The 72089-nt window shown below is 41.7% G+C and overlaps 2 protein-coding genes across 4 annotated transcripts; one reads left to right on the forward strand and one right to left on the reverse strand.

Annotated features, from left to right (window-relative positions):
• Positions 1-3303: 3303 nt before the first annotated feature.
• On the reverse strand, positions 3304-33651 carry LOC102781226 (deoxycytidylate deaminase-like). Of its 2 annotated transcripts, XM_087845875.1 has the most exons (12): positions 33287-33651; positions 26465-26612; positions 23439-23576; positions 21597-21785; positions 20044-20142; positions 18793-18864; positions 16396-16442; positions 12945-13044; positions 12141-12276; positions 10644-10760; positions 7808-7904; positions 3304-4176 (listed from the first exon to the last, which is right to left on the reverse strand). In XM_087845875.1, exons 1-12 carry the CDS (start codon positions 33376-33378, stop codon positions 4092-4094), a joined length of 1320 nt encoding a protein of 439 aa, XP_087702001.1. In that variant the 5' UTR covers positions 33379-33651; the 3' UTR covers positions 3304-4091. The 2 variants fall into 2 exon arrangements, with proteins under 2 accessions (XP_087702001.1, XP_087702000.1); XM_087845874.1 differs by lacking the exons at positions 16396-16442; positions 18793-18864; positions 20044-20142; ... (2 more) ...; positions 26465-26612; positions 33287-33651 and adding an exon at positions 14528-14658.
• A 1247-nt stretch (positions 33652-34898) lies between these two features.
• fbxo8 (F-box protein 8) lies at positions 34899-49062 on the forward strand. 2 transcript variants are annotated; one of them, XM_006805640.3, is made up of 8 exons: positions 34899-35214; positions 36062-36167; positions 36956-37039; positions 38206-38350; positions 38462-38588; positions 43382-43500; positions 44155-44351; positions 47181-49062. In XM_006805640.3, exons 2-8 carry the CDS (start codon positions 36062-36064, stop codon positions 47366-47368), a joined length of 966 nt encoding a protein of 321 aa, XP_006805703.1. In that variant the 5' UTR covers positions 34899-35214; the 3' UTR covers positions 47369-49062. The 2 variants fall into 2 exon arrangements, with proteins under 2 accessions (XP_006805703.1, XP_006805704.1); XM_006805641.3 differs by lacking the exon at positions 34899-35214 and adding an exon at positions 35459-35586.
• The last annotated feature ends 23027 nt before the right edge of the window (positions 49063-72089 follow it).

The raw sequence follows: 72089 nt of genomic DNA on the forward strand, positions 1-72089 counted from the left end.
AGAGCAAAATGATGAAGGAATAATGAAAGAAGACTCATCATCTGTCTTTTCTGTGTCCCAGGGGCTCCAGGGGCTGTGTTGTCGGGGAGCTTTTGCCAGGTCTGGTGAGGGCGAGCGTCTGGTGGCCGGGGCCCTGAAAAAGGGACAAGGGCCCATCCTCCTTGAGGCCCACCACCTGCAGGAGGCGCCATAGGGGTCGAGTGCAATGTGTGTTGGGCTGTGGCCAGAAGCAAAGGCCTGGCGCACCGATCCTGGGCCTGAGTCAGTACCGGCGACATTAGGAGTTGGCAACACTCAAAGAGCCAAATGCACCATAAGGAGAGAGCGCCTGGATCTGCAAATCCTTTTAGACACGTAAAATAAAGATAACACTGCATATACTGTTTTATGCTATGTATAAAAATAGCTGGTGTCTTGCTTGTGAAATTTTATTTATGTAAAAAAACATTTTAAACATTTAGAACTAGAAAGCAAACAACAACAAAAACACGCCGAGTTGAAAGTCTCTTTCAAATGAAATAAAAAGTTGAACTCAAAGTACACATGCAGCAAATGAAAAGCAGACAGTTGTGGTGCCACGACAGGTATCCCGACAGAACTCTGCCTCAGTTACAGCCAGCTGGATGTGGAAGTAGTGATGTTTTACTTTAATGAATAAGTGAAAGATGAGTGTCGTGACATTAGCCGTCTGCTTTCTCTGCCTTTCATACAGCTTACTATGAGTTTTGCCACCTCGCTCTTTGCCGCACACCTAGCCTCCCAGTTCTTACTCTTTGCTAATTTCTACTTCGTCATTCCACCACAAAGACTTCTTGGCGTCTGTCCTCTCTCCAGAGGATACAGGAAATACCCTCTTTGCAGTTTGCCTTAGCTTTGGAGCTGGACTTTCTTATATGGTACCTCTTCTGTACCACCCAGAGCACGTCTGAACCTGTGCAACATTCGTCCTTATTCAACTTCCACCACTTAATCCTTTGCTCTGCCTTCACTCAGGTCCTCTTCTTGATCACCAAAGTCATCCTATAGACTATCTGATTCTTCTTGCATCATCCAAACCCTCTTTTCTTGTTATAATCATTCCGGTCAACATCTCCCTGCCATCTTGAACAGCTTCTATGACGATCAGCTGTCCTGCCTGATGGCATTATGAGCTACATCTTCTGCTAGTTCTGCCCTAATTGGCCTTCCAAATTCAGCAAATACCTCCAAAACTGTGAAGCGTCACCTTTATTCGTTTAAAGAAATTACAAAGTAGTCATCACTGCTTTGACAAAGTGAAACTAGCCAGCCAGGCAGCCCCCTTTCAGTTTTCTATTTCAAGATAAAAAAAACCCCAGATAAGCCCACTAAGCCCTCACAGACACTGGTCCATTACCTCCAGCTTGAGAAATCCTCGCATGCTTCACCTTTAGAACCTCAGCTCATGATCAAGTCTCCACATTGCTGTCTGATTTTTCTCTCACACTACCATCAAGTTTGCTCATTGTCCGGATTTTCTTCCTCCAGCTTCTAACCAACGACTCCCGACTACCTGAACGAGATGATGGGCCACCCGTCATTGTTGCAAATATGTAAGTGTTACACTTACAATCCTGAAAGAACTTCATACTGCAGTCATTGCTGCAGCAGTAAAACATTTTGCCACGTTTTCACACATTTCAGGAGAGATTTTGACCCACTTACACTGACAGAAAATCACTCACACTCAGGTGTGGGCCGCTGCTGGCACTGCCCTCTCATTGGAGGGCCACTTTAGAGTTCAAGCAGTACAAAAACCCAACCAAGCAAACATGAAAACACCCACAAATATTCCTAAAATCCTAGTTTTTGTTTGTTTTTTAAAATGTCAAATATTGCACAACAAGACAAAACTGCAAACATGAACACAAATTGTTTTTCTACTACAGGAGTGACGTCTGGAGACAGGCCAGGGTGCTCCATGTGCTCTTTAACCACGTTTTTGTTGCCTTCACAGCATGTTTTGGTTCATTCTAATGCTGGAAGACATCCACGACCCATGTTCAGTGTGAGGGGACACGAGACTTACACTACATGGTTGTGTCCATTGGCTTCTCAGTTCGGTGAAGTCATCCTGTCCCCTCAGCAGAAAAACAACCACAAAGGATGTTTCCACAGCCACGCACAGCTGTGGGGATTGTGCTCTTTGGATCATACGCAGCATTTCTCACATTCCCAACATGGCAAAGAGCTGCAGTTTGTTTGATCAGACCTCAGCACTTTGTGCCAAGTCTTCTTAAACCATGTAGACATTCACTGGCAAACTTGAAATGGGTCTCAACAAATGCCTCTGTGAGCAAGGGGACCTTGCAGGTGCTGCAAGATTTTAATGCTCTGCCTTCTGATTATTCATGATTATTCATGATTATTCATGATTATTCATGAAGACTTCACAGAGATTTTAAAACAAAAACCCTTCAACCTGGCAATCTTGGTTCAGGAGGCCCACCATGGTCCAGTTAAATGTGCAGATTTGTGCAATTTCTGAAAGCAATGGAACAACTGAGTAACACATGTAAAAAAAGGGAAATAAATTAAATATGGAAAAATCAAAACAGCAATTATTTTAACTGAATCCTTGCATCTCTCCCTTCACCTGTTTTCTTATCACATCTTTATCTGCAGGTAGTCTTTATCCTCCGAGCCTCTACCCGAGGCCTGGGAGCTCCAGGGTCTGCTGTCCTACCCCTGCACTCTTCTGGGTAGATCAGGGATGTTGTTCCTGGGCTCTAGTGGAGCCACTGGCCCAGTTCGGACAGTTCAGATGACCACTGTTGCCTTCATGAGCGTATTTGTTTATCCACCATCTGATTATTGTTTATTAACTCGCTGGATGATTAATTATTAGCATGTACAGGGTGTTTTTTTCTTACCACTGTTCCTGCTGTGGCGTTACCGCCCATCTCTAATGGTTACATCACCATAGCAGGAAAAAACAGTGGTAAGAAACCCCCCCCCCCCCACTAATTAAGAATAATAATAACATAAATAATATACTGTGTAACATGGGCAGTATTAATGTGTCCCAGTTTGTTTCAGCTGCAGTGACAGTCGACATGGCTGTGAGCCGTGTTTCCTGTGAGGCCTCAGTGGTACACGACACAAAATAAACAAATGATTCGTTTTCACGTTTAATGAATGAAAGATTTACTGCGGTACAATCAAACATTCTGTTACAAAGGTCCAAAATAACAACTGTGTGCTCTCTTGTTTCTGACACTTGACTCCAGCTGTAGTGAAGACATTCGTCCCTACAGAGGAGGCATCAAAGAGCAGAACACTAAAAAGTCAGAGATGGGGTCAAAGTTACAGACATTACTTTTGGTAAACAGGTTTGATCTAGTAGATGCAGCTACACTAAATACTCGGGAAATCGTCCTGACTTATCACCGAGACTTAAAACTTGACCTCTGACACCGACTTTGAGGTCAGATGTTGAGGTCACCAGGATTCGACCTCATCCGAGACCTTTAGTCGCTGCACCTACGTCACCTGGATCTGCAGTAATCATGTTCACAAAAATACACAATCAGCCTTTCACAGCTCGTTTGCTTAATTAAAACTAGCATTTGGCTATAACGAGTGACGAGGCTCAGCTGCATGAAGCTAATTCGTGTTAACAATATTAAAGTATTGTAGAGGTGGCATCAGTCGAGAGGAGGAAAGTAGTCATAAAATACTGAGTGCCAACTGTAACGACAGCATCTCCCAGTCTCAGCTGTGGATGTGAACAAAGGTTAAGTGATCTTCATGGAGGAGGAGCCTGGAAGCTCGACAGAAACAGATTTCTGACACGTCGCCACAGGAAACCCAAACACAACAAACACAACAGACTTAACCATGAAGCACTACAGTTTGTTCATAAGCCTCATGAATTCCTCGACCCAGAGGAAGTTTTAAAAGAAAAACGTTAAAGCAGCAAATCAAAATATCTAAGATGCCAAAGTCAGGTTATCCTTGAGTTTTCCTTTGGACGAAGCAGGAGGCGAGAAGACAAACACAAAGAGAGGCATCAAAGTCCCTTTGACTCACTGCCTCATCCAACAGCTCCCCGAGGTGAGTCATTTGCATTTTCACTTGGTTGCACCGTTCAGCGCTCCAGAGAAGTTAATGGAACTAAAGTCAATGACGATCTCAGTCCTCTTGGGCTTGAACTGCCTGTGAAAACACCAAACACACACAGACTAGTCAGAGACCCTTACACTCAGAAAATGCACCTTTTAAAGGTTTTTATTGGCCTCCTACTCTGATAAGTTAGGTTCATGTGGAGGTTTGTAACCACAAAAATCCACATCGAGCATCAGAACTTGGGTCTAGCAGGTGTTCCTGAAACGGGCCCTGAGTTGCACAGGCCGAGTCTTCTCTGTATGATGAGCTTTCTATAAGTGCAGGCTTACGATACTCGTTTGAAACAACGGTGATACAAACAGAGCTGTGGCTGCAGACAGACACACAGCTCTTCCCCTCACTAACAGCAGAGTCCAGACTGTAGAGAGCAAATAAAGAGTCCAGAGCAGCACAGCTGCAGTTCAGGCCTGAACAGAGAGAGAGGCTGCATGCAGGTCTGGACAAGATAATAAAGTTGATCATTTCTACCTTTACGATTATTTATTAAAGTGTGTTTCTTATTTTGTTGTGACCAGCTGTGTTCTTATTTTTAAAGTGCAGGTGTGATCAGTGCATCTTTCACAGTGAGTGCTCTGGCAGTTACCTTTTTATTTTAGTCTAACAGCAGAATTACACACAGTCCGTATAGCAGACAGAACACCTTGAAAGCCTGATGCTTAACATTGTCCACCCCAGCTGTGAAACTCAGAAACCAGTCTTACTTGTTATCATCTATCGTCCACCTGGGCCTTACACAGAGTTTCTGTCTGATTTCTCAGACTTTATATCTAATTTAGTTCTGAGCTCAGATAAAATAATTATTGTGGGTGATTTTAACATCCATGTAGATGCTAAAAATGACAGCCTCAACATGGCATTTAATCTGTTGTTAGACTCAATTGGTTTCTCTCAAAATGTAAAAGAACCCACCCACCACTTTAATCACACTCTAGATCTTGTTTTAACATATGGCATAGAAACTGAACATTTAACAGTGTTTCCTGAAAACCCTCTCCTGTCTGATCATTTCTTGATAACATTTACATTTACAATAATTGATTACGCAGCAGTGGAGAGTGGACTTTATCAAAGTAGATGTCTTTCTGAAAGCGCTGTAACTAAGTTTAAGAATATAATCCAGCCACTGTTATCATCGTCAATGCCCTGTACCAACACAGAGCAGAGCAGCTATCTGAACGCTACCCCAACAGAGGTCGATTATCTTGTTAATAATTTCACCTCCTCACTACGTACGACTCTGGATACTGTAGCTCCAGTGAAAACTAAGGTCTCTAATCAGAAGTACCTGACCCCGTGGTATAATTGTCAAACACAAACCCTAAAGCAGATGACTCGTAATCTGGAGAGGAAATGGCGTGTCACAAATTTAGAGGATCATCATTTAGCCTGGAGAAATAGTTTGTTGCTTTATAAGAAAGCCCTCCGCAAAGCCAGAACAGCTTACTATTCGTCACTGATTGAAGAAAATAAGAACAACCCCAGGTTTCTCTTCAGCACTGTAGCCAGGCTGACAAACAGTCAGAGCTCTTTTGAGCCAACCATCCCTTTAACGTTAACTAGTGATGACTTCATGAACTTCTTCACAAATAAAATTTTTATCATTAGAGAAAAAATTACCAATAATCATCCCACAGATGTAATATTATCTACAGCTACTCTTAGTACCATTGATGTTAAGTTAGACTCTTTTTCTCCAATCGATCTTTCTGAGTTATCTTCAATAATTACTTCCTCCAAACCATCAACGTGTCTTTTAGACCCCATTCCTACAAAACTGCTCAAAGAAGTCCTGCCATTGATTAATTCTTCGATCTTAAATATGATTACTAGGGCTGTTCGATATAACGATATATATCGCACGACGATATAAAAATGTCTGTCGTTTCATTTTACGCTGTCGTTTGTTTCGTGGTGTCACAAAATAAACTGTTTACAACAATATTTGTTCATGGTTCTGATGGTCACTGTAGTTACTATTAATTTCTTAAAGTTCTCTCTTTCTCTTATATTTAATATAACCACACTACGGATGGACAAGCGTCAGTTTTTATGCGTTGTCGTTAGCAACAACGATGTTAAAACCACCGCCTGTTTGCTTGTTTGTTTTCCACAAAAACCGTTGTCACAATAAAGCTCAAGATCCTGTTGAGACTTTTTAAAATAAACTGAATCACGTGTCAATCAGCCGCCAGGTGCTAAAAAATGAACCTTAGACTCAAACGTTAGAACAGGCAGCACGCCGTGTAATAAATACTCACAAACGGCGCCGTTACAACTTATGTCTAAAAATGTATCGTTTCATGCATCATTAAAACACTCGACTCAAGGTACACAACGCGCAGCTGGAAACACTTCACGCAAGTCGAGCTGCCCGAGATTCACAGAGTTTACAGAAAATGTTAAATGTTTGTGATTTATATCGTTATCGGACGATAGATGTCTTAATATATGAGATCGTGGTCATATCGCACAGTCTAATGATCAACCTATCTCTAATAATCAGCTATGTACCACAGGCCTTCAAGCTGGCTGTAGTTAAACCTTTACTTAAAAAGCATCTCTACACCCAGCTGTCTAATTAAAGGCCAACCTCCAACCTTTTTTGCTTTAGTAAAAAACAAACAAACAGTTAAATATGTAACTTCTTTACACTGACTATAGGGTCTACAGGGTTGGTGAAATCTTGGTTTGGTACTTTCTTGGAATCGCCAGCAGGTGGAGCTGTGGCTGCTCTGCACACCCTTCATCCTATTTTCAGCCGTTCATCCCAGCTGAAACAGGCGCTTTCCTTTTCTTTACATCTTCTTTTCCCTTTAAATCAAATACATGAATCGTCCTTTTCTGACCTCCAACCCTGTCACCACATTTTCACCTGCACAGTTTGTTTGTTCCATGTCTGTCCGCTTAGTTCTCAGATCTGGTCCTTTGTTTATACTGACTTGTTGTAAGTCAACACGTCTAACAGATAGCTGTTGTTGTTAATTGTAAATAAGCGTACTGTGTGTGTTGATGCATGCGCAATCATCCAGGTAAGTAAATCCCAAAGTTTGATTGTGTTCGTAGCGCTGTCAGAGGGACAAACCTCTCGTCACTCATCCAGTTTACAAATGCAACCTGAATTTTGTGAATTTGCAGAGTTCTTGGTAACTTTGTAAAGCAATCAAATAGAAATAGAACAAAAATAAACCCACTTTAGCCTCTGCACTCAAGAAATGTTTTATTGCAACTGATATAAAATCTGAAGTTTAAGATTTGGATGCAGTTCCACTTACTCGTGCTTTTGGATTTAGCATCTATTGGGCAGTCTTAACTACAGTCACAGTATGACAACATCCACAGAGATTTTTCTCTGTACTGTCTCCAAAATGAAGGAGGAATTGTGTGAAATTTAGGTGAAGCACCATCATCACAACAACGTCTAAGCAAAAGCACAGCTTTCGTTTTGCTATTTGGCCATAATATCTGCAGCAGTGGCATTCTGCAAGCATGGAGAAGCTTCCTGATACATCCTGAGTTACAACATCCTGAAAGTGTCCGACACAGACTACTGCAGAAACGTAACCACCCACTGACCTGAATCCAGTCTCTGGTCCGGAGGAGTTTGGCCGTACTTAAGGCAACAAAGCATCAGTTTCTCCTTCCAGACTAATGTGTAACTTACCTGTACTCGATCTTTGCCATGCTGAGCAGCCTTCTGGAAGCAGTCATTTCAGGTGTGTCGTGGTACTTATCAGAAAGATACACCACCTCCTTCAGACCTGGAGATAAATGAATCTTATTTGATATTACAGATGATGGAATATTGCAAATCAATTAAGGTTAAGACATAAACACTGAGTAAGACACACCGATGAGGGTTTTTAAATATAAATGCTTTTTTTTTCTGTTCCAAAGGACTGAACCAGTCTGCAGCCTGATGTAGCAGTACATCACATTCTTAAATGTAAAACAAAGACAATAAAAAAGGTCACCAGGACAGGCCAAGGACAAAGACAGTCAGAGCTGGGGATTGAACTGGCAACCTTCCGGTTAAAGATGAGCTTCCCAACCCCCTGAGCCACGGTCGCCCCCACGCCCTCTTTCACACCTTGGCTCATATGATGACACTGATGACTAATCAGCGACCACCTCTTCAGGGACAACCCCCACTGGGGTTTAAACACTGTTGGTTTGAAAACAGCCTCTCGTCCTCTTGGATGAGACGCTGTTTTCATCTTCAAAAAACCTAAAGAAGTCAAACTGCCTCCCTTTCAAGCTCCTAAGACGACCACATCCCGGGCGACCGAGTACCTGCACAGACAGCAAATCGCATTATTATTATAACTTATGTCTTCTCTGAGCAGGCTAAATCATCTAGAACTAAATGAAAGTGTGAATAACTGGATGGTCTTTGAAACAAATGTGGGGAAAGATGTTGTTCTCACAATGTGGTCGAGCTGCAAACACTGGTACTTAGAAAAGAAGAGGCAGGAAATGAAAGCTGACTGAAACAGATGTCACACACCTCAAACTTTTACGTTCTTGGAGAGAAAAGAAGATTACTGCTACGAAGAAGTCTTAACTAGTCTGAGAAGACTTTCAGAACGACCATAATCAGACAACTGAATGAACAAGGCTGAAAAGGGAAGAACAGCTGCTAAGAAGCAGCGACTGAGCAATAAGGAGGTCAACAAATGTACAGGAACACTTCAGATCTGTCAGGGAGCTCAGACACCGGAGTGCAGGTGACGGCAACTACGTACTGTTCCTGTGCCACAGAAAGGCTGCTGCTAGATGCACAACAGCATCTTGTTGCGTCGTGGAAACCCTTCTGGACTGTTGTGGGCACCAACAAGACAAAGGCCACAAGCAGTCCGTCAGTTCAAGTACTCAAAGTGTGCACTTTAATTCCACTGCACACATTTGGGATTTGGTGGATTTGGATGGATCACACAAAGGTTTCATCCAAAGCAGGTCAATGAGAACAGCTAGAAACCTTTTGTAAGTCACTAACAGAAGAAAGTACAAAAACATATCAAAGCCAGGAGAGGCCATAAAAACACTGTTTTTAACAAGAATAACAGCTGGGCACAAATGGAAATGTGCTTTAATCACAATTTTTTAAATAGTTTTGACTCTACTTGACAACATATTTTAAATCACTCATTATGGGATGGAGGTGTGGACTTTTAACTAAATATAAAACTCTTTCAAGGGACAAGTCACAGAAAGACAAATACAGTCGTCTGACTTTGTGTCTGCTTGATTTGTTATTCAGACAAACTGGTGATGGCTAACCAATCAGACAATAATAATCCATCATTATCAGAGATGGGCAGTAACGCGTTACTTGTAACGCGTTACTGTAATCCAATTACTTTTTTCAAGTAACAAGTAAAGTAAGGGATTACTATTGCAAAAACGGTAATTAGATTACCGTTACTTTCCCGTAGGAACGCTGCGTTACTGCGTTACTAAAACCGTGATTTTCTTGCGAGAATGTCTCATGACAGTGACGTAAGCGAGTGTGATGTTCGTGACAACAGTGTTGAGTTTGATTCCGTAAAAAGTGACAAAAACATTAGTGTCCGTTGTGCGTGGGAAGAAAACTTCTTTTTACAGCGAAAACCCCCCCTAAACTTCCAAGCGAGCACCGAGTAGCTACGACGTAATGGGAAACTCACAGAGAAACTGCAGTATTCTTCCACTGACCGCTGCAGCACACCTGCACCAGGGTAAACCTCCGCCTACTCTACTCCTGCTTTACAGGTGAAAATAGAGCAAAAGGACCGCTAGTCTTTGACTTTATTTATTTTCTGCTGTGTTTTACTTGCATCTGAAAGAGTGAGTGTAAACACAAAAAAAAATAAAGTAAAATAAAATAAAATTATATACATATATATATAATATATATAATATATATATAATATATATATATAATATATATAATATATATATAATATACATATATATATATACACACATATACACACATAAATATATATATACACACATATATATATATTTATTATGTGCTGGAATGTGCAGAAAATAGGTTTAAATGCTAAACTAATTTCTTCCAGTCAGAGAATGTTGCAGATAATTAAATTTTTGCTTGATGCATAAAGTTAAAAGATTAAAACTAATAAAACAAGTTTTAAAAAGAGACTTTTCCATTTGATTACATTTTGTATGATGATTATGTAGAAAAAGTAGAATTGGGCTGAAAGATTTATCGCTTTATCACCAATTCAGGTTGTAAATCATGTTTTTAAAAAGTAACTAAGTAACTAAGTAATTAATTACTTTTGAAAATAAGTAATCAGTAAAGTAACTGGATTACTTTTTTGGGGAAGTAATCAGTAATTAATTACTGATTACTTTTTTCAAGTAACTTGACCAACACTGATCATTATTATTATTAAAAATGAAGTGAGTTCTGCCAACACTGGCTGCTGTGACTCCTAATATCATGAATCAGTATAAATGTAGAAACAGTGTGTGCTGTTAACACTCACCTGCCTGAATAATGAGCTTGGCACACTCATTACAGGGGAACAAAGCCACATACATGGTGCAGTCCTTCACATCAGCACTGTTCTTATTCATAATAGCATTCAGCTCTGCGTGGCACACTGTGAGACACGACAGCGAAACAAACCTCAGTCACTCAAACACACTGCAAGTTTGCTTCATTATGTAGCCTCTGCTGCCCCCAACTGGCCAAACGTTTGAAACTTTGTTGCATCCACTTCCATGATCACAGGTGCATAAAACCACGCACAGATAAACATCTGTGAAAGAATGAGTCGCTGAGGTGTGAGGGCAGATGAACAAATACTTGTGGCGGTATGGTGCAAATGTAGATAGGATTTGGTTTACTCCAGACATTCTCCCACACATAAATAATGTGGAGCAGGTGGATGAAAGCAGGAGAGCTTTGTTATCTTATCTTAATGACCTTGTAGTACCATATTACCCTATCAGAGCACTTCGCTCCCGCTCTGCAGGCCTACTTGTTGTTCCTAGAGTATTTAAAAGTAGAATGGGAGGCAGAGCCTTCAGTTTTCAGGCCCCTCTTCTGTGGAACCAGCTTCCAGTTTGGATTCAGGAGACAGACACTATCTCTACTTTCAAGATTAGGCTTCAAACTTTCCTTTTTGCTAAAGCATATAGTTAGGGCTGGACCAGGTGACCCTGAATCCTCCCTTAGTTATGCTGCAATAGATGTAGGCTGCCGGGGGATTCCCATGATGCATTGAGTTTTTCCTTTCCAGTCACCTTTCTCACTCACTGTGTGTTAACAGACCTCTCTGTATTGAATCATATCTGTTATTAACCTCTGTCTCTCTTCCACAGCATGTCTTTATCCTGTCTTCCTTCTCTCACCCCAACCAATCACAGCAGATGGCCCCGCCCCTCCCTGAGCCTGGTTCTGCCGGAGGTTTCTTCCTGTTAAAAGGGAGTTTTTCCTTCCCACTGTCACCAAAGTGCTGCTCATAGGGGGTCATATGATTGTTGGGTTTTTCTCTGTATCTATGAAGCGCCTTGAGGCGACTTTTGTTGTGATTTGGCGCTATATAAATAAAATTGAATTGAATTACTTTAATGCAGTGGTCCCCAACCCCCGGGCCTCAGACCGGTACCGGTCCGTGAGTCGTTTGGTACCGGGCCGCGAGAGTTGAGGCTCAGGTGTGAAATGTATAGTTTTCAGGGTTTTTATCGGTTTTCAGCGTTATTTTGTTATTGTTTTTATCGTTTACTTGGTTTTCCTGGGTCTTTTCACGTGTGTTATGAATAAATCTTCTTTTTTTCAGTACTGGTACTAGTTTTATTTTATTGTATTTATCCGCGACACCTTAAAGGCCGGTCTGTGAAAATATTGTCGGGCATAAACCGGTCCGTGGCGCAAAAAAGGTTGGAGACCGCTGCTCTAATGCACCAAATACACCATTTTAAAACTTTTAAAACAAGCTGTTGTAGAGGAAAGCAAAAAGGACAGTGTGCATTCTCACCATAAGGGTATTTAGTGTCAAGCCGGTCATCAGCAGAGCGAGACCATGGCAGCAGGTCATCATTACAGCCATTAGGCATACCATTGTAACCAATGCCCACTATCTTATTCTCCTGGTTCACTATACATGCTCCCACCTGTGAGAGACACCGAGACAGAGGGACATAAGAGAGGGACATATATACAGAGACACACACAAAGAACTGATTCCTATAAAAACAAGACCATCAAATTAAAATTATTATACCACCAAGTCCTATTTTACAATCATGCATGCCCCAAAGTCGCTCCCTGACAGACTTTCTAATATTCAGCTCACCTTAAATTTGTGTTTTTCTATTTCTTTCATCTGCATATTTAAATTGGGAGGAAATACAATTTTTGGGGCACGTTCAATTTCTACTTTTCCCTGTTTTCCTTTCCTTCAGAGTCTGAGTAACTGTGTTAGATAATCATCACATCACATCGAGCAGGCCTAAACCTCGCCTCCCTGTTTGTGGACAGCAAGAGGAAACAAACTAAACTAGGACTGTGCGTAGACAGCAGTTTTCACATTAACCTGTTGCATTAGAAATGTTCCTGCTGATACATTACATTTCATTTTAACACAGTGGGTTTAGATCGTGCCTTTCGGCCGGCCTGGGAGCTCCTCGTGTCCTCAGACAGCTGGAGAGATGAGCAACCACACATCCTCATGCCAGTAACAGACGCTTCTAAACCTGAAGCACACCTCAGTTCTGTACACCAGACATTTGGATATGAGCTCATAGTAAAGTATCTGACACATAAGCAAACGCAGACGTACCTGGGAGCTCGGGTCTTTGCTTCTTTGTGCCGACAGAAAAGCCACAGCCATGAAGTACTCTGGCCACTCAAGGTAGTCCTCTCTTTTCTTGGTTTTGCCACTATAGAGGAAAAACCCCCAAAAGATTTATGAAGTTAAGTGAGAGAAAACAAAAAAGGCTGTCCGATTCTGGTTTCACAGCTTTGTGAGTCGTCACTCTGCTAACTCACCATCAATGCTACGATTCAGTTTGTGTTATCTGATGTGTACGTTCATACGTATTAATTGATGAGCTGCCAAAACAATCATTTACATATAAACACCACAGAGTCTCCTGAGTAGAGGCTCAATGTGCACAACCTTTAGTGAAAGCTTGAACATAATGGTTTCAGTATCAGCACTTGTAACAAGACTGATACTATTCAGACACACACCAATTAGTCACAACATTAAAACCATGTCACTGACACTCTGTAGGTCCTCCTCCTGCCCCAAACATCAGCAAAGCTGTCAGTTTGGAAAGAGTGGACACAGCGCCTGGTGTGTCTGTCACTGGGATGTTGCTCTGCCCTCTGCAGCAGTTTACAGGGCTGGTAGGGGCGTTAGTGTCCAACAGATAATGACAACACTGAGAGTTTTTAATTATATTAAAAGATGAATCCGAATTGTATTACTATTTAGTGTTGCACATTATTTTTTTTAAATTAACGTTATGAATAATAAAAATAATATTTCCCCCAAAATGACTCATGCGTACTGAGTCACAAACGATAACACAAACTACTGAGAGCCACAGGGCTCATGTTTGGAGAAAGAAGGGCCAGATGTGCAACCCAAAGAAAACTGTCCCAGCAGTGAAAGAGCAGAGCTGTGGGAGATGCTTCCTAGTGTCTGGAAAGGGGAACTCATCAAGGTGGAAGAAGAAGACAGAAGGATGATGGGAAGATGATGAATGAAAACTTTAAGCAGTCAACAGCAAAACTGGGTCTGTTGTTGCAACAAGGACCAAAACATGTGTCGATCTCGAAAAACTCCACTCCAAGTGAGACTAAACAGATAACCTGGAGTACAGGAAGTGTATTTGGGACTGACGTCACTCCCGATTATCGAGTTTGAGAGAAAAAAAATGTAGAAAAAACAGGATTTAATTTGGTCAAGGTCGAGCCGTGCAGGCATCAATGGGAATGCAGCAAATACTTTGCGCTTCAAAAACCCTTATCACGAATAGCGCCTCTGCACAGTCAAAATCCACAGCAGTGCAGATTAAAGGTTCACGCTTTCACTGTTGGATCGTTAACTTGGGTATGTTCCGACTTTTTTGCATTTTTTTGGCATTCCACAAAATCTCTCCAACGGGGAACTTCCGGCGATGCAGGAACGCGCCATAAACGTCACTAACAGCCCAGTGGGACAGTTTTACGACCGCCAAGCATTAAAAATAAATGTGAAAACACGGTGACAGACTGATAAATGAAAGACTTTGGCTCAGCGTGGAACATATACTAAAACGTAACAGCACACCACGCGCGGACGTTCTCGTTTACTACTCCGCTGCTCCTCGGGGGAAACCCGAGCCTTTCTCGTCACGTGTGGAGAAAGGTTACCTGTTTGAACGCTGTTGGGTTTCTTCCATATTGTAACAAGTAACCGGAATAAATCCCTCTGACAACGATAGCCTTTGTTGATACCGCACGATGGTCATTACGACACCGTAAACCACGTGACAATACAGGAAGAAATCTCCCGCGCTTACTGTGAGGAGTTTTTATGCCCTGACTTTTGCTTCAAAGGACTGCAGCTCCTTCGGTCACACAGTGATCGAGAAAGTCTTACAGGGTGGGGCAGGGTGGCATATACATCTTTGGTAAAGTACGTGAAAATCACCCATATGTAAATGGAGCCAACAAAATATCCACAAAACACTTTAAAACTATTTATTATATCATCAGGCTGAAGAGCCTCCTGTAGATCCGCCCACATGTAACTCACACTGGGTTGATTATGTTAGAGGAGAGTACAGGACATTATTCACACAATGACCATATGACACATTTATAGTAAGTTTAACATAAATGAAGTTTCTGATTGGCCAAAGGACCGAAAACGTCCTTATACCCCTTCAACAGAACTGTACAGATCCACGTCCTCGAACTATGAAATTCAGTCATAATGAAAACGATAAACACCCACATCACTAATTACTTGAGCTCAAGCTCTAAGACAGCGGTCTCCAACCTTTTTTGCGCCACGGACCGGTTTATGCCCGACAATATTTTCATGGACCGGCCTTTAAGGTGTCGCGGATAAATACAACAAAATAAAACTAGTACCGGTACCGAAAAAAAGAAGATTTATTCATAACACACGTGAAAAGACCCAGGAAAACCAAGTAAACGATAAAAACGATAACAAAATAACGCTAAAAACCCATAAAAACCCTGAAAACCATACATTTCACACCTGAGCCTCAACTCTCACGGATGGCACCAAACGACTCACGGACTGGTACCGGTCTGAGGCCCGGGGGTTGGGGACCGCTGCTCTAAGAACATAATTAGAAGGTTAACAGCTGCCATATAAAGGGCAGCACTTGTGAAGTACACTTCATGTGTTTTTGGCACTAAAAGAGGTCATTCATCAGCTTGTGCAGCGACACTATATAGTCAAATTCAGGTATTTGCAGTCAACATGCTACAAGGGTATAAAAGTGGCTCATTCTAAGGAGCTCTGTGAATTCTGAGCACGGTAACGTGATAGCATGGCACCGTTGCAACAAGTCCCTCTCTCCTATATTCTGTGTGAGTAAGTAGTATTACTGCAAAGTAAAAGAGTTCAGGAACCACACCAAATCTGTACCAAACGTTAAAGAGGGAGGGTCACTGACTGATTAACCCATGGTGCACCCTAACCCTAACCTTTATTACGACAAAAGTAACAAAAACATCATGTGAAATCATAATTTTCCATTTTAGTGCTGGAACCAGTGACACCAGCAGACTCTTGTATGTGAGGCTCTCCTGAGCGCTCTGTTTGTGGTGGGATGCAGTTCAGTTGGACGCAGGTCAGGTGACTGACTTCATAATATTCAGTCTTTACCCTAAAAAGCTCTTTGTCTGAATCGTTGTGCTGATAACTTTCTGTTGATGCATTTAGCTGACTGAGTGCTCCGGTTTACATCATGAATTATATTGATGTTGTCAAACTTTTTACTCCCTTTGACATCTCTGTCTGTTGTTTGTTAAGTTTTCTGATTAAACTGATTAATGGGTGGATATGTACCTGTATAATAAGTATACAGTATACTAAAGTATAGCAAAGCTTTGAGTGTTATTATTCACAGTGTGTTGTGGATGATTCAGTGTACAACAGACTTCAGCCTGCAAATTTCACAGTTAAGAAGTATAACTGCATCAAAACAGCATCACACTGAAAATCTGCTGCTTCTACTGCAGAAGTACAATCAGGTACTTACAAGCTGGCAACGCTTTGTATCCTGCCAGGAGCCCATTTACAGTCTTCCTAAACAAACAAACAACGCAGACAAACAGCAGGTTAAGAAATAAATACTTCAATTCGGAGACCTTGGAAAGTTTTCTGTTTTCAAATGAAACAAACACACACACACACATTCACACACTGGTGATGGCAAAGCTGCATGTAGCCACAGCCACCCTGGGGCGCACTGACAGAGGAGAGGCTGCTGGACACTGGCGCCACCAGTAGGCAATGGGTGAAGTGTCTTGCCCAAGGACACAACGACCGAGACTGTCCGAGCTGGGGCTCGAACCGGCAACCTTCCGATTACAAGACGAACTGCCCACTCTTGAGCCACGATCGCCCAAATAACTAAAACCCAGGAATAATGTTCTCAATTGGTCAGTAAATGGTGATTTCCTACCAAGTTTGGTCTACAAAATAAGTTACTGTAGTGACAGCAGAGATAAGCCAGAAGTCGTCCTCATACGCCCAAATATGGGCCTTGTACCAGGAAGCAAGTTTAACATACCCAGGGTATCTGTTTGTTCTGGATTCACTGACACTAACATCAGCAATCACGCTAAATGGTCACATGAAGCTGCTTATCAACCTGCTAAGTTACCCTGGGTTTCCTAATCTAGCTACACGCGCGTGCGAGGGGTGACACGGGCAACACCCAACCAATCCCAGCATCTTTAAATGCTTCAGACAGTAAGACTGGAAAACATCTACTATAAAGAAAGAAAAGAAAAGCTTATTCCATGAAATGAATGTTTCAATTAGCATAAGACAGTTTTGTATTTTTTAGCTGCATCCCAGATGGTGTTGAACAGTCTGATGGAAAGCATAAATATAAAAACATAATTAAGTGTAAGTTTATTCTACTTGCGACTGATATAAAGTACAAATAGGTGTCCTGAGACTTAATTACAGGCAGTGATTTAATGATTTCACACAATCCCAGAACACTCCACGTTAGTGACTCAGCAAAACTACAAACATCTCAAATTAATTTTCCTAAACGATTTCTACCACATCATGCTGAGGTTTCTCTTTAGATACATGTCACTGTGACTCACAGCCAAAGAAGTCGTGGAGGTACCAGCAGGTCTACATGAATGGTACTTAATTGCATAGACAGCATAACAGAACAAAATTTAAATTAATAACACAAAATTTAAAGTGGGGTTATTTAAAACTCATTCCAATCATGAGAAAGCTTGAAAACATAAGGTTTTCAACTCAGCTTAATTACCTTTTTTTTCCAAATTACCGTAATTGTCGGGCTATAAGCCGCTACTTTTTACACAAGCTTTGAACTCTGCGGCTTTTAGTCAGGTGCGGCTTTTCTATGGATTGTCCATGATTTTTGTCATATCGTAAGACGATTTGTTTTGTTTGTTCCGCTGTTCTCCGGCACTACATTGCCTGGCGGAAGGATCGGGGTTCAAGAGTGGTATGTAAGTCAGATGTCCGTCCACCAGGCAACATAGTGCCGTACAAGTAGCGCGAAAAACAAACTTCAAAGTAGCGCTACGCGTTCAGCGGGAGGCGTGGATGATGAGGCGATAAACTTGCGAAAAGCAAGTTATGCTCAACTCCACCGGTGGATTCTGACAGCGTGGAAAAGTGTGAAAACATCCACGATCACCAACGGATTTCGAAGGGCTGGACTGCTGCATGATGGAGAGGAGGACACCGCCACGGCCCATCTGAGGGTGTTCGACTCTGACACTGACAACGAGGATTTGTTTGGTTTTGAAAGTGACAACGAAGGAGAGAAGCTGAGAGTGGAGGACGAAGCCATCCTGAGCCTGTTCGTATCCGACACTGGAGAAGAGGACTTTGGTGGTTTTAGTGCAGGAAGAAGAGAAAGATGGTGAATGACTGACTTCTCTTCTTGTTAAAGCCGTGTCACTGCACCTGAGCCTAAAAGGTAGGCCGAATCTATTTTTCTGGTGTGCTGTAGGTTATTGTTATGTACTACATTTGTTACTCGTTTATGAAGCACAGTACATGTTTCGTACTTGTATTTACTGCTACTTGTACATATAGCTAAAAAGTTATGCAAATATGTCCCCATAACTTGTTTTCAAAATATTAATAAAAGGGGTGTGTCTCCAAACAGCCATCTCTTTCCTGACAATTCCCTTTGTGCATATTCTCTTACATATGATAAGTCAACATTGAAACACCTGCGGCTTTTAGTCAGGTGCAGCTAATGTATGTACAAAACAGGATTTTCCCCTGTTTTTGGCTTGTGCGGCTAATATTCAGGTGCGCTTTGTAGTCCGGGAAATACGGTACTCAGCGTACAAACAGTCAAGAAGGTCAAATGTCTACATTTCTACTACGACTACAACACAGGACAGATGAGGAGCAAATTGCTCACCTTTGAAGGATCAATTGTGTAACTGGAAGCGTGCGATGAGGTAGACGACTGGCACGGCTGTGTGTTGTGCACCTAAACAAAGACACGAGAAGGCAAAAGGAGATGCAACTAAAATAGCCATTTTTAAACCAAACTGGTTGCAGATTACCAGTCATTTAGAAAAAGGTGGTGTTATGACATGCATAGGTTCTTTCTCTTCAGCACCCTCTGCTGGTCATAGTGGGAATACTCGCCAGCTTATATTTTGGTGGGGTTTTTCTGTGTTCCTGTGAGTAGAGGAAACAGGAAGCTGGTTGTTTGTTAGCCTGCAGAATATGTTGTTGCTCTTTAAAACGTTTCTGCCTTGGAGAGTTATTGCTTGTGAGTATTAATGTACAACATGATTATTTGGTGCATTTCTATAACACAGATTTGTTTAGAAACAGTTATTTCATCTTCTATGTTTATCTTTGAGGAAGCTAAACTCGCTAAGTTGTGTTGTGATCAATACTGAGTCGCTGTTGATTACACATACTATATAACAGTATAGTTCATATCCTAGAAGTGTGTGTAAAAAGGAAAAGACATCTTGTAACATTTACTTTGTGTTTGTTTTTAGTTTTACGGGAAGAAAAGGATGTCGATCATTGAACTACTGACGCAGTAAAAAGCCTTAAACTTACTTCCGCCTCCAATGTTCATTGAAACCGTTAGCTGTCTGTCACGTTTGCAAAGGGACGCACAATAAGGACAGAACAGGTGGTTTCATTTAATCTGAAAAAGCCTGCACGAAACTGATTTGATTCCGATTCACAAGGTCCTGATTCGATTCAGTTAAATTTGGACTCAGATATAAAAATATGGATGTGCAGAATTATAATATATTTACTGTCTATGTATAAAAACAAAGCTGACACTGTGAGACTTCATCAGAGGTGTGAGCATCACAGCAGAAGCCTTTGTGTCAAAGTGACTGAGGATCAAACATGAAGCAGATTTTCCTGTTCTGGCTTTTTATAGAAGATAACCTTAAAATATCCTGCAGTAGAACAAAAACGTAAGAAAACCATCAATCAGCATCTGAACATGACCTGATGCTGCTGAAGTGAAGCAAAGTTACAGAGGTTTGATCAGAGACACAGCTGAGAGTTTTGCAATTTGTTCGATATAAATTTGATTTGAATCAGGAAATCCATGTTTTAAACCCTAATCAATCGCCACGTATCAACAACATTACAGGAAGAAAACGTCCCAGCATGTGCACACACCTACCTCTCTGTTTCTCTGTTCCACCTTTGTTTCCAACAACAGGACTCTGCTTATCAGGTTTTCCCAGCTTTCTCTGGATACGGTGACGACTTCTCCCACATTCTGGAAAAGAATATGAGAATTACAAAGAAGAAGCGCTCTTTGAAAACGCTCAGGTTATTCTCTTTCCTGTTGTCTATCAGAGAGAAGACCAAAACAATACAACATATTTTAAATAAGTAGGGAGTATCTTAGCTTCGTCTGTGTTTCTGCCGTGCTCTCGGCGTTTCTGCAGAACACTGATCACTGCACAGCTGAGCTTGTTACGATCCCTGAGTTTGGATTCAGTGTTTTCAGTTTAACTTTCTTCAATATTGATATTTTAAGCGAAGTAGAGGAGCGCTTTCTCATCTACTTCAGTTCTGGGTTTTAGTTTATTTTGTTTCCACTGTGGTCCCCGTGCTTCTGTAGTTTCTGTTGTGATTCCATGTTTCGTCACTTCCTGTACTTCAGTAGGCTTTTGTCTCCTGTGCTCCAGTTTAGGTCCAGTTGTCTTGTCATTCCTGATTTGTTCCCTTCTGTGTCCCTCTGTAGTTAGTCTCATCTCCTCAGTCAGTCATGTGTCCATGTGTCTGTGTCAAGTAAGCATATGAACGCTGAGTTGTTCTCCCAGTGTCTCCCAGTTTGTTCCTGCCACTCTTCTTCCTCGTCCTCATCACCTGCCATGTTTCTATTGTCACTGATGTGTGTTCTTTGCTACCTAGTGCCGTGGTTTTCTCTGTATGTGTTCTGTATTCCCGGCTCCAGTGATCTCTTCATTTTGCATTTCTGGAACGTCACATGCAATAAAGCTGTTTTTGACTTCAGGTTTTGCCTCTCGAGACCTGCATACTGGGTCCAGAACCTGCCATATACACCACTCATGGTATTGACATGTGTTCAACCTACCCTGAACGTATCCTCAGACTTTCATGCCTATTAAACTTTGAGACGCACTGAATCTTTTAAGATTGTTTGACATCATTCGTTAAAGAACGTCCAGTATATTGGACGTGATGACTGGTAGCAAAACTTCAGAAAGTGTGACACGAGCTTCAAAGTGAGAGAGCTGTACCCAACATCTCTCAAAGCACAAATGGTCTCAGTTTCCAGTTTGTATTGCACTTTCCACAGATCCATTACAGCTCGGAGAGATGCCAGCAAGTGTTTATAGATGAATTTGTTACTTTCATCCAAACTACGGACAACTACGGCAACATGCTTGCCAACAAATCAATCACACGGTGCTGTTTGCCAACTGGTGAGCCAATCACAGGCCAGTCTCTAGGTCTGTCCGCTTTACCAAAGATCAACCTCAAGTAACCACTTGCGATTGGTCAGGGAGTACCCAGTTCCCCCTCACAACCGGTACTTGCCAGATGGCCACTGACGAAGCTCAAAGCCTGTGTGATTTGGGCCTTTTTATTCTAAATTGTCATCACGATTTTCACGGGTGGAGACGAGTTAATGTCACATGTTTCGCAGTCAGTGTTATTAAAATCTCAAATAACCAACATCTATCACAGGAGTTCACTAACATGAAGGCGGTTATCCTCATCCTCTTTCCCTGGCAGCTCTGCAGCGTCACTGCTGGAAGAATCAGGCGAGCGTACGTCACCAGAGGCACGTCTTCCATTATACGAGGAGAACGGTTCAGTGTGGGAGGAGTTTGTGGGAGATGTCATAGGATTTTCCATGTGATGTATGACAAATGACTTCTTGGATACCTAAAATAGATAAAAACACAACGATCAGCTGTTCATGTTACATTATTATCGTCACGCCTCTCTGTAAATGTGATCCTCCAAACATCTGTGAACGGCAGTTAACAAAGACATGACTTTCTTTGTGCCTGTCGCATTGAGTAAACTGCATCACTGATGCACAGTTTTGTACAAAGCTATGCCACTCTCTGGACATCAGCTGGTCATGTACGACTTCACACCAGACTTAGGTGCCACAGCATTTGACTCTACAGGACTGCTGTATGGTAACCGTTTCTCTAGACGCACACTGTGAGGTGGAACTGTAGTCGGGCTGTGACTGATGAAGTTTCCGTCCACAAGAACACACAAGTATTGATAAATGGCCCACGAGTGGGGTTGAGCTGTACCACACAGTGGAAGAAAAGCACATGTACTTTATTGTTACCATTTTTTAAACTGGCAAAAACAAAAAACAAAGTACACGGGGGCAGTTTTGTTTTATTTTTTTAACTGGCAAGTCCACTGGCATGATTATTCAGCAGCAACCATCTCATGTCCATAATTTGTCTCTTTTTCCACTGCTTTGAATATCAAGGCAGCTCTCTGATGTTATGAAATGTATTGAAACCCAAACTGAAGTAAATGACAGTGTATGTGACCACTTTAGCTGCTCTGCTGTTTTCTGTGTGGCTGTAAACTGTGGTACAAATGGTATTTCTATTTATCACTGTGAGAACAAACAAACAAGTCTGACTTTAACAAAGTCAACACTTGTGTTTGGTTCAGAAAAATCATCAGAAACTTTCTTAATATTAGACTTTTTTGGCCTAATATATTCATCCTATACTACATATGATTTGTGGTGAGTATGTAACAGTTATAGTTTAATGTAGTAACTGATAATCAGTACATTACACTGCTGTGTTACACTGTTACTCAGCTGTGTGTCTCAGTGGTTTGTCCTCTGAGCCAGTCAATTGTTTTCGGGGCTTTTCTTTATTTCTTTCACTGTCCTTTCTTTACTGAGACAGTGAGGACAAGACGGGAAAGCTGGGAAAGAACAGGGAGAAGACACAAGAAATGGCCTCAGGAAGGATTCAAACCTTTACCTCTCCAGTAGGCCTGCAGCATATGGGTCACCTGAACCAGTGAGTTATACTGGTCCCTGTGGAGATCCTGTTCAGAGCAGCTAACTGTATTTTTTACTCAAAAATAAAACATTGAGCAACTCTCTGTACCTTTGGATATTATTATATTTTGTGACAAGTCGTATATTAAATGTTTGCTTTGACAAAATTAGAGTGAGAAATGACTCGTGTAACACAGTCTGCCACTTGTGACCCAGCAACAAACACAAAGTCAACAAACACAAAGTCAACAAACACAACCTCAACAAACACAAAGTCAACAAACAAACACAACAAACACAAAGTCAACAAACACAACCTCAACCTCAACCTCAACAAACACAACCTCAACAAACACAACCTCAACAAACACAACCTCAACAAACACAACCTCAACCTCAACAAACAAACACAACAAACACAACCTCAACAAACAAACACAACAAACACAAAGTCAACAAACACAAACCCAACAAACACACAGACACTTATGGAACAAGCGCTCTCCATTTGAGGCAAATACATGAAAATAAAAACAAATTCGTACCTTCTTCAGCTGGCTGTGTTTCTGCAGGACCAGATTAATAATGTCACAGATGACAGAGATCTTCCTTTGAGAGAAGCCCCACTGCAGGAACTGCTGCTTGGTCAGCATGGGCTTATACTGGAAGATATCTCGTAGCACCTTGACAGACAAAACGGAGACAGGAAACACTCACAAAGCTGGACACATTGTTACAGGACTGAATGGACTTTGTTATAAAGCACTTTTCTACTGTAAATGGGATTAAAGGTAGAGAGTGGGCTCGCTGTCTGCTCTTTGGTCAGATGGAGGCAGTGTACACTGTCTGTGCTACAGCCAGTCTGTGTGTACTCCTGCTGTTGTTGGTCCATGATGAGTGAAGCACGAACAGAGCTGAAGTGTTGAAAACAAAAAGGTCTAAACTGCCGTCTCTGTCTGTGCTTTTCATGCTTTATTTTTTAGTGTTTGATGTTTTTTAGCACTTCTTTCGTTCTCGGTGAACATTATCATTATTGGTTTAAAACACACATGACATTATCGAGCAATGCTACATTAGGCTTGTGTTTAGGAATGGGCACGCTGTAGATCTATTAGCAATCCCTTGTGTAACACGTGTTAACACTGTATAGAAACCCTTTAATTTCATATCTATTCTTTACGTACCTGGTCAACAAACCTTTTCTCTGCACCCTTACTTGTGACCATGGCGAGCTTTCCTCAGTTTAGCTCGCCTTCCTTAAAGTGTAGCGTGTGAATGTATAATAATATCTACACACATGGAAAATACTGGCAGTGACCGGTGGTACCCCTCAGTGGTACCCCTCAGTGGTACCCCTCAGCATCCTCGTAGATACACCTACAGGATCAGTTTCAATACCCTACATCTCCCTGTTCTCAAGTGATCTCATTCACACGAGTTTCAGAAAACGTGACCTCTGACCTTGAGGTAGACATCACTGATATTCAAACTTGTCCAAGGTTTTGGTAGAAGGGTGACGACAACACCACACCAGCTTTTTACTACTGACAGGTAAAAACTACTGACAAACAATGTTTTATTATTTTAAATGTGTCTCACATTATTACCAATACCCAGCTACAGCGAGACAGCTTTGCTTCAGTGTTTAGCTTCCTGCTGGCTGCAGCGCTCTGACATCATCAGATCTACTCTTCAGTGCAATGAAATTATTGTTCTTATCTGTGTACCTTTTCCTAATATTTAGCATTTCTTTATATTTTTTTTCTTTCAGTAATAATTGCTTTCCTCACACAACAAAAGGCTAACTGTGTGATTACTGAACATAACTCAGTGAATGAAGCATGACAGGATTTGGAAACAAACAACAAGGTTTACATGAACCAGATAAATGTTCTGTGTTGTAATTAATGTGGGTGAGTTACCAAACAATACTGTTTCTTAAGTCTGTTTGTGTGCATCCTTTATTCCTGCTGTTGCATCCCTGAAACATGTTTAATCACAGAAACAGGCCTCACACAGAGTAGGCCCGTGTTCTTGGCAATGGTAGGTCAACACTTTCAGGTCAATACCATCTTTGAACAGTTGTTGGAGTCATTTTTGACCAGGACATGTCCTTCAACGCACATATTAAACAAATATGTAAGACTGCATTCTTCCATTTGCACAACATCTCTAAAATTAGAAATATCCTGTCTCAGAGTGACGCTGAAAAACTAGTTCATGCATTTATTACTTCCAGGCTGGACTACTGCAATTCATTATTATCAGGATGTCCAAAAAACTCACTGAAAAGCCTTCAGCTAATCCAAAATGCTGCAGCAAGAGTCCTGACAGGGACTAGAAAGAGAGAGCAGATTTCTCCTGTTTTGGCTTCCCTTCATTGGCTTCCTGTTAAATCCAGAATTCAAAATCCTGCTCCTCACATACAAGGTCTTAAATAATCAGGCCCCATCTTATCTTAATGACCTTGTAGTACCATATCACCCTATCAGAGCACTTCGCTCTCGCTCTGCAGGCCTACTTGTTGTTCCTAGAGTATTTAAAAGTAGAATGGGAGGCAGAGCCTTCAGTTTTCAGGCCCCTCTTCTGTGGAACCAGCTTCCAGTTTGGATTCGGGAGACAGACACTATCTCTACTTTTAAGATTAGGCTTAAAACTTTCCTTTTTGCTAAAGCATATAGTTAGGGCTGGACCAGGTGACCCTGAATCCTCCCTTAGTTATGCTGCAATAGATGTAGGCTGCCGGGGGATTCCCATGATGCATTGAGTTTTTCCTTTCCAGTCACCTTTCTCACTCACTATGTGTTAATAGACCTCTCTGTATTGAATCATATTTGTTATTAATCTCTGTCTCTCTTCCACAGCATGTCTTTATCCTGTCTTCCTTCTCTCACCCCAACCAATCACAGCAGATGGCCCCGCCCCTCCCTGAGCCTGGTTCTGCTGGAGGTTTCTTCCTGTTAAAAGGGAGTTTTTCCTTCCCACTGTCGCCAAAGTGCTGCTCATAGGGGGTCATATGATTGTTGGGTTTTTCTCTGTATCTATGAAGCGCCTTGAGGCGACATTTGTTGTGATTTGGCGCTATATAAATAAAATTGAATTGAAATTGAATTGAATTGTCATATTGTGCTCTGCAAAAGTCTTAAGCAATCCTTCATTTCTTTCTTATTTTTTATTCCAATAAGCTTCTGTTCATTTCTTAACAGTGGTCTTGAGTAATAGTTCTTGAGGCCTTTTTCTTTGAACATTGGCGGCTTTTTCATTCATTTCCACTCAAGTCCTTGTATCAGAAGAATGTTTTTTTCTTTGTTGAGCCTCTTAACACTAACCTGTAAATCACTCGAGCATAAAAAGCGGCCCAACTCGAGGGATGAACCAGTGTTTTGTCAACATGTAACAGAAACAAAGAATCAAACTTAAATTGTGTCTAGCACAGAGCTGACGGAGGCATCTAACCCGAGGGCGCAAACCTCAAACCTTTTGAAGCACGGAGAAACAAGGGGCGGCTCAAGCAGTATAAGAGTTTTTGCGCATTAGCAAAAAGACAACACTGTAAACAGGAATTTGTTACCTTATAAACAGCTTCTGTGAAGCGGAGGTCAGTTTTACCCGTCAGCTCTAAACCAGCTGCCATCAGTTGCTCAGCAAAAGGTGGAGAGAAGGAGGTGAGGGTGAAACTCAGTATTGGCAGAAAAGCTGATGGATCTCCTTTGGACAGCCTGGTCGAGTCACACACAACAGCATTCAAAGCATTAGAGCAGACACACAAATCCATCTGCTGTGCTCATTTTTTAACCATTACACATTCGTTGCTTTTCAGAATCAGATAAATATTTACACAGACCTGACAGAGGTACAACCATCTGTATTATGTGCAAATTTACATTCAACATAAATACTTACAGAATATTTACAAACATGCAATGATGCATCTTCCCAAAATGGTAAATGTAGTATAATGGGGTATTACAGGGTTTTGGTTGTTTTGTTATTACATTTTTTAACATACATTCACACTTAATCATGTAGAACAAACCAAGTATTTTCTTACTATTTACTACAAATGATTCCAAGAAACGTGAGATGATGGGCGGTGCTGCCGAAGCTGCAGAACACACACATGTGCTCTGATACTGACACCAAGTCACGACCTCTGCTTAACAGGAACCCCTGTGAGGCTGACACTTGGTCTGCATGGCCTTAAATGGCAAACATTTATCTTTCAGTCTTCACAAAGAGCAGCCAGTCTCTTGCCAAAATTGTGAACAACCTGCCAAGGACCAAAGTGCTGAACAAAAAAACATACTGGAAAAACCTGGAAGGTGCAGAGATATTTCTCGGTGTTGGGTGGAGCATGTTAGAAAAAAAAGGGCAAAAACCCCCCAAAACAAAACAAAAACAAACATTGGCCCTAACACTCATCTGATGCACAGGCAGGGGTGGGAACTAGCACCCGCCACTGGCCTAATGTGGCTACATTTATGAAGTGGGTGTAAATTTGAACAATGCACAAGCCACTGTGGCGAGTTTAAATTTGAACAGAAAAACACGTTCAATTTGAGATGCGCCTGGGTTTCTGCTATCTAAATGCCACGATGCGATCCGAGCAGATACTAAAATGTGACGTCGTCAGACTGGCTGGTCAGTAGCGTCACACGATGAGTCATGAGAGCGTCCTGTTCACGAAAATTAAAACTGCCATGTTTGAAACCCGGCAAGGGGAGAAATGGCTACAAAAAACAAGTGGATCCGAGGAGGTGCTAATGGAAAAGGGGAAGGAGAAGGGAACTTTCAACAGTAGCTTTTGCAATGTAGATTTACATTTCTGGAGTTTAGTGGGACGTGTCAAGTGAAGAACCCAAAGTTAAACTGTGATTTGTTTTTAACGAAAAAGTGAAACAAGCTGACATTGGTGAGCTACGCGACTGGCTTGTTTTTGATGAGAGCAGCCAGTCAGTGTTTTGTTCCAACTGTGGGCAGCAGGCGCCTCCCCACAGCAAGACTAATAGCTTTACTGTAGGCACAAAAACCGTGAAATTAGAGGCCATCAAATTTTCTAAATGCCATAAGAAGGAGGAAAGCATGATTCAAGGACTCACGGCTCCAGATAAAGCAGTCTGTGCTGTGTTACATACAAACGTATGATTAATTGTTACATTTCTTTACAGTAATTTTTGTCTTACAGAGTTAGGAGTAGATCATACAGTTTGTACGATTTGATTGTTCTGTGGGTTTTTGTAACTAAAGCAAATGTTACACAAAAAGAAAGAGTGGCTGGTTAGTGCACAGGTTTGCTAACTAGTGTGGTGGATTTTTGGATGACATGTAAACCTATGTAACTATATACACACTATATGTCTATCTGAACTGAAAATATATATTTTAACTTTCATGTAGAGTCTTTGGCACAAGACATTTTGCTTCACCCTGGCTTATTAAAGGTGGTACATTAACAGTTAATGTTAATAACTCCTCCCAATACACACTCATTGTAACAGAGACACTGAATACATCACAATAAAATCACCTTAAGGATCACACACACATTTACACGTATAATATAAGATTGTGCCACATGCTGACTGCCTGTTGTAAGATTTAATCATTTGAATTAATGTGCAATGTTTGAGTTGGTTCTGACCTGTTGTGATAAGCCAAAGAAAAGGCCAGTCAGAGTCCTGACTGGCCTTTGGCCAAGACTTTTGCCGGTACCCGACCCTGCAGCTGTGTTTGGCCTGAGGACGGGTGGGAAAGTTACCCAGCAGCAGGGGGACCAGAGGACACCCCAGCACTTCCTTTTCTCCTGCTGCTTTCTGTCCATCTCTGGGTCGCTCTGCTGTCTGTGCTTAAGGCCGTGCACCCCGGGACTTTTGCTTTGCTTGCTATACTCTGTATGCATTTTCTTGCTGTTCATATGATTCAGTGTATTAAACTCTGTTCCAAGAAGTCTCCTCTTTTCCAGCATTTTTTTGACTGCCTTGATTTTAATTGGATCTAAAAAGGTTGGATCTCCACATCGTTGGTGGGATGAGGTTATCAGGATGGCTTCAACCACACCACGTAGAACACCGGTGTTAAAATCTGCAGGGTTCATTTTGTGACAACAGTGATACGTAGTGTTTAACTGGCAACATCAAGGCGATCCATTCAAGCTTAGTTAAACTAAGAGGCTCCACTCAAAAAGATTATTGTGCAGCTCGGGGGGAGCAAGTGTCAGGTAAAGAGTGGGCTGTCTTTCTTTATGAAGGCTGATGGAGTGATCCACGGCTCCACCTGTCAAAGTGTCCCTGAGCAAAATACTGGAACGGCTGGAATGTTATCTAGCATTTATGACTGGAAATTAAATAATACACTTATAATATTCATAATAATATCCTCATTAAAAAAGACATTATAAATATTACGAGCAGTAATTGGAGAAACGCTACAAAAGAAAATGTTTAAGAAAGCACTGGCAACTTACAAAATATCACATTTCTGCAATGAAGAGAAGGAAGAAGTCAAAGAAAAGAGACTAAAAACAAACTTCTATTTTATTCATGAGCAAGTTCACTACAGTCTGAATTAAATCTTATTTATTAGCATTAAATGGATGGAGCAACGCAAAAGGAACAGCAACTGGAAAAAAGAAATCAACCACATACATAAACTTAAAATGAACAATGAAAATATCTGAAAACTCAACAAATCTCTGTCTTTGAGGGATTTTACCAAAAGCTACAGTCTGAAAAAACTTAACCTTTCTTTACACAGATTAAAATGAGGGCACAAATTATTGATAAAAATCAATGAAATGATGTGATCAAGAATTATCTCTGAAAGTAAACTGAACAAGAAAAAATCCCCAAGTGATGATGGACTCACTGGAACATTTCAGAGGCTCTTTCAAGATCACATCACTGACTTATTAAATGTTTTAAAGGAGGCCACAGAAGCTTGTAGGTTTCTTTCACCAATGTGTCAGGACTTAATTACACTTGAACCTGAGAAGAATCCATTACAAAATGATCATTGGAGGCCAATTACGCAAATTAACAATGATGTCAAATTACTATCTTATATTTTTACAGAAAGACTTAAATTCTGTTTGGATACCATTATAGTTGAGTGTTGATCAGGCTTTGTGCAAGCAAGACAATGATGCATTTGAAGGGATCGCCATCTCAGGTCAGGAAGTTAACAGATGATACAGCTATCTCCTCGAAAGATGAGTTTCCGATTAAAAAAAAACTGTATTAATGCTTTCTCTGAAGTATCAGGTCTTACTTTAAATAAAAATGTGTCCTGTTCCCTCTCAAAGAAGCTTGTATCCATAAAGAAATTGAAGGTATTCCAGCCAAAGAAGCAGTAATTACCTTATCTGGGGATTCATGTTTGTCAATATCAGTCAGAGAGAGAAATATCTCATCAGCATCAAATTCAACCTGAACTGGATCAAACGTGTCATCAGAGACAAACATTATGGTATTTAATACCAAACCTTACTTTTAAACAAACTGGAGGGACAGAATTCCTTCTTATGTAGCGCTTTACACAACTTGCCTCATTCGCTGCCATTTGCACAAACACTTTTTTCTATGCTCTTTCTACACAACTGCTTTCTATCTAACATTCACACATTCATACTCCGATGGATCGTTGTGAAACTTGGTATTAGTATATTGCCCAAATATATTTGGCATTGAGACTGGAGGAGACAGACCTTCTGATTAGTAGGTGATCTGCTCTTCCTGCTCACCCAAACAAATTCCGTTACAAGCATTTTCATGCTGGCTTCATCTTTACAAACATCATTTTTCCCGACATAAATCTCTGATTTGGAATAACAAATATATTAAATACAAAAAATATTTTTATATCATAGACTTAATTAGGGCAGCCCGGTGGCATAGCTCACAGCAAGAAGGTCCTGAGTTCAAGTCCATCACCTCGCTGGGCCCTTCCTGTGTGAAGTTTGCATGCTTTCCCCGTGTTTGCGTGGTATTCTGGGAGTTAGCGGGGTTAGGTTCATTGGTAATTCTATATTGCACATAGGTGTGAATGTAATTGCAAATAGTTGCATGTTTCTATGTGTTGGCCCTGAGACAGACTGGCAATCTGTCCAGGGTGTACCCTGCCTCTCACCCTATGGAAGCTGGGATAGGCTCCAGCCGCCCCACGACCCTGAAAAGGATTAGCTGAAGAGGATGGATGGATGGATACTTAATTGTACTTCATATCAATATTGATTACATCCACCTTTGTTCTAGTGTTCGTGTCACATACAAATGATGTCACTGGATGGTCGACCGCATTGCTATAACGACCTCAGGCACATTAGGCTGTACTCGATAGCACATGTAATGGAAACATCAAATGGTATGCTTCTCTCCTATCTCAATTTAGCTATAAATCATGACGATTATGCTAAAGTATTTGGCTCAATACCATCAGGGGTTTGTATGCTTTTTAAGAATAAACCTAATATCCCTTCATATTAGAGGTGGGAATCACCATACATCCCACGATACGATATTATTGCAATTTTTTAAAATATTTTGCGATATTCAGATTCTGTACATAAAGGTAAACTTTATCAATATTAATTTTCTCTAATATCAAAGTCTCACACTCAGTCTTTCTCTCATTTCAGTTTGATTGTTGACAAACTGAACGCTTTGTATTACAGTCTAGTCCAACTTAACTGGACTGTAGCTATAATTGTACCATCTGGTACAATTATAGCTATTCTGAACTATGCAGTTTATGAAAACTATGCAGCCCCTTCAGCAACTGAAGAATTTGAGGGTAAATTAAAACAAAATATAATTTTACATTAAATAAAATTTTTTTAAACTTAATTAAAATAAGTAAACTGTCATGTTTATTGCTGCCATATAACAAGTTAAACACATTTGGACAGTGAAGGAATGTCAGGATTCTTGCTCAGAAAAAGGATCAACATGCTCTGAAGTCAGAGCACAAAAACCTTTTTTGTAACAAAATATCGATTTCTGCTGTCCCTGTATCCATACATTATTAGCAAACAAAATATCACCATACTACACAGTATCCATTTTCCCCCCACCCCTACTTCATACCATATGCCGTTGGTATCTCCAATACAAACTGTCGTTGGTAAGATATGCTTATCTAAGCATTCTGAAAACAACAATAAATCTATTAGTCCTTTATCTCAGAATAGCATAACCAGGGCTGCACATAAGTGGTCCGCAGGTGTGCATTCGCTGTCAAAATAAAAAACGCGCACAAGATAAGAAGTTGCAACACGCGTTTGCGTACATAAGATTTTCTGGAGGAGGACAGACATTTGTTTAGAACTCTTAAAGATGTCGAAGAAGCTCCTTTAAGCAATTACTGTGGTGTTCCTCCACCTCTAAAGAAATGTCAGGAGCAGTCCGAACCACAAAAGAAGCGCGTATTCTCGGAAGGATGGTTGCAATGGTGAGCTGGCTTCAAACAAATGATGAACGCACAGAGATTTGGTGCAGAATATACATATATAGTCTAAGTTTGGAGACTACCTAATCAGTTTTTAATTACCAACAAAGTTAAAGACATTTCTTATAAGATGATACACAGAATTTACCCATCTAAAGATTATCTTCAAAATTCAAGTTAGACACTGATGCAAACTGTAGCTTTTGTAAGACTTGTAAGGAATCTGCTATACATCTTTTTTGGTTTTGTCCTCTTGTACAAAACTTCTGGCAGAGATTACGTGTCTTCATCTCAGAAGATGTATTTAAAGGTTTTGCACTATTTTGGAAATATGTATTATTTGGTCCCCACAAAAACCAAAGACAATTCAACATAGATATGATTAACTTGTTAATCTTACAGGCGAAATTTCATATTCACAAATCCAAATGTTTAGGAAGACATCCCTCCTTTTCTATGAGTTTTTGCAATATCTTAATTCAATTAAGAAATCTGCTAATCCTAGAGCTGTAAAAACTATGGTTGTTTGTGAAAAATGAAGATCCTTCAATCACCGCTCTTTGGTTTAATTAGATAAACTACTCCCCCTAGCGCATGTGTATTGTATGTTCTGGCTAATGTTTGTTTGTGGTACACAGTTTCTGTAAGTACAAAAACCTTTAATGCAATGCTGTTTCATTTTACTTTGTATTGTACCAATCTTTAAATAAGGATCTTATTTAAAAACAAACAAAAAAAGAAGATAGTAATGGAAAACGAGTCGTGTCGAGCCGAATATGCACTATTAGGAACGAGCTTTGTACCCTTTAGCAGTAAAAATGCTAAAACTGAAGAGCCGTGGTTTTTAATCAAAGTGTTTTTTTTTAAACAAATTACTAATAAAACATTGTAACGCGAATACTGTTAGTTTGGATCTCTTTAGTAACACGGGACTGGCGGTGGTGACGCTTACCCATTGTAGTCGACGTATCCCGGGTACTTGATCACTCGCAGGAGAGCTTCCAGTTTACGGAGATAACCTTGAACATCTCCAGTAGACAACATTTTAAATCGATGTAAAAGAAAGACGAGCCCGTTGATACCAATCCCCGTTTTATTCCCAAAACGTACGAAGGAGTTTCTCTGTTGTGACAACGCCAAATTTAAAGAAGCCGAATTGATTGTTTAAAAAGTCGAAGCTCTATTAACACTCCTTTATCCTCTTTTCCACAAAGAGATATAACTCGTATGAATCATTCTTTAGCTAGTTTTGTTTTACTTTAGCTAGTTTTGTTTCTCCCGGGTCGTCAACAACGCGACGCTCGATTGGCTCTTCTTCTTCTTCTTAGTTTTTAACGGCAGCTTGCATCCAACAATGTTGCTCTACTGCCATCTCTTGGGCTGTACTGCGACATCATTTCCTTATATGCTCCTGATGACTTTGGTGCTTCTCAGAAACGGATTTCCTTTCCCTTCATCATGATTTAGCTGAGCAACCACATTCTCAAAATTCCCTGTTAGTATCCATTTCTACACTCAATATTCTTCTTTGATTGACTTATTTCCGGCAGCTAATAAGCACACGTTCTATTGTTTCTATTACATTACACCGATTACATACAGTTAGATGTTTCCCCATGTTGAAGGGAGTGCCATTCAAAAAGCAATGACCTGTTCTTATTCTATTTATTATTATCCCCTCCCGCCTACTTATTCCTCTGTCTTGTAACTCCAACTGTATTTTATACAGTTACCTTTTACCTCATTATCCCACACCATTTTTCATAATGTACTATTTTCCAAACTAATATATTTACTAAAATATCTACTCTTGTAATAGCTTCCTTAGCCAGCTTATCTGCTCTTTTGTTACGTTAAATACATACATCCACATTATTGCTATATTTTTGTTTTTTTCACACAATGTTCTTAGTTGTACTTCATATTTCAATGCTCAACAATGCTGACAATGAATCACTACATAATATTAATTTCGTAATTCTACTATCTTCCACGCATTCTAAAGTCAATAATATGGCACATAATTCTACACCACATATACTAAAAACTAAATTGTTCTTTTTTGAAATCTTGATATTTTATTTTATAATTCAGGAGCCACTGCTACACCAGTTGTTTCAGTTTTTGGCTCTTTCGATCCATCTGTATAAATCTGCAAGTAATCACTGTACTTGATCTCTTCTTTGTTATAAAATTCTTAACAAATATCTGTTATATTTCTTCTCTTTTTAATATCTGATGTCTACAGTTATATATTTCCATGGGTCCTAATTCTTTGCTATATACTTTAAAAACTCTACCAACCCACCCAAAACTATTTTTTTAATCCTTCCCTTTTTCCAAAACACTTTCGTAACAGGATGACGTTTATTATGAGCTTTCAGGTGTATCCAATAATTAACCATTAACTGCTGTCCCCTGATCCGACTTGTAAAGCAGGCTGATTGGCTCTTGGGTCTGTGCGTGTTGTCTACGTCATGCAATAAGTTGACGTCAGTGACGCAGACGCTGATTCTGCTTTTGTTTTTTCTGTTTTTGTTTGTTTTTAAAGCTTATTTATCACATTCATGTTAAATACGTAAACATTAATCCACGGATAAAGACAAACCGGGGGAAGATACATTTTCTTTCGATTCAACCTTTTCTGTTTATAGTTATGACGCGATAGAAAAGGTGGGAGGGCCGACAGGAAGGAGAGAGTGAAAACATAATTCAGTCCGTAGACTCCTGCATTGAAGGGCTTTGCTGAACCGGAGGACCTGTTGTTCTGTTGTTATCTGTACTTGGCTTAATGAAATTACTACAGTATACGTTTGATAATAAGGATCGCGCTTCCAGCTGTCATTGTGCGCAGGTCGTCAGAGGAATCATTGAAGTCAGGTTGGTAGCGCCACTTACGTCTCTGTGACGAACTCATATTTTGCAGACGAAACGGTTGTGTTCTTTATTATGTAAATAAAGACAACGCATTTGTGTCCTCGGTGCACTTAAACTATCTTGGTAGGCTAACTTGATGATTTGAAAGACTAGCATAAGAGTGAAAGACAGTTCAACCAATGGGCTAAGAGGTTCAATGCTACTGTGATTTTGTGGCCAGTGGTATTGAAGGGAGGGCGGGTCTGCACGTCAAACTACCGTGCTGGCTGGAACTTCCAACGTTGATGTTTACAACAGTGGAAGTTGTTTATGTAAAACAGCTGACGTTTGACCGGCCTTCAGACGAGCCGCTGTCTCCTTGCTGTTGGCACGCAGGTACCGAACAAGCTAATTTTGAAGCTAGTTAGCAGCAAGTGTGCTCTGTGGATGCTGACAGCAGCGGTGTGTGCTAAATGTAGGCCTGTGTCGGTGATCGTTATTTATTCTGAAGCATAGTTAGAGTGCTGTCAGATTCTGATGGCTGCGTAGGCTTTTAATACATGAAACGGGACACAACGGCGCATTACTTTACTTCAGTCTTGACCCTTTATTATCTTGATTTTTTAATAACCAGGTTTGATCTAAAAAAGTACGACAAGATCCGTGTTCATAAAGTAAATGGTCAAATGTTGCCTCGAACAGTGCTCGCTGTATACATCCATTGATCATGTATTTAATGTCATGTCAAAGTATGCAAAGAAGAAACATGTCTGTAGAAAAAAGATGTAGTCTACTACTTTATGTTTCACACAGGTAAGTGGAAATGTAGCATATTGCTTTATATCATCTAAGAGTCTCCCTCCTGTTACAGATGGGTCAGGCACTGTGGAGGCTGCCTCCCAGACAACAGCAGCAGCTTCAGGAAGAGCTCGCTGATCGACTGGCTGAGAGAGGAGGGGGAGGAAGACAGGAGCAAGGTCCTCTGCTTCAGAGCAGAAAACAATTGACTTTAAATGATGACAATTCTATATTTCATTGAAATTTTGAAACTGAAATGTTCTGGTGTAATTTATATAAATATTCCCGGTGTTAGACTGCAATCCAGGGTGCGGCGTCATTTATAGATGTAGCCAAGTTTTCTGAATAATATAGATTTAAATTTCTATCTCTTATTTGTAATAGTTTTATATGTGAAGATAATGAATCAAAAATATACATTTTCTTCCACTTACTCAGTCCAGGGTCATGGGGTGGGGAGGCTGTCACAGCTCAGGGGCACACCCTGGACATGTCACTGATCTGTCACGGCTAACACAGACAGATAACCTGTCACACTCGTGGCCGATTTAAATTCACTAATTACACGTCTTTCGAGTTTAGCCAGAGAGGGGAACATGCAGACTCCACACAGAAAGGGCACCTGGCTAGTGGATTCAACCAACGACTTTCTTCCTGTGAAGTGATGGTGCTAACCACCACACCACTGGGCAGCCCTAAATTCAGCATATATTTATTTATTCCTAAATCTGTATATATTATTAAGCATTTCTTATGCCATGTACAATAATTACACATGCTGTCATTTGAACTGACAGCTAACTGGATTTATCCTCTCCTCTTTAGGTTTATTTTTAACTTTCTACCAAATCCACTGAAAAAAATTAACCAGTGGTGAAGCTTAGAATCAGAAAATGATCAATTTTTCTCCTGGAGGTTAATTTCAATGTCTGTGACTGAATAGAAAAACATTTTCTTCTTTACCCAGGGAGAGATGCAGGCTCCCAGAAAAGAGCTCCACAGCACTGCTATCGGCCTGACATCTATCATCTGCTGAGAACACGCAGTGGCGGTATAAACAGACAAACACACACGATGCAATCTGTATTAACAATTCATGCCTGTCAGGAATCCTAACATCTGTGACCAGGGAGAAAAGTCCTTCATTCTCGTTTACTTACATTTGGGCTTCACTTCTCTTCACTTTCACTGTGAAATAATCACTCAGTGAGATCATGTGAGATAAGGATTTCTAAACTAAAACAAGGAAATAGGTTTCTGTAGCATCCTGTCCTTTGAGGCTCCATTTTTGTTTGTGTGTTTGTTTGTTTCTGACATGCTGAGTGACGTTAGAATTCCTGATCGTGCTTGGGTAAAAAACTTGTGATGCACATGTACTAACTTATGTTGTAAACTGTTTGGAAGAGGGACAGCTTTATTGAATAAAAGATGCTGATCGCATCTTGCAGACATCTGCTCTGTCAGTTGATTGCACTGCTTGATAAATCTAACTGAACAAGAAACAATCAAACAGTGTCAGTGACTACAGCTCTTTGGTCCAACATAAACTAATCAAAGGCAGCAACCAAACAACCCAATGACATCATACTCTGTACTAAACATGTAACTTTAGACACTTATTTCTTAAAGCCAACTTGACACATAATGTTTAGTTGCTTCTTTTTACACTTTGTACATAATGAGAATATCTATAGTTAATAGGCTATTACTTTTGAGTCATATGCAGGATGTTAAACCTAAGAAAGATAAATACTTTCATCCAACTTGATTATTAGCCACACAGAAAGGCTCCATCCAGGGTTTCAACCTGGATCTTGCCATTAGGTGAGGCTGGTGGGCTATACCTATTCTATTGTAGGAAAGGATTGTATGCTGTCTGAAGGTTTCCAAGAAACTTGGGTGTAATTAGTGAGAGGCATAGCTGTTTGGCCACGAGTTCTGCTTAGTAAATGAGTTTTTTAGCATGTACTTAAAATCAGAACAAAGTACACGTACAGTGCTGGTCCTGGTACTGGGGTCTCTTAGTTGGCCCCGAGGTCTGAACACACTGCAGCTTAAGAAAATGTATGCAAAACGAAAAACAGAGCAAATTATGAAAACGTCTTCATCAATTTCACAGCTCATACGTTCTAAAAGCATGCTGTGCAACCAAATACAGAAAAATGCTACAACTGAATCTAAACACGTCTGTCTATTTTGTCTCTCCTGTTTTGGTAGGTAAGGAACCTCATGGTTTTATAGACTTGGAGATGCTGCCACCTGAACTGGGCATCACCATACTGTCATACCTGAATGCTACTGATCTGTGCCTGGCTGGATGTGTGTGGCAGGGTCTAGGAAAGGATGAATATCTTTGGCAGGGGTAAGGCACTTCACCTTTTTTTTCTTGTGGTAATTACATTTTTACTAGAAGTGTTAAAAATGTCTATGTTGTTTGTTTGTTTGTTTTAATAATCCATGTCAATTCCTCCAGGCTCTGTAAGTCCACCTGGGGCCACTGCTCCATCTACAACAGAAGGCTTCCTGCTGGTTTCTCATATAGAAGACTATACCTACAACTAGATGAAGGCAGCCTGACATTCAATGCTAACCCACAGGAGGTAATATATAAAGTTACACCCAGGATCTGTAGTAGAGACGCATCAACTGTGAATATTTCTTTTGTTTCCATCAAATCCCCTGCCAGCCAATATGTTCATTTTTCCAGAATTTCAGTGTAAGAACAAAATAACTTAATCCCCGTCCTTCACCTGACCTAATGATTTAGTCAAAGGGTCAGTATTGGTAGATGCGCACATCTGGATTTGGGGCATCTGCAGTCTGTTGTCTAAACCTTCAGTGATAACAGTTGATACGGTTATACACGGGAGGAAATAAGTATTTGATCCCCTGCTGAAATTGTAGGTTTGCACACTTACAAATAAATGAATAGCATCTGTGTGAAGGGAAGCCAATGCAGGAGAAATGTTTATCTCTCTTTCTGGTCCCTGTCAGGACTCCTGCTGGAACATTTTGGATCAATTGAAGGCTTTTCAAGGAGCTTTTAGTTTTTAGCAATAAATGCATGAACTAGTTTTTCAGCGTCACTCTGAGACAGGATATTTCTAACTTTAGAGATGTTGCACAAATGGAAGAACGCAGTCTCACATATTTGTTTAATATGTGCGTTGAAGGACATATCCTGGTCAAAAATGACTCCAAGGTTCCTGACAGTGTTACTGGAGGCCAAGGTAATGCCATCCAGAGTAAGAATCTGGTTAGATACCGTATTTCTAAGATTTTCAGGGCCGAGTACAATGACCTCAGTTTGATCTGAATTAAGAAGCAGAAAGTTAGCGGCCATCCAGGTCTTTATGTCTTTAAGACATTCCTGCAGTTTAACTAATTGGTGTGTGTTATCTGGCTTCATGGACAGATAGAGCTGGGTGTCATCTGCATAGCAGTGAAAATGTATGCTATGTCTTCTAATGATGCTGCCTAAGGGAAGCATATATAATGTAAACAGAATTGGTCCTAGCACTGAACCCTGTGGAACTCCATAATTAACCTCAGTGTGTGAAGAGGACTCTCCATTTACATGCACAAACTGGAGTCTATTAGATAGATATGATACAAACCACTGCAGTGCAATACCTGTAATACCTACAGCATGTTCTAATCGCTCTAACAGGATATTATGGTCAACAGTATCGAATGCTGCACTAAGGTCAAGAAGGACAAGCACAGAGATGAGTCCACTGTCAGAGGCCATAAGAAGATCATTTGTAACCTTCACTAAAGCTGTTTCTGTGCTGTGATGAACTCTGAAACCTGACTGAAACTCTTCAAATAAACCATTCCTCTGCAGATGATCTGTTAGCTGTTTGACAACAATTGGTGATGGCTAAAAAGTGGCTAAAAGTGATGGCTTTTTAACTACTGCCAGCTCGAAGGCCTGTGGTACATAGCCAATTGAGTCGATAGGTTGATCATATTTAAGACTGAAGCATTAAGGGGGTTGGGAAGCGTATCTGTAACCAGAAGGTCGCCGGTTCGATCCCTGGGCTCTCTGTTCTGGTCGTTGTGTCCTTGGGCAAGACACTTTACCCTACCGCCTACTGGTGTTGGCCAGAGGGGCCGATGGCGCGATATGGCAGCCTCGCTTCTGTCAGTCTGCCCCAGGGCAGCTGTAGCTACAACCGTAGCTTGCCTCCACCAGTGTGTGAATGTGAGAGTGAATGAATAGTGGTATTGTAAAGCGCTTTGGGTGCCTTGAAAAGCGCTATATAAATCCAATCCATTATTATTATTATTAATTAATGGCAGGACTTCTTGGAGCAGTTTTGTAGGAATGCGGTCTAAAAGACACGTTGATGGTTTGGAGGAAGTAATTATTGAAGTTAACTCAGAAAGAAAAATCTCTAAATAAATATCAATGGTGCTGAAAGTAGCTGTAGATAATGTTACATCTGTGAGATGATTATGGGTAATTTTTTCTCGAATGGTTAAAATTGAGTTTGCGTTTTCCAACAGGGGTGGACAAGGCTAAGCATCAGGCTTTCAAATGAATGAAAACTCTGTTTAGGTCTTTGGTTGATCAACAAGCTAGAGTGGGAGATTGCTAGCATAACAAAATAAACTAGCAACCTGACTGCTCATCAGTTTGGTAACTCTTGTAGTTCAGCAGACGGCGCTGGGCTGCGGTCAGCATTTACTCAACGTTAGTGTCATTGTGGGTTATTGGCTAGCTTAGCTTTAGCATGCTGTCTGTGCTAGTGATGGGATTTCCGGCTCTTGTTAGAGATCCGGCTCTTTCGGCTCGGCTCACTAAAAAGAGCCGGCTCTTTCGGCTCCGAACCGGCTCTTCAGGTTGTTTTGTTGCTTTAATTATTTAATCATTAACAATAATATAAAATTATGCAGAAAAGGAATTACTAATGTAAAAAAAAGTGGTTTTATTTATATATGTTTATATATGGCCCCTAGAGACAAAGCACGTACAAACTCTAAAGCATATACAAACTCCAAAACACATTTCTAGTGTTAACTGAACTTCCAAAACAGAGCTACCCAGATCACTTAAATTACACAATTGAAAGCATGTGCATATTGTTTGTGTATTTATAGACAAGCACTCATATTTATTCAAATAATTAAAAAAAAAAATTCATTTACCTGTTACTACCACACACAAAATCCGGTTGTTGATACTTCCTGGCTTGTGTAGCCACTAGGTAACAAAAGCTCAACACTGCGCCCTAGCATCCTGGAGCACTTCTGTTGTCTTTTGTACGTGATTCTGAGTTTGTACGTGCTTCTTAGTTTTTACGTGTTTTGGAGTTTGTACGTGCTTCTGAGTTTTTACGTGTTTTGGAGTTTGTACGTGCTTCTGAGTTTTTACGTGTTTTGGAGTTTGTACGTGCTTCTGAGTTTTTACGTGTTTTGGCGTTTGTACGTGCTTCTTAGTTTTTACGTGTTTTGGAGTTTGTACGTGCTTCTGAGTTTTTACGTGTTTTGGAGTTTGTACGTGCTTCTGAGTTTTTACGTGTTTTGGAGTTTGTACATGCTTCGGGGTTTGTAAGTGCGTCTGAGTTTTTACGCGTTTTGGAGTTTTTACGCGTTTTGGAGTTTTTACGCGATTTGGAGTTTTTACGCGTTTTGGAGTTTTTACGCGTTTTGGAGTTTTTACGCGTTTTGGAGTTTTTACGCGTTTTGGAGTTTTTACGCGTTTTGGAGTTTGTACTCCTTTGTCTCTAAGGGCCACCATAAATATACTTTATTTATTCACTCCACATAAAATGTAATAAATAAATCATATAATACAAAGAACAACTATTTACATTTTAAACTTTTAACTATTTAAATTTTCAGCTTTTTCCTTTTAAACAAATTTAACATGAAACAACACAAAACACTGCAAACCACAACACAATTAAATATAAATTCAAATATTAAAACAAAAAGAAGATGCACATTCTCTGTCATATGGGCCTGTATGATTTCTGAATCCTTTATCATCTGCAACTGAAACTAGTGGATGATTACTATACCTTTCTAATGTGACGTTGTTGTCCCTCGCTCTCTTTCTCTCTGGCTCTGTTCCTGTGCTACTGCAGTGTAACTAACGCCCCTCCCCCCTCTGCCCAGCGCAAAGTACAGGCCGCGCGTGCGGAGTTTAGCGGAAAAAAGGGCGAGAGAGAGGGTGAGAGAAAGGGAAAAAAAAAAAAACCTCACGGCTCCCAATAAGGAGCCGGCTCGCGTCGTTCACTTCAAAGAGCCGGCTCTAAGAGCCATTTCGTTCGCGAACGACCCATCACTAGTCTGTGCAGGTGCATGTTGTGTTAGCAACATTGTGCTGTTGTTTCCCTCAAGTAGTCTCTACTTTACCATTGCGCTCTTGTCCCTTTGTGCGAAAAAAATAACAGTAATATCCGTATCCACACTATAAACTGGGCCACTATTTTCCTTTCCCCAACACACGAACTGAAATCAGCTAATCGTAGTGAAAGTGCAAGAACCGATAAGCAGAATCAATACGCAGGCAGACTGACGATTCCAAGGAATTGGACTACCACTTGGACTACTTCTCAATGTCCATCCCTAGTCAGAGGATGTCATGGACAAGATTGTAGACGTGCACAAGCCCCACACTGGGCTGCAAGCCCATCAGCAAAAAGCTCATTGAGAAGGTGACAACTGTTGGTGCGGTTGTTTAGACATAGCAAAAATATAAAATGACCATCAGTCACCTTTGGTATGGAGCTTCCTCCAAGATCTTACCTCATGGAGAGAGGATGATCGTAAGAAAAGTCGTGGGTCGACCCAAAACTGAAACTAGTTAGGGTCACAGTCACCAAGAACACCATTGGTAGCACAGTGCGCTGTGATTACTTAAAATGTTACTTGCGACGCCTCAAAGGTCCAAGGAATTGGACCAAAAAGGCACATGTGCTAGCCTGTCATAAGTTTGCCAGTGACCTTTAAATTTAATTCAGTTTTATTTATATTAAAATATCACAACATCAGTCACCTCTAGGCAGTTTATATTGTAAGGTAGAGGGTGTACAACAATAATAAATAATAATAAATAATAATAAAGTATGATCCAGAGAATACCATCCCCACAGTCAAGCAGAGGGGCAAGCTGTCTTTACACTGTCACCACGCCCATATAATAAATACTGCATGAAAATTTAGTGTTTTGTAGATTGGGAGACGCTGCCGCTCACAGTAAAAGAATTTGTCGGCTACAACTTTTTCTCTTGGGCAGCATTTATTTTAGAGCTGCCTCTCTGTTTGGCGGGCTCTCTGTGTCTGACCCTGAGACGCAGACGTCAGTGTCTAGATTCTAACTTTAGTCCTACAAGTCTTTGCTATTTCAGAGCATCATTTTCCTCTTTGTTTGTGTTTGTAGGGTATCAGTTATTTCATGTCCAAAGGTATACTAGTGGATCACCCCACTGAGCTGGCAAAGTTTATTTTCTACACCAGACGGCTCAACTGGAAGATGCTAAGGATTTATCTGGATGAGAGGTTAATACACACACACACACAACCCGGTTCAGCTATCTTAGTGAGGACCTTCATTGACATAATGGTTTCCCTAGGCCCTTACCCTAAACCTGACCATAACCTAATTGTAACTCTGACACTAAAACCACATTTTGAGCCTCAAAAAGGCTTCAAACCTGTGAGGACTGCTGAGTGTGTCCTCACAAGTGACTGTTGGTTCTCACAAGTATAGTAGAATTCAGATTTCGGTCCTCACAAAGATAGCTAGACAGGAACACACACACACACACACACACACACACACACACACACACACACCCACCCAACACCACTCTTCACTTGACATTCACAACAGTTTAAGCTGAAAGGTTGACATTTGCAGTTCATAGGATGAATGTTTAGAGACGGTCACATCATAATAGATGGTGCTCAGAGGGAAAATGTTTACCTATTGTGTCCAAATACATTTGGTCCCAACTGTCCCCAAATATATAAATATGCCTTTACTGCTAACTATTACATGTATTTTCATGTTAGTATAGATATTTTAATGTTTGTCTGGAACAAGTCTCTCTTGTAAATGACAAATTGAATCTCAATGGGATAAATAAAGGTTAAATAAATAAAGATAGTATCTATATGCTATTCTGTGACTGTATGTTTCTGTGTGAGCAGACGGGATGTCCTGGATGAGTTGGTGAAGCTCCATAACTTCAGTAACCAGTTTCTCCCCAACGCTCTGAGGGATTTCTTCAGACACATCCATGCGCCCGAGGAGAGAGGAGAATATCTGGAAACCCTTATTACCAAGTTCAGCCACAGGTTTTGTACCTGTAACCCTGGGCTTGTTCGAGAGCTAGGCCTCAGTCCTGGTTAGTACTTAGTGTTCCTGCTTTAAGTAGAGGAGTTAACTTAAGTGTCACCAGTGTATCTGGGCCTCGCGATGGCTCTTTGATAGAAGAGTGAAAAATGAATTAACTGTCTTCTTCCACTTCAGCTGCTTCCTTTGTCACATAGGATCATTTCACCGTATCCCTCGCATCCTCCTCTGTCCAACCAACCCGTGCATGTCCTCTCCTCTGTGGGCCTCTTTTCTTCATGTCTGACTGCTCCAAATTCAACATCCTTTGTCCAATGTGTCCACTATCCCCTCTCTAAACATGTCCAAAACCATCTAATCCTTGCTTCTCTGAATTCATCTCCAAACCATTCATCATAGCAGGTCTCACTATCATCTTGTAAACCTTCCTTTTCACTCTCGTTGTCCTTTTGTCACAAATCCCCCTGACGTCCATCTCCACCCACTCCACCCTGCGTGCACTTGTTCACCTTTCTTGTGCGTTGCATTAAACGGTTGACCCAGCATATTTAAATTCATCCCCTTTCATTCTTTCTGCTCTGTGTTCATCTCAGCACCTCTCATACACACAAGTGTATCCGGTCATTAAGTGATGACGTGACGAATCCTACTTCCGGGCCTAAAGTAGTCTGCGTTTAATATGCTTTTGTGTTGTTAACATGTTTAATGTTTTGTATTTTCTTCTATTTAATCTCAAAAAGCTCCTAAAACAGTCAGTGATCACTGTTGACCTCCCTCAGCTTTTATTACCGCTAATGATTTATTTAAGCTCAGTTTTTAAAACCTTAGCATGTAGCTACAGCCCAGCCCATGCAGCAGTATATGAATGACTAACCTCGTATTGTGGATGGATGATCTCAGCTGTTCTCCTGGCTGAAGTTTGGTCCGTTTACAGCATCCTGCCATGCGATTACATTTGTTCCTGACCACCGAGAACACTCACGTTAACTTTTATCGAGTGGGAAGAAAGTTAGCTTGTTTATATTATGCTAACATAGCTGTGTGGCTAGCGGTCACGTAGCACATCATTATATACCAGCTAGCCAAACTTCAGTAACCCTACAAACGTCACTGCTGTTTAGTTTTCTGTCTTCATTTATGTTGGAAGTGATAACAGAGCTGTATGTTTGAATTTGTTTCCAAAACCCCGCAGTCAGGACATGCTATATTGCATTTAGATAGAAGCTAGCGAGCTAATTTCCTGCTAACTTCTAACTCCGTTAAATGTCATAAATTCCGTTTTCATGGATGTTAAACTCAACTGTTACACCTGGTAGAGCAGAACGCTGATCATTTTATTAAAGATGAAAGACTTTAGACAGTTTTTCAACTCTCAGTAATGCCACAGTGATCGTTTGATATATGGACCTGCAGCGGAGTTTAGGCCCAGACACGGCTAGTGACGTCAGACTGAACGACCGGATTCTGTCTTGCTCCTGCTGACTTTCATTCCTCTTCCCTCCAGAGCATAGCTCCACTGTTGCAAGCTCTCTTTCACCTGCTCTCATCTGCAAACATCAAAGTCCATGGAGACTCCTGCCTGACCTTATTTGTCAACTTGTCCATCACCATAGCAAACAAGAAGGGGCTCGGAGCTGATCCCTGATGTAATTCCACAACCACCTGGAATCCATCTGTCACTCCGACGCACACCTCACCACTGTCTCACTTCCTTACTATCCTTCCCCAGCTGTTTATGCTTCTGATTTTCTGACTTCCTCATACACATTTCCTAGCAGCTCCATTTGACCCTCTCAAAGAACATCCCATTTGCATCTGTAGTGCTCTTTCTTGGCATGAAGATGGCTCATTAGCTTTATCCCTCTGTAGTTGCTGCACATCACTCTTGTTCTGGAAACACTGTACCAGGACCCTTCCTCAGCCATCCTTTCACTCTCCACACTTGTGTTAAATAGTCTGATCAAAAACTCCTCCAAAATAAGACATGATACGTCATTTGAACGACCTGCCTTTCCACTCTTCATCTGCTTCATAGCTGATTTCTCTGTCCTCCATTCGCCCTCCTCGCTCTCATTTTCTGTGTTCATCAACTCCTTAAAGTACTGCTTTTATCTACTCAACACACTATCTTTACCTGTTAGCACATAGCCACTGCTATCCTTAATCTGCTGCACATCTTTTCCATCGTAATAATCTCTCTGCCTCGCCGGTCCAAGTCCTTTCATAATGTCCACCCTCACATTCAACTCACTGTAAAACCTTTTCTTTGGTGCTAGCATTAAAACAGATGCCCAGCACACGCTAAGATGCTAACAGTCGTCGTATTTTGTTTTTGCCAGAACTGTTAAACTGATATTGTCATTGACAGCGAGCCGTCTTGTATTACATGATAATAAGAGTAAAACTGGAAACTTCAGTTTTTCAGATTCAGAAATGTCGAGGGAGTGTGGTTTTCATCGTTCTGCTGTCGTAACAACAAACTGTAGTATGCAGACATGACATGAAAACCTCATTCACTGCCACATAACAAGGATATCAGAAGGTTTTATTCTGGCCTCAGCATTGTTAATGGTCTGTGCATTTACCAAAGGCTTTGTTAATGTCAGCAGAACATAGAGAAACCAATGCCTCTCTGGATTATTGCTAACTCGTCTGAACTGCTTGTGTGGCAGGATTAGTCTGACACTTTAGAGCCCAAGACTAGAGAGGGATGGATTACTGCCTTTTCATGGAATTGGTAATCTAACCACCTGTCCCCTCTGGAAAGGCTTGGAAACAAGAATGCTCTAGAGCTATTTAGTAGTAGAAATCGCTCAGATTTAGAAGTTTTTCCACTTCCTTTTCCTCTCTCCAATCCCAATCTGGTGCCTTCTCTCTGCAGATGCTGTGTATGTGCTGTGCTACAGCCTTATCCTGCTCTCCATCGACCTCACCAGCCCACACGTGAAAAACAAAATGTCCAAGAGGGAGTTTATCAGGAACACACGACGAGCGGCACACAATGTTTCGGATGACTTCGTAGGCCACCTCTATGATAACATCTACCTGATTGGCCATGTTGCTGCGTAGCCTCGACTGTCAGCTGACCGTGCTGCACTGAAAAAATAAGAAGCGGCCTCGTTTCAAAAAGTATGGATCACCACAGAAATGGATTCGAACAACTTTTCACATCTAACGAGGAACACGACGGCTAAATCTTACTGGAAAGATCAGAAACAGAAATAACATTGTCACTCTGCGAGAGACACTGCTACCAAAAATTAATGTTGACATGTGCAAGAACCTAATTTCTTTAAAACCCAGTCACTGCAGAGGAGGAGATTTGAAGTAGAGCCATGAAGACACTGCACTGATTGAAAGGGACTACTGACTGATGGTGGAGCAAGAGCAGGAAAAGCTTCGTCTTCTGCTGATTGCGTTTAGCTAAGCGCCGCTCGTCTCTCAGCTGCAGGATGAAGCCTGGCTCTCTTGTTGGTAGTGACACACGACATTAAAGGGAGCTAACACAGTATCAAACACACCATCAGTTTAATAAGAATATTAATTGTTAAGCAGTTGAGCCCATGGTGTAAACAGTAGGCTTGATCAGCCGTATGGACACTATGGCTGGTAGATCAGCTGTAGACAGTGTTTTTGAAACTGCTTTGCTGAATCAGCCTAAATATGTCTCAAAACCCTCCGAACTATAATTTAACCACTGGGTTCTCAGCCTGAGGCATAAGAGTCAGCACACGTGAACACTAAACGATGCCATGTAACAGGGTTTTACCTGCAGTATCTGTAACAAACAGTTATGGAGGCTATAATACTACTGCGGCAACGCTGAAGTCAAACAGAAGATTCCTGCTGCAAGTCGGAAAGATTTTCTGATTATATTAATGAAAGAAAATTGAGACACTCTACATGCACATGTAGTTTATAATGAATGTGTGGAAATGTTGTTCTTGCAGGAGGGCTGCTGTTGTAAATTTTAAATATTGCAAATTGCAATACAGTTGATTGTTAGTAACAGCTAATAAACATGCATATCTTTAGTTACTTACATGTAGTTGAAAGTGAGTATGTGATTTAATGTGTCATAGCAGTGGCTTGATGGTGATGGACGGCTATTAAGAGACAAATAGCTCAAATCAAGTGTAGAAGGAGATAATGTTAGCCAAGAAAAGAGGAGTTTTGTTGGGGATTTGTCTCCTGAACTGGAATGCCAGAACATTTATAACAGAGTATAAATATGATTTAGGGCGTTCATAAAACTCCTGAACAGTGCACGAGTTTAGCCCGACTGCTACAGTTTAGTTTTATTTCCTGAACAAAACATCTTCCACTTTGTTCTGTGACATTAATCACATGTAGTGTAATTCTGTGTTACAGTAACACCACAACCCCCTGCAAAAGCAGTCCCATGCTTTCAGAGGTCAGTGAGTTTTATTTAGCTTTCTATTTATGCTAACTGGCTGTACGGTGTCTGAGCTGTTATTGATGGATGTGTAAGGTAACACTACAGTAGGGAGGACATAGATTGATTGTGGATTCTACTTTTTACTAAAAGTAAAGTTTTAATCAGGTGACCTGAACCATCTTGTAGATATGCTGCAGTATGCTTCGGGTGCTGGGGGGCTTCCCATGATGCACGGAGCACTTCTTCTTCACCTCTTGTTTTCACGCCGGCACTATATTTAATTATTAGCAGTGATTAAACTCTGCTTCCTGTCTCTCTCTGCTCTCTCATCTTCTCGTTATTCCCCACCACAACACTCTGTGCTCGTAGCGTCTAACAGCGAGTGCCAACAGCAGGATGTAGCTGCAGCTAAAGGTTCACTTAATGTAACCATAGCAACAAGACAACACATTTTCTGTGGTTTAATTAAGGGTTTGATTTTATTTTATTGGGTATTGTAAAACAGTCAAAAGATACTGGTTTTGTTTTCTGTCCTACTCCTTCTCTTCTTTAGATCATTATCACTCAGACGTTTGACACGAATGTTTAAATTATGAAATCTGTTGTTTTTCTGTATTCTTATGTTATGAAACTCAAAATGCACTGAGAACTTGTTCCAAGGATGTGTCTTTATTTTCCTGACGAGTTTCAACCAAGGAAGAAACTTGTGGCATTCCCTCAGAGCGAGCGAGACAAGCAATGCTCCTCTTGTCTAAATTAAAACTTACGAAAGTAAAGCGATCTCTCTCCTTTAATATCAGATGTGCTGTCGTGAATGCTTATGTTACGCTAGCGTGTCCATCTCGTTAACAGCGACTGAAGCTGTGCAGAGCTGAGATGCCGGCAGCTGCTTGTCTGCACATGCACAGCTAAATGCACTGAGATCAGTTACAACCGGTGCTTTGTGTGAAAACACAGCTAGCATTACCAAGTAAATGACATTAAGTGATTTATCAAAGTAACAGATGACCTTAGCAGGCGTATAACAGAGTAGATGGAGTATGGAAAAGTATTTAATAGCTTAAAAAGTAAACCTCTTAATTCAGCAGATTTTTAAATTATTATTCATAAATTTGACCTTTAAAGAATTTTTTTTGCAGCGATACGTGAACCAATCATGAAGCAGACACACATTGGGTTGTCAGACTCAGGCTTCTTCACTAAACTTGTCCTGCAGACGTAGACTAATAGAAACCAAAAACCCAACAAATACTTACACAGCTGTGAAAAACCTGATGGGGGTCAGATGGGAGCCATGAAGAATCGAACCACTTTGCTCCACGTTCTCAAGGTTTCTAATCGAGCAGCAAGCTATCCACAACTAATTAGCATTAAGAATAAATGAGAGAAGGGCGAGAGCATGATAATGGGACTGACAATGAAAACACAACAGGACAGTGAGTGCAACACGTCTTTGTGTATAAAAACTGGTAAGAACCAGAAAAGGTTCGGTTTAGATTTCTGCAAGGTCGTCATTTTCTGTTAAGCAAAGTCAGGCTTCAGTTAAAGTTAACCTTATATGTGGTTGTTAAGTTCGTGTTATTTTGAGCTGACTCATTACACCGGCTTCTTCCTCAAACTCAAATATAACTGGAGTGTGTAAGAGTGTTCATATGTGAGGTAAAACATTCAATCTTGACTCCAGATACTTGATGTGAGTGATTCAGAGGCAGACGTAGAACAACCTGCCCCCTGCTGTTTGTTTGATGCAAATGATTAAAGATCAGTTCTAGAGACACGTTCCCATCCACACATGTAGGCACACTTACTGCTGTGCGTGTGTGACCATATTCATACAGCGCCAACACAACTGATTGCTAAAAGAAGGAACTTAATGTTGTCGTCAGCTGTGTTACTACTGGAAATGCTTGGAAATTGGTCCCTTTTTAAAACGTGGATAATACAGCATTTAATTTACAGAGAGAATGAATTATGAATTTGCACTATTTTTAATGAAATTAGTGTTTCAGTAATATGTCACTGAAAACACAAATGTACCCACATCAGATGTAACAGATTTGCGTGTGACACTCTAAATTATTTTGTTTAAAGCCATGTTTACTTATTTTTGTATGACATGAGGCACTGAATTTGTCAGACTCCAGTTATAGATGATACCTTTAGAAGGAAAGACGTGTACTGATGATGTCAGATAACGTGACATTGTGGTCTAATGGCTCCGCTTTTGCTGATGATTTTGACCCAAACGTGTCTCGAGGCTTCGAAACGATCTGAAACTCAACTCCGTGGTGACATCTGCTGGCCAATTTGGCTATCACCACGTCGTGATTATGCTTTGAAACAATGATGCAGACAAGCCCAGTGCACAGACTGTAATGATCAGTGTGGTTCATCAAGTATCTCCCTCTGTTAATATTTGTGTTGATCACAAGAAATGAATTCATAAAGTAAAACATAAGAGACTGTTGTGTTTACTGTAATAAGCACACAGGTTTCCAGCTGTTTATGGCTCTCAAACTTTTGATGTTTTTTATTACTTTTAAGTTTTCTGGGAGTTCCTGTCATCAGGTTTGTTCTACACTCTCAAACAAAGCTTCAAGCTGGCGTAGTGTGACTTTTTAATTATTTGCATAAATATACACACTACCAGTCAAACGTTTGGTCACAGCTTCTCATTCAGTGTTTTTTCTGTATTTTTGTGCAGATACAAACTGCAAACATCACATATATGAAGCAAGAAGCGCCTTGAGGCGACTTTTGTTGTGATTTGGCGCTATATAAATAAAATTGAATTGAAGATGGGATTATAAAGATAATATATAACTCTAAATCTGTTTTATATTTTAGATTCCTCAAAGTAGCCACTATTTGCTTCTCAATGAGCTTCATGATGCACCTGAATGGTTTCACTTCACAGTTGTGCCTTGTCAGGGTGTTTAAATGAAAATACAAAATGAGTTTTCCTCTTTTAACTTTTATCACATTTTCATGGGCTAATTCTGATCATGTGAACACAAGTAAAGCGGCGGGGCCAGGCGGCGGGGCCAGGCGGCGGGGCCAGGCGGCGGGGCCAGGCGGCATCACCGGCCGTCTGCTGCGCTGACCAGCTAGCAGGTGTGTTCACTTCCATCTTGCCCAAGAACAGCAGACCCTCATCCGTGAACGATTACCGGCCAGTTGCACTGACTCGGTAGTAATGAAGGCGTTCGAGAGGCTGCTGAAGAACATCATCTCCTCCTCCATCCCAGACACCACCGATCCGCTCCAGTCCGCCTACCGACCCAACAGATCCACAGAGGACGCCATCGCCCACGTCCTGCACACCACCCTCAGCCACGTGGACAAGAAACAGGGTAACTATGTGAGAATGCTGTTTGTTGATTACAGTTCAGCGTTTAACACAATAGTGCCCTGCAGACTGTTCACAAAGCTCAGGGATCTGGGACTTAACAGCCGTCTGTGTGCATGGGTGTTGGACTTCCTCACTGGGAGAACTCAGGTGGTGAGGGTGGGTAGACGCGTCTCTAACATCTGTCGGGGCAATCGTGGCTCAAGAGTTGGCAGTTCGTCTTGTAACCAGAAGGTTGCCGGTTCGAGCCCCGGCTCGGACAGTCTTGGTCGTTGTGTCCTTGGGCAAGACACTTCACCTACTCTGTTAGCCAGAGGGGCCGATGGCGTGATATGGCAGCCTCACTTCTGTCAGTCTGCCCCAGGGCAGCTGTGGCAACAACTGTAGCTGCCTCCACCAGTGTGTGAATGTGAGAGTGAATGAATAGTGGAATTGTAAAGCGCTTTGGGTGCCTTGAAAAGCGCTATATAGATGCAATCCATTATTATTATTAACAGCATCACCATCAACACAGGAGCACCTCAGGGATGTGTCCTCTCGCCACTGCTCTACTCCCACACGGCTCCAACACCATTGTGAAGTTTGCTGACGACTTAGTGGTGTTGGGCGCCATCTCCAACAACGATGAGGCGGCCTACATGGATGAAGTGAAGAATCTGGCATCGTGTTGCCAGGACAACCACCTCCAGCTGAACGTCGGCAAGACCAAGGAGCTGGTGGTGGACTTCAGAAGGAGTCAGCACAGAGACTACAAGCCCATTATCATCAATGGAGCTCCAGTGGAGAGGGTGCAGTCCTTCAAGCATCTTGGTGTCCACATCTCCTCAGACCTGACATGGTCTGCCCACATTCAGGTCCAGACCAAAAAGGCTAGGCAGCGCCTGTATCACCTACGACAACTGAGGAAGTTCAGGGTCTCTCCAGAGATCCTCAGGACTTTCTATACAGGCGCTGTGGAGAGCATCCTCACACAGAACATCCTGGTTTGGGAACAGCTGTGTGAAGGACCAAAAAGCTCTCCAGAGAGTGATCCGTACAGCAGAACGCTGCTGCAGGATTGCTCTCCCCCTGCTACACCAGGAGATGCCAGACTAGAGCAGAGCAGATACTGAAGGACCCGGCACATCCTGGCAACAAACTGTTCCAACTTCTGCAATCTGGTAGAAAGTTCAGCATCATCCGGGCAAGGACAGAAAGACTCAAGAGGAGCTTCTATCCCCAAGCCATCCAGGCCCTAAACCATTAACCTCTTACTGCTGTGGATGCTCTGTCTTGTAACACAACCACAGTGAACCTTTGGCTTCCTGTTATTTATGAGGTATTTGCACCAGAAGCATCAGTGGGGAGTAAAAAGGGGGGAAAACTCATGTACGCCACCTGCTGAAACTGTGGTGAATTACACCACGCTTTGGAGCAGTGTTTTGAAACATTTATGCTTGAGAAGCTTAACACAGTGTTGAAACGTTCAGATTTGAGCTTCCCATCCCTGGGTAGTAGCCCTGTAGCCTTTTTTAACAGTTTTAAGTTTGTACATGATTCTTCTTTGGTTGTTCATACGACCGACTTGAGCTGCCTGGTTATCTGTATCTTTATAAAGAAATTGCATGTTGGATGAAGAGAATTCCCCCCTCCCAGTGTGTTTCGTCTATTGCATCTGCAGCTCTCCTTACAGACTGATGTAAAACACTTTTCCCAACACATTTTATTATGTGGGGTTTGACTGATAGACACTTTGCTCTAAATAGTGGGCACAAATACACCCTTGTCCAGTGTGCACAAGAGCTATTGCAGCATACATAGTGTGGTTTTCCTGAAAATGGATACAAAGTATCACCTTAGTGTATTTTAAATAAAGCACTCTGAAGCTCTATGTAGCCATTCTGTTTTAATTTTAAAGAACATAATAATAAAAAAAACATCTTTGATATAGAAGGACAAGTGTCCTTGTCACACAGTTGTGGCTTTGGCACAATTATTAATAAAAGAAGAAAAGCCACATCAAAGACAATAGTTGGTTATTATATCTGTCTATTGAAGGCCTTGCACACAGTATATCATATTTATTGTCACATCATAACTTTGCCAAAACAATGTCGGACTCTGTAGTTTTCTCTGGTCCCCTCCCCAATCAGACCAGGAGTGACATGTTTAGCCGCATGTTCTCCTTAAATTGCTGGCTGTCTGAGTGGTGTCCCAGAAACGATGTGGGCTTCATAGATAATTGGCAAACCTTCTGGAGGAAACCTGGTCTTGTTAGGAGAGATGGCATCCATCCCACTTTGGATGGAGCAGCTCTCATTTCTAGAAATATCGAAAAATTTATTAAACCCCTCAAAACATGACTATCCAGAGTTGGGACCAGGAAGCAGAGTTGCAGTCTTACACGCCTCTCTGCAGCTTCTCTCCTCCTGCTACCCCCCCAAAAACCCATCTCCATAGAGACTGTGTCTGCTTCCAAAAAGACAAAAAACAAACTAAAAACCAGCAACAAACAACTTAAACATTTACAAAGAAAGAACAATACAGTATCCACATCTGAACCAAAGAGTAAAACAGTGAAATGTGGATTATTAAATATTAGGTCTCTCTCCTCCAAGTCTCTGTTAGTACATGACTTAATAATTGATCAACAAATTGATTTACTCTGCCTTACAGAAACCTGGTTGCAGCAGGATGATTATGTTAGTTTAAATGAATCAACACCCCCGAGTCATTCTAACTACCAGAAATCTCGAAGCACAGGTCGAGGGGGCGGTGTGGCAGCAATTTTTCACACCAGTCTATTAATTAATGAAAGACCAAGTCAGACTTTTAATTCATTTGAAAGCCTGATGCTTAACATTGTCCACCCCAGCTGTGAAACTCAGAAACCAGTCTTACTTGTTATCATCTATCGTCCACCTGGGCCTTACACAGAGTTTCTGTCTGATTTCTCAGACTTTATATCTGATTTAGTTCTGAGCTCAGATAAAATAATTATTGTGGGTGATTTTAACATCCATGTAGATGCTAAAAATGACAGCCTCAACATGGCATTTAATCTGTTGTTAGACTCAATTGGTTTCTCTCAAAATGTAAAAGAACCCACCCACCACTTTAATCACACTCTAGATCTGGTTTTAACATATGGCATAGAAACTGAACATTTAACAGTGTTTCCTGAAAACCCTCTCCTGTCTGATCATTTCTTGATAACATTTACATTTACAATAATTGATTACGCAGCAGTGGAGAGTGGACTTTATCAAAGTAGATGTCTTTCTGAAAGCGCTGTAACTAAGTTTAAGAATATAATCCAGCCACTGTTATCATCGTCAATGCCCTGTACCAACACAGAGCAGAGCAGCTATCTGAACGCTACCCCAACAGAGGTCGATTATCTTGTTAATAATTTCACCTCCTCACTACGTACGACTCTGGATACTGTAGCTCCAGTGAAAACTAAGGTCTCTAATCAGAAGTACATGACCCCGTGGTATAATTCTCAAACACGTACCCTCAAGCAGACGACTCGTAATCTGGAGAGGAAATGGCGTGTCACAAATTTAGAGGATCATCATTTAGCCTGGAGAAATAGTTTGTTGCTTTATAAGAAAGCCCTCCGCAAAGCCAGAACAGCTTACTATTCGTCACTGATTGAAGAAAATAAGAACAACCCCAGGTTTCTCTTCAGCACTGTAGCCAGGCTGACAAAAAGCCAGAGCTCTTTTGAGCCAACCATCCCTTTAACGTTAACTAGTGATGACTTCATGAACTTCTTCACAAATAAAATTTTTATCATTAGAGAAAAAATTACCAATAATCATCCCACAGATGTAATATTATCTACAGCTACTTGTAGTTCCATTGATGTTAAGTTAGACTCTTTTTTTCCAATCGATCTTTCTGAGTTAACGTCAATAATTACTTCCTCCAAACCATCAACGTGTCTTTTAGACCCCATTCCTACAAAACTGCTCAAAGAAGTTCTGCCATTGATTAATTCTTCGATCTTATATATGATCAACCTATCTCTAATAATCGGCTATGTACCACAGGCCTTCAAGGTGGCTGCAGTTAAACCTTTACTCAAAAAGCCATCTCTAGACCCAGCAGTCTTAGCTAATTATAGGCCAATCTCCAACCTTCCTTTCATATCAAAAATCCTTGAAAGAGTAGTTGTCAAACAGCTAACAGATCATCTGCAGAGGAATGGTTTATTTGAAGAGTTTCAGTCAGGTTTCAGAGCTCATCACAGCACAGAAACAGCTTTAGTGAAGGTTACAAATGATCTTCTTATGGCCTCTGACAGTGGACTCATCTCTGTGCTTGTCCTTCTTGACCTTAGTGCAGCATTCGATACTGTTGACCATAATATTCTATTAGAGCGATTAGAACATGCTGTAGGTATTACAGGTATTGCACTGCAGTGGTTTGTATCATATCTATCTAATAGACTCCAATTTGTGCATGTAAATGGAGAGTCCTCTTCACACACTGAGGTTAATTATGGAGTTCCACAGGGTTCAGTGCTAGGACCAATTCTGTTTACATTATACATGCTTCCCCTAGGCAGCATCATTAGAAGACATAGCATACATTTTCACTGCTATGCAGATGACACCCAGCTCTATCTGTCCATGAAGCCAGATAACACACACCAATTAGTTAAACTGCAGGAATGTCTTAAAGACATAAAGACTTGGATGGCCACTAACTTTCTGCTTCTCAACTCAGATAAAACTGAGGTCATTGTACTCGGTGCTGAAAAGCTTAGAAATTTGGTATCTAACCAGATTCTTACTCTGGATGGCATTACCTTGGCCTCCAGTAACACTGTGAGGAACCTTGGAGTCATTTTTGACCAGGATATGTCCTTCAACGCACATATTAAACAAATATGTAAGACTGCGTTCTTCCATTTGCGCAACATCTCTAAAATTAGAAATATCCTGTCTCAGAGTGACGCTGAAAAACTAGTTCATGCATTTATTACTTCCAGGCTGGATTACTGCAATTCATTATTATCAGGATGTCCAAAAAACTCACTGAAAAGCCTTCAGTTAATCCAAAATGCTGCAGCAAGAGTCCTGACAGGGACTAGAAAGAGAGAGCATATTTCTCCTGTTTTGGCTTCCCTTCATTGGCTTCCTGTTAAATCCAGAATTGAATTCAAAATCCTGCTCCTCACATACAAGGTCTTAAATAATCAGGCCCCATCTTATCTTAATGACCTTGTAGTACCATATCACCCTATTAGAGCACTTCGCTCTCGCTCTGCAGGCCTACTTGTTGTTCCTAGAGTATTTAAAAGTAGAATGGGAGGGAGAGCCTTCAGTTTTCAGGCCCCTCTTCTGTGGAACCAGCTTCCAGTTTGGATTCGGGAGACAGACACTATCTCTACTTTTAAGATTAGGCTTAAAACTTTCCTTTTTGCTAAAGCATATAGTTAGGGCTGGACCAGGTGACCCTGAATCCTCCCTTAGTTATGCTGCAATAGATGTAGGCTGCCGGGGGATTCCCATGATGCATTGAGTTTTTCCTTTCCAGTCACCTTTCTCACTCACTATGTGTTAATAGACCTCTCTGTATTGAATCGTATCTGTTATTAATCTCTGTCTCTCTTCCACAGCATGTCTTTTATCCTGTCTTCCTTCTCTCACCCCAACCGGTCGCAGCAGATGGCCGCCCCTCCCTGAGCCTGGTTCTGCCGGAGGTTTCTTCCTGTTAAAAGGGAGTTTTTCCTTCCCATTGTCGCCAAAGTGCTTGCTCATAGGGGGTCATATGATTGTTGGGCTTTTCTCTGTATCTATGAAGCGCCTTGAGGCGACATTTGTTGTGATTTGGCGCTATATAAATAAAATTGAATTGAATTGAATTGAATTGAATCAGTGTTAGTAGGTAGCCCCGGCTCCGACAGTCTCGGTCGTTGCGTCCTTGGGCAAGACACTTCACCCGTTGCCTACTGGTGGTGGTCAGAGGGCCCGGTGGCGCCAGTGTCCGGCAGCCTCGCCTCTGTCAGTGCGCCCCAGAGCGGCTGTGGCTACATGTAGCTGCCATCACCAGTGTGTGAATGTGTGGATGTAGTGTAAAGCGCTTTGGGGTTTATAGGGACTAAGTAAAGCGCTATACAAATACAGGCCATTTACCATAATGTTAAGAGATTTGTGGCTGAGTCAGAGCACACATGGGTTCGTGCAGATAAAAGCACAATGATGAAGGTTTCTGCCAGAGAGCAGCTGCTAAAAGGCCATTACAAAGCTGCAAACAGATATTTCAAGCTGCTGGTGCCTCTGGAGCCCTGCGAACGTCAAGCTGTAGGATCCTCCAGAGACTGGCAGCTGTGCATAAACCTTCTATTCAGCCACCCCTAACCAATGCTCACAAGCAGAAACGGCTGCAGTGGGCCCAGAACCACATGAAGACTTTCAAACAGTCTTGGTCACTGACGAGTGCAGCGCCATCCTGGATGGTCCAGATGGATGCACAGGTGGATGGTTGGCTGCGTCGTCAGCTAAAAGGTAGTGGAGTCATTTTTGAGCTGGAATCACGGGGAGAGAGCTGGTCGGCCCTTTTAGGGTCCCTAAAGGAGTTTCTGACTGACCACTTTCTTCCTGGTACAAAAAGAAGAACTGTGCCTTCTGCAACACAACCATCTTCATGCAAGACAATGCACCATCTCATGCTACGAGGAACACCTCTGCATCTTTGGCTTCTATCGGCATAAAAGGAGAGGAACCCATTCTTCCCTGACCTCAATCCTACTGAGAACCTTTGGAGCATCCTCGAGTAAAAGAACATGAGGGTGGGAGGCCGTTCACATCCAAACAGCAGCTCTGGTAGTAATAAAATAAACTACTAAGTCTTTTACGCTGCGTCCACAACTACACGGGTATTTTTGAACACGCAGCTGTTTCGTCCACACGTAAACGGCGTTTGGAATCACCGAGAACGGAGATTTTTTAAAACTCCTTTTTTGCGTTTACGTGTGGACGAGGAATACAGAGTTCGTCACGCAACGTCAAAGGTATGTGCCTTTTTTCAGTCACGCTGTGCGCCACGTTATTGTTTACATGAGATGAATTGCAGAATGGCAGATAGAGACAAAATACTGTTAATCTGACTGTCTGCAGGTTTACACGCAGTTACTGTCCCTCCATTTAGAAAGGCAGAGGCGTCACGGTGTGATTATTTTACATGTAGTTGTTTTTTTTCCCCTGTGTAATAATATTCAACATTGCTATCAATACATTTTTCAAAAAATCCCTCTGCAAAATGGGTTCAAAAACACAAACAACTGTTGGATACTGTTTGTCCGTGATTTAAACAGCCCCGCGCTGCTCCCAACGAAGGGAAAACCAATCCTGCAGGGAGACCTACCTCAGCACTTGTGCAGGTGAAACCAAAGGGAAGATTTGCTTCACCATATTTTCTTGTCTTTGGCTTAGAATGAAGTTGGTTTGGAAACATATTCAGCGATGCTTCATCTCCTGCTTTGCGTTTGTGTGGGCGCCCCGTGCTAGCAGTGTCCAAGCGTTGTTTTTTTTTTTTTTCCCTTTTCATGCCGCGCCCCCCCTGCAATGGCTCTGCGCCCCCCTAGGGGGCGGGCCCCACACTTTGGGAACGTCTGCTCTAATGGATGATGACTTGAAAATTATGCCGACTGTCATTTGAATTGACTGCTTAGCAAAATCAGAGGAAAATATCATTTGCATAATAATTCGGGTATATTTATCAGATCAATGACCAAAATTAAAAATAAGCGAGTTCCTTCCCATATGAAGAATATTTGAATAAAATGAATACTAACACGAGACATCTATCTACTGGCCTTTGTCATTAATCAATATCAACATTAAAGTTATCGCTAAGTCACTTACATCTACAGGTTAGAAGCAGTTCTCCCCTCAATGATTCACAATGATAAAACACAATTCATCAAAGGCAGACATTAATAATGTTAGAAAATTATTCAGCGTCATTAGCCTGGCACAGCCTCACAAAACAAAGCGATAGTAATGTCACTAGAATCAGAACAAATCTTTGACTGGTCCTTTTTCATCGTTTTTTCACAACTTTGGTTTTGGAAAGTCTTTTATTCATTGGATAACAGCTCTATATAACTCACCCACCAACAGGTCATATCACAGTGTTTCACCCTGGAGAGAGGGACCAGACAAGGATGAACACGGTCACCCATTTGCAGTTTTCCACTGACGTACTGGTCGTCGCAATACACGAGAATTGGAATATCAAAGGTATTTAAACCTCCCTATTGGAGCACAAAATTAATTTATATGATGGAAATGTATTACTGTGTCTACAGTAATACATTTCCATCATATAAATTAATTTATATTTAATTTATTTAATTACTGTGTCTACAGGACAAACTCAGTAGTTTGTAGTTGGACAGAATTAGAATAAATAGATTCTAATAACGTTAAACTTTCAGACCTTACAAACATATTACCATTTCAATTCCCAATTAAATCTTCTTGGGAGGGATGGTTTTAAGGTTTTGTCCAATAGGCTGGACCAGGGAGCTCCAGGCCCCAAGAGCTGGTGTCCTGCAGGTTTTAGATGTGTCCTTGACCCAACACAGCTGATTTAAATGACCTCCTCAACATGTCTTAAAGTTCTCCAGAGGCCTGATAATGAACTAATCATTTTATTCAGGTGTGTTGACCCAGGGTGAGATCTAAAACCTGCAGGACACCGGCTCTCGAGGCCTGGAGTTCCCCACCCCTGGGCTGGAGTGTGCAGTCTGCATGTATGAAGCCTGGCTCATTTTTGGTGCAGCATGTTCTGGGGTTTAAAAGCCACAGAGATGCAGTGTTTGTGGGAATGGTTGTTCTGTGTTAAAGCGTCCTAATGACACCCAGTTTGTGCTCCAGTGGATGATGATGATGATGGAGCACAAACTGGGTGTCATCAGGACACTACAACACTCTTTCAATGAGGAGGATGTTCACATCCTGGACAGGGAGGAACGCTGGTTTGAGGGCGGAGTCAAGGAGGGAAAGACCATCTCTGAATCGAGGAGGGGGCCAAAGGGTACATCTGTCACCATCTTACAATGCTGTGATTGCAGCCATTCAACTCTCTGTGAATGGGACTCATGGCCATTGATCAGTGGTCATGACAATTTGCATATTAATGACCTGGAGCTGACCTCACAGCCCATTGTTCATTCAGTGGGCTGGTTTCAGTCATTGTGCAGATGTGCTGTTTATAAGGTTGGAAACCTGCAGTCTGAGGCTACGTCCACACTAGCCCGGATAAATTTGAAAATGGCGCCTGTGTCTGAAAATGCTCCGCGTCCACACTATCGTTTTCATTCATTTTCACAGAGTTGTGCGTCCACATTGAAATGGCTGAACACGCTTACGTTCCAGTCCTGCGCATGCGTGACATGCAAGACGATTCGACCTGCCTCATTTCTTTCTTCCGCTTATTTACTTTCCGGCTCTTTGAAACGTTGCGGCAAAATGTCGAGGAAAAGCACCGAGTTTTTTTTAAATGGACTAACAATGAGGTGGAGTTGTTGCTGTGAGTAACACAAAAGTACAAAGTTGCAAACGCGAGTGAGAATTAAAGAATTTGAAGAAAAGATATCTGGAGCATGTACAGACTGATATTAATCTTAACAGGGCTGAGAGCAAACGAAACACCTGCTGTATAACGCCCTCCACTATCTTAGTTTAATTGGTCACATGACTGCATCACATGACTAAAATGTGTCATCACTGTTTTCAAAAAGGCTCCGGGTTCGCTGTCCACACTGGGACCCGAAACGGCGTTTTCAAATGTATCCACCTTGGAGAGCGTTTTCAAAACGCTTTGTTTTCCTTGACCAAAGATGGCGTCTCAGTGTGGACGGGAGGCCAGAACGGAGAGAAAAAGATGCGTTTTCAATCAATAACGTGTTACTGTGGATGCAGCCTGAGACTGAAGAAGTCACTTGGTTTCATTTTCTCTAACTCAAAGTATGCTGAAGTGAAGTTTCAAAATATGGTGGGTTTGAAGAGGATTTAAAGCATTCTCATTCATTTGAGTGGAAAAAAAATTATTGAAAAGTTAAATATGAAGAAATGTAATAGCACACGTTTCCAGAAACAGCTGAACGTTTTGATATCAAAACGTCTTCTGTACCACAAAGTATGCAGAAGTAGCTTAAGTACAAAATGATAATAACGTGAACACCTTATAAATAAAACTGAAACTGAATTCAGTGTTTTCAGATTTTATTTGTCTGTTTTCTGCAGTTTCACGAGTAAAGTTTCACACGAATCCTTCACTGTGCATCGTTGTGTCTGAACTACGTTCTACCTCATACCTACAGTTTGGCTGTAGTTGTTACATATACTGTAAGGCAGTGGGTACATTATAGTGCTTGAATTCAAAGACCATAGACCTTTGCATGACCCAGCCCCCTCCCCTTTCCCCTCCTAATGTCATCTATGCCCTTTGACCCCAGCAGGGCTGCCAGACCATCAGAATCTTTCACTCGTGTTGTTCCAGAGTTTTCTAAGCAGCTGCTGTCCAGGCGTTGTGCTCTCAGCTGAAGACTATGCTGTTCATGTCTCAGCTCTTGTCAGATGTTGTACAACACTCAGCCACAGCTGGCAGAGCCGTGCAGCCTGAGCAGAGAGCCTCACAATGATGATTTATTAGTTCAGAAGAAACACAAGGACACAATCACTGTTGGCTCGCGTTTTCTTTTCGTCTTCTTCAGTTAATTTACTGCTGCCAGTGCAGTTCTAGGACAGCAGAGAGCTGCTAGCTTATGTTTTCATCACAGACAGGAAGGAAGGAGGAAATTGAACGAGGTGAGCTCTGAAGATTATGTGGACAAAGTTATTTTATCAGCTAAAATGTAGAAAGGAGGAGCGAGTAGTTGCTGATATCTGATGAGGGATCCTCTGATGAAGTTTTTTTAATTAAATATTTTTATACCAAACTTGAAACAGAGCAACACTGCTGGATGTAGAAGAAGCTTCCCATCACAGGAATAATGAGCGTACTTAACACTGTGTTTTCAGTGTTTTCACAGCAACCAGTTCTTTGTTGTTTTTAAATCTAGCTTTCTGCACTTTCTTAACTCTGCGAGATGTCTTTAATTATTAGTGACTCATGAGTCACTGGTAAGTTCAAAACACTCCGATGTGGAAAGTGTTAAAATGATGTGACTGCTCACAGCTGAGGAAAACCTGCAAAATTCTGATGACAGGGGAACAGAGACGTCTGACATGGAAAACATTCATCAGCTCCAAGCTATTAGATTCAGCAATACTATAGAAAGATTAGTGTGAACGCTGATTAAGCATTCACAGTAATGACATCCAAGTCTTTTTTGGCATCTTCAACACTGTTCAACTTAGAAAAACCGTAGATTCCTCATTCAACCTGCTTCTCTTTCAACTCTACCTGCTCCCACATACATTCATCTATAGACACCATTTAAACTTCAAAACGAAGCCAAGACATTGAACTACACAACTTTATGATCAACGTGCATGGTACGCACTGTTGACAGCTACAGTGAGAGAAGCAACTGGCAGTGTGGCAGAAATCAAAGGATTCATCTGAAAGCTGCTGCTGTGTTTTCAGTCTGCAGCCATGACCCTCAAAATGTAGCACGCTTCTCTTCTTTCCAGCGATGACTCTCTCAAAGCTAACAGATGTGAACAGATCTGATTGGAGGAGTACCTTGTAACTGAAGCATAGATGCACAACGTAATTTCAATGACAGCAGGAAAGACCCTAGTTTTTAAATTGATCAACAGGAGCAACACCAGTGGACTTGTTGGTTAAGGTCTTGGATTTAGATGCAGTTTGAACCAAATTTACCAGGGATGTGCTGCAGAGTAACAGTGCGTCACTAATTCCTGCAGTCCAACCGAAAGCTGTTGGCAGGTATTTTCAGTTGATGAATTTTTCTTTGGCAGACAGGTGGTTTAAATCTGGGCAGTTGTTGTCAGCTGATGGTTTTCAGATTTGTCTTTTCTGACTGGATGATTAGAATTTCAACCATTTATCTGTCTGCAGTGAATCCCCCACATTTCAGCTCATCTCATGTAATTCCTCTTTTTTCAGTCTATTTTAAACGTATTTATACGCATTTTAAAATAAAATCCAACACACACACACACACACACACACACACACACACACACACACACACACACACACACACACACACACACACACACACACAATATTAGAGTGAACATGCAAATATTTTGTTTTGAGTGTGAGATTTGACATAATTAAGTGATTTAAAGTATGTGAGCTTTTAATATTCTGACACTAAATGTACTTTTTTCAATAGTCAGCTTTTTCTAATGTACATTTTAACGATATCTGACTAGTTTCCAACTTTGAAACTTCAGATTTCCTTGTGAACTTCAACTTTCAAGAGTTCTGAACTTTGATCTTCAGGTTAATCAGTCAGTGTATTTCCGCTGATTCAACAAGTTTCCCCCAAATTTGAAGATTTCAGCTATTGAATTCAAATCATTCAGCTATTCAGACTACACTTTCTTCAGGAAAGGAAGTGGCCTGCTTGATAGCCTAGACCAGGGGTGTCAAACTCAAATACACAGTGGGCCAAAATTCAAAACTGGAACAAGGTCGCGGGCTAACGTTAATATTTATTGAAAAAAAAACTCTTCCTCCAGATATAAGAATGAATCTTTTCTTATGGACTTAAACAAGTTTTGCTGAAAAACTGAATATGGAACAAGCAAAGCTTAATACTAAACAATATATATATTAGCTGTATAATACCAGTAGGCCAGCTCTAATAGTAATGTGGTATGACTTCGCGGGCCAGAGTTTGACACCTATGGCCTGGACGATCTAGACTCTCAGGAAAGAGTCAGTTTGATCCACAGTGCAAAATCTATGAAATGTTGTTGTTCACAGTTGCTACGCAACCCTAAATCGCTGGTGTGAAAGTGCTGTATTTAAAAGCTGTCTGTTCAATTCAAACTAGATGAAGAAACTTGACAGTGAAGTAGACAAACAGCAAAGAACAGGCCCAAAATAAGTAACTGAGGCCATCCCATAAAAAATAAAAAATGCTAACCCCCAGCTGTTCTGTTTTCACACAACACCAAGTGTAATTTACTGCTGACGATGAAGTCTGCGTCAAAATCATTAAAATAAAGCACATCAGTTATTGCAATCCATACTCAGGGCACCAAACATATTTGTATTAAAGGTCACGGAAATCCTAAAACCACAAATGTCACTGTTACAATGACGCAAGATGACTCAGAGATGATCATATACATCCTTAATCTGCATCAACACCAACAGATTTGATAGCTTAAAAAAAGGTTTCTTCAGATAACATCAACATTTGTTGCATATACAACACAGTGTTAGTGGCTCAGTGGTAAGCAGTCATATTACCAAACAAAGAGTTGGTGCTTACCTGCAGTCTATATGTGACAAACAGTGAATGCAGCGTAAGCTCCAGCCATCTGTTAAGCAGCTGTGGAGCGATGTCTCCTCGAGTCTCTTTGTTGCTCTCTGACGCTCTGACTGTTCCCCTCGCAGAGGAAGAGATGAGCTGAGCTAAGTGGCGCAGAGATGCTTTATGGGTTTAAAAAAATCGCTTAGCTCAGTGACAAATTACTAACATCAAGCTTGTCATACACACACATAACTTTTACCTTTACCATTAACAGTGTTAGGAATGTAATGCTAATTGCTATTTTCCAAGTGGGATTTTTAGTGTGTCTACATATGACATGATAAATACCTGACCTGATACATTTGTTTCTAGAATGACAAAACCAAGCACAAGCAAAAAACAAAAACAGTGCAGCCAGCATTTCCCAACTCAGCACGTTCCTCTGTCATTAGAGAGCTGTTATTTTTGCAATTTTGACAGTAATCCAGATCAGCTGAACTGAATTAAATTGAAGTTCATTGGTTTTGACAAGAAGAGAAATGGTGCTACACTCTGCAAACAAAGTTACCACACTTTTATTGAAAATTTAAAGTGACCAAAACTAGACACATATGCTTTGTTAAAGACATTTCCAAATTTAAACTACAGACTTACAGGTTTTTATCAATTTGCTGTTTTTATGGTTCTCTAATCACAAGAGGACAGCATAAAAGATAAAGTTCAATTCACTTTTATTGATATGGTGCCAAATCACAAAAGTCTCCTCAATGCACTTTATCTTGTAAAGCAGAGACTCTATGATAATAGAAAAAAGCCAACAACCAAATGGCCCTATGTGAGCAGCACTTGGTGACAGTGGGAAGGAAGAACTCTCTTAACAAGAAGAAACCTTCGGCAGAACCAGGTTTAGGGAGGAGCAGTCATCTTTGCAAAAACACTTAATGACTACAGACATGAGGGCTATAGGTCTGTAATCACTAAAGCTGTCTATTCCAGTCTTTTTGGAGATGGGAATGATGGTGGACACCTTCAGACAGGTGGGAACAGTGGCATGAGTCAGGGAGAGGTTGAACAGCCTGGTGAGGATCCCTCACAAGGCCTTGGTTAAAGCCTGCACGGACAGCCCCTGGGATGCCCTTGGAGCCAGGATATCTTCTGGGGTTCACCACCCTCAGCTTCCTCCTGAACTCCTGTTCCTGAAGGGAGAGGGGGAGGTTGGGGGCAAGGGCAGTAGAGGTAGGGTTGGTCTCAAACCGAGCAAAAAGGGTGCTGAGCTTCTCTACGAGTCTCTCACAGCGCTAACACATAGAGAAACAGTCCAAGGAGCTTGGGGAAAAAAAGCGTCTGGACTTCTTTATGTTGCTTGAAGACGTTTCACCTCTCATCCGAGAAGCTTCAAATGGTCAAATGGTGGAGAGTCCCAAATTTAAGCCCTAGGGGAGTGTCCCCCAAGGGGGTCATGAACCCCCTGTTGATCCTCTACCTAATCACACGAGCAAAGGTCTGAAAACGGGTCTAGGTCACAATCAGCCAAGGTTTTGGATGAGCTTCGGATGCTCCAGTACATCTTTCCAGAAGGAAGCAGGCTGAAGAGTGTGTGTGAGGGGTGTATGGGGTCCTCTACAATGCTGGTGGCTTTGCGGATGGAGTGAGTGCTATAAGTGTCCGTGATGGAGGGAAGAGAGGTTCCAAGGATCTTCTCAGCTGTTCTCACTATCCGTTGTAGGGTATTGCAATCCGATATGGTACAGTTACCATACCAGACAGCGATGCAGCTGCTCAGGACGCTCTCAATAGTCCCTCTGAAGAAGGTGGTAAGAATGGATGGAGGAAGACGTGCTTTTCTCAGCATCCGCAGGAAGTAGAGACGCTGTTGAGCCTTCTTGGTTATGGAGCTGGCATTAAGGGACCAGGAGAGGTTCTCTGCCAGGTGGGCACCAAGGAATTTGGTGCTCTTGATGACCTCCACAGAGGATCCAATGATGTTAAGTGGGCAGTGATCTCTTTGTGCTCTCCTGAAATAAACAATCATCTCCTTTGTTTTGTCCACATTGAGAGACAGGTTGTTGATTCTACACCAGTCCGTTAGCTGTTGCACCTCCTCTCTGTATGCTGACTCATCTTTCTTGCTGATGAGACCCACCACAGTCGTGTCATCGGCAAACTTGATGATGTGCATTGCTGCACAGTCATGAGTCAGCAGAGTGAACAGCAGTGGGCTGAGCACACAGCCCTGAGGGGCTCCAGTGCTCAGTGTGCTGGTGTTGGATGCTGTTGCCGATCCGAACTGTCTGAGGCCTCTCCGTCAGAAAGTCCAGGATCCAGTTGCAGAGGGAGTCTTTGAACAGCATTCATACATATGTGTCCACAGATGGCATCATCTGTTGACCGGTTGCTGCGAACTGCAGTTGGTCCAGTGTCATGACGAGCCTCTTCAAGCACTTCACCATGATGGGTGTGAGTGCAACCAGACAGTAGTCGTGGTGGCAGGACACTGGGGACTTCTTTGGCACAGGAACAATGGTTGTGTCCTTGAGGCATGCTGGGACAACAGCAGTGCTCAGGGAGACTTTGAAGTTGTCAGTAAGGACATCTATTCAATTCAATTCAATTTTATTTATATAGCGCCAAATCACAACAAAAGTCGCCTCAAGGCGCTTCATAGGTACAGAGAAAAACCCAACAATCATATGACCCCCTATGAGCAAGCACTTTGGTGACAGTGGGAAGGAAAAACTCCTTTTTAACAGGAAGAAACCTCCGGCAGAACCAGGCTCAGGGAGGGGCGGGGCCATCTGCTGTGATTGGTTGGGGTGAGAGAAGGAAGACAGGATAAAGACATGCTGTGGAAGAGAGACAGAGAGACATCTGTCAGCTGGTCTCCACGGTCTCTGAGCACTCTTCCAGGAATGTTATCTGGACCCACTGTTAACTGGGTTAACTGTTAACTCTGCAAAGAGTTTTCCTCACATACGCAGAGGTCAGACACAGAACCTGATCGTTGTGAGGGGGGTGGACTTCTTCACCAACACATCATTCTGAGCGTCAAATTGTGCATCTGGTAGGGAGACATCATCCTGGCAGGCAGGTGTTGCCTTCCTGTAGTTGGTGATGGCCTGGATGCCCTGCCACATGTCGCTGCTGTTCTGGCAGTTTCTCTGGATTTGTCTGCCATGCACGCGCAGAGGACGAGAAAAAAAGAAAAAAAAAGAAAAAATGGAGAAACCAAAGAATAAACTTAAAGTTAAAGAGGTATTTACACAGGGAATGTATGTAATAATGTGCATATCTACACAGATATCTACAAGTTATATATGCCATATAAAGGAACAGGTGCAATATAAGGTGCAATGTGATCAGTGGTGCTGCACATGGTGTAAGAGGTATGAGTAGAGGTAGGAATGTTGGTTGCATTATATTAGAATAAGTACGGTTTATAAATACAGTGAAAATGTCCATAAATCTTAACAGCACAGTCAACCTTCAATCAGGGTGGAGGTAGGGCATGTTTGACAGCCTGTGGGTAGAAACGTTTATTGAGTCTGTTTGTCTTTGCCCTGATCGACCTGTAGTGTTTACCCGAGGGGGGGGGGGGGGGGGGGGGGGAGTGAGTGTCCAGGGTGCGAGGAGTCCTTGGCTTTCCGTGGAAGTCTTCCAGTTTAAATGTCTCTGAGGGGGGTTACTGAGGTGCCAGTTGCCTGCTTTGCTGTCCTCTCCACCCGCTGCATCTGAAACATTTAGGTGTGACCAACATACATGAAAACAAAACAGGAAATCAGGAAGTGGGCAAAACACTTTCTAACACTATGGTAGAGCCTCAGGGTGCTGGACTTTGGGTGATGACCTCTGTCATAAGGATCTATCAAAGCAAATTTGTCTGGGATGAGGATGAGTTTGAGGATGAGGATGAGGGATGAGGATGAGGGATGAGGATGAGTTTGTCCAGACAAACTAGGCATCCAGTGCGTGAGGTTGCGAGATACAGACTAAATATAGTTGAGCTCAGCTCAATGTATAACTCAGGCTCTGGAACCAGTTTCCTGGAGTAATTCTGGATTTTGTTCTTACTGTGTTCTGTACATTGGGATTTTCCTTGGTAGAAAGGGTTGCTTCTCAGCAACTTGTGGGGGTGGGGTGGTGGAAAGTGCTCCATCTAGGGACTCGATTGTTCTGCTAGGGGACACTCATGTGGGCAATGGGTAATGACAGTTTGATGTATGTTTTTGGACATTTTTGTTGCTCAGTGTTCCAACATTCAGAAGAAGGAACTGCTCAAATGGCTAGAGATTGATGAGGTACAACACAAATGCTGTGGCAAGGGGAGCCAGGATGACAGGTCATGGGGGACATAGTCTTTCTTTCATTCCATTCTTCCTTCCTTTCTTCTTTCTTCCAAAGACAGGATCATGGTGAAGCTTGAAACCTGGGGCCTCCAAGACTATATGATCCTACATGAAAACTATGTGAAGTACCCTCTGAAGGTCTACTAGATGATGTGAATGCAGTACAATATGGGCCAGACAATATAATGGGGAACAGAAAGAAATAGGCAGGAATACAAGAGGAGCGAAACACCAGCTACTGGTAGAAAGAGCTGTCTCCCAAGACTGCAAGACCAGGCTGACCAACCTGTGCACTGCCTGGATTGATTACAGGAAGGCCTATGACTCAGTGCCCCACACCTGGGATGCCTAGATCTATACAAGATCGACAGGACCCTAAGAGCCGTCGTCATGATGAGATAGCCTTTATTTGTCAGTTGCAGTTGGCCACAACCGAGATGACAGACCGTACAGCCAATACACAAACATCACATTGGGGAGACAGGTCAGGCTAGGTAGCAAGGGAAAAAACCATCAAAATGTGTAACACAAAAGGATAATCCAGGAATGCACAGATATCAACACACCATAACACAACAAAACACAGACAAGCAACGTGGGAGAATATTCCTGTGTGTGCAGCTGGATCTGGGACCGCTGCAATCTTCGATTGCGCCTCCAGCTGATCTGCTGTTGGATGGGAGGTAAGCAGGAACTCAATGGGGATGTGGCGGACAACACTAGAGGCCAAATTCAAGCCCAAGCCCAATAGCACAAGTCACCATCAAGTGCGGGATATACCAAGGAGATGTGCCCACTGCTGTTCTGCATAGGCCTGAACACAAAGCTAGGAAAGCTGCAACCACCTAGTACATGCAGAGGATCAGGCAAGTCAAGGAGTCAGCTGAACGGTAAGAACAAGATCCAGGCTATCAACACCTACGCTCTGCCCGTGATCAGGTACCCTGCTGGGGTAATAAGCTGGTCAAAGGAGGAGATAGAAGCCACTGACATCAAGACAAGGAAGCTCCTGACCATCCATGAAGGGTTTCACCCCAACTCCAGCATCCTGAGGCTGTACGCTAAGCAGAAGGAAGGAGACCGGGGACTGGTGAGTGTCAGCACCACAGTCCAGGATGAGACAACAAACATCTACGAGTACATCAGTAAGATGGCCCCAACCAACAGTGTGCTCAGTGAATACCTCAGGCAGCAGAAACCCAAGAAACAGGAGGGAGACGAGGAACCATCATGGAAGGACAGGCCCCTGCATGGTATGTACCGTGCAGATAGAGGAGGTGGCTGATATCCAGAAATCCTACCAGTTCCTGGACAAAGCTGGACTGAAAGACAGCACAGAGGCACTACTCATGGCAGCACAAGAACAAGCTCTGAGTACAAGATCCATAGAGGCTGCGCAGCCCGTTCTCACTCCTGGGGCGTAGCATACCGACGTTTTGTCACGTCCCGCGGTATTCCTGAGGAATGCGAAAGGTGACCTTCTGCGTTCTTATGGAAAGCTTATGGCTGAATTCCAGTGGAATGACGGTCCCGCGGTAATAGACATTCCAGCCATGTGTTCCAGACCTAAACCTAACCTTATTCCTAACCTTAACCAGCAGCTAAATGATGTAAAATAGTGTTTTCCAAAGCCATTTTAAGAGAATGAACGAACATGTGTAGATTGAGTCCAAACCGTTCTCATGTGTTCTTCTTTTTCCGATGTTGTCATTTAGGAACGTGTTGGGTACCCAAAAGTGTAAAATGTTGACGATTTGTCACATAGCGTAAAATATTACGCTTAAGGAGTGAGAACGTGTTGGGCTGAGGTCTATCACACCAGGCAAGACCCCCCAGGCTGTGTAAAGATGCCCGTCAGACAATCTAGCACATAACAGCAGGGTGCAAGATGCTAGCAGGCAAGGCATACATGGAACGCCATAACCAAGTGGCCGGCATAGTGTACAGGAACATCTGTGCCGAGTATAACCTGGAAGTCCCGAGGTCAAAATGGGAGACTCCCTCTAGTGTGGTCGAGAATGACTGACTGAGCTAAGATCCTCCTTAGCTCTGAGCTGATCTGAGCTAAGATCAGATACGACGGTCAAAATGGTGGTGGTTAAGCAACCGGACATTGTAGTGGTGGACAAGCAGAGGAAGTGATCGATGTAGCGATACAGAATGACAGCAACATCAGGAAGAAGGAACACGAGAAGCTGGAGAAGTACCAAGGGCTCAGAGAAGAGCTCAAGACGATGTGGAGGCTGAAGGTCACAGTGGTCCCAGTGGTAATTGGAGCACTCGATGCAGTGACC

The sequence above is a fragment of the Neolamprologus brichardi genome, chromosome 9, assembly GCF_056152115.1.
Source record: "Neolamprologus brichardi isolate AB-2024 chromosome 9, ASM5615211v1, whole genome shotgun sequence".
In the NCBI taxonomy this organism is placed as follows: domain Eukaryota; kingdom Metazoa; phylum Chordata; class Actinopteri; order Cichliformes; family Cichlidae; genus Neolamprologus; species Neolamprologus brichardi.

Bases quoted from the DNA above. Each gene is read 5' to 3' on its own strand.
- LOC102781226 (XM_087845875.1), bottom strand. From the start codon at position 33,378: ATGTTGTCTACTGGAGATGTTCAAGGTTATCTCCGTAAACTGGAAGCT. The intron at 23,577-26,464 runs GTAACAAATTCC...TTGTCTGTCAAG, and splicing joins TCACAGAAGCTGTTTATAAG to GTGCTACGAGATATCTTCCA. The intron at 21,786-23,438 runs GTACGAATTTGT...TATCTATTTTAG, and splicing joins AACACAGCCAGCTGAAGAAG to GTATCCAAGAAGTCATTTGT.
- fbxo8 (XM_006805640.3), top strand. From the start codon at position 36,062: ATGGGTCAGGCACTGTGGAGGCTGCCTCCCAGACAACAGCAGCAGCTT. The intron at 43,501-44,154 runs GTTAATACACAC...CTGTGTGAGCAG, and splicing joins AGGATTTATCTGGATGAGAG to ACGGGATGTCCTGGATGAGT. The intron at 44,352-47,180 runs GTTAGTACTTAG...TTCTCTCTGCAG, and splicing joins AGAGCTAGGCCTCAGTCCTG to ATGCTGTGTATGTGCTGTGC.